Raw genomic sequence first — 72,089 nt, forward strand, 5'->3', positions numbered from 1 at the left:
GGCAGTGGACACTCGGTTACGTCCACCTTTTGGCTGCTGTGAATACAGCTGCTATAAACACAGGTAAACAAATATTTGTTTGAATCCCTGCTTTAACTTCCTTTCCCTTTAGCTTTTTTTTCTTTAGTCTTTAATGTAAGTCAACTTCATCAACTTACAGAAGTGTAAATGCTGGATCATATGGTAATTCTAAACTTGATTTTTTGAGGAATTGCCATAGTTTTCCACAGTGGCTGTACTATTTTACATTCCCACCAAGAATGTACCAATTTCCCTGCATCTTTGTCAATACTAGTTATTTTCTGTTTGTTTTTTACAATAATAGCCATCCTAATGGGTATGAAGTGATTTGGGTTTGCATTTCCCTGATAACTAGTGATGTTGAGCATTGTTTCATGTGTTTATGGCCATTTGTATATTTTCTTTAGAGGAATGTCTATACAGGTCCTTTTTCCATTTTTGAATTTGATTGTTTGTGTCTGTTGAGTTGTAGGAGTTCTTTATATATTTTAGGTATCAATTCCTTATCCAGTACATGATTGTATCTCCCACTCCATAGGCTACGTTTTTGCTGTAGATAGTGTTCTTTGAAACACAAAATTTTGATCATGTCCAACTTACCTATTTTTTTCTTTTCTTGCCTATGCTTTTGGTGTTATATACAAGAAATCATTGCCAAAGCCCAAGTCATGATGCTTTCTCCCTGTTTTCCTTTAAGAGTTTTACAGTCAGAGCTAATCTTTAGACTGACATCAATTCAGTAATTCATTAGTATTTTAAGCATACTTTCATAATCCCAAGTCTACTATCATCCAGCTCATACTTTCCATCTTCCTATTAAGCAATTAGTTGTCTTATCTAATCTTTTAATGAGTACCTACAAAGCTAAGAACTATGGATACAACAGTGAAGTGGTCAGAAATGGCCCCACCCTGCTCTCCCCAAGTTCATAGTCTATTGATTGAAGTCAGACACTGAACAGGTGATTACGAACACAGGTTATAAGATGAAAGAAGAAAAGGAAGCTGCCAACATGCAAGACTGAGAAACATAAAATAACCCCAAAGATTTTATCAATTTCTTGGGAATCTTCAACTTACTGGTTTATTAACCTAAATAAAAGAAATAGTTTAGTTAACTACTGATTCCTAATGGTAATTACGGCTTTCTTCCCTAAGTGCTCACAGACTTCTACTTAAGAATCCATTCTAGGCTCTGCTGGGGGCCAAGGAGCTCTTGTTTTTCAGATTGTAGAGTCTAACATTTCACGCATTTTAATACAAGGACCACATCTGCCTTTGTATTTTGGCTCTCTGAGACTAAAAATCTGAGGGTATCTTGGGACTTCCCTGGTTATCCAGTGGTTAGGAGTTGGTATGACAATGCAGGGGACATGGGTTTCATGTCTGATCTGGGAACTAGGATCCCATATGCTGTGGGGCAATTGAGCCCACACACCAGAACTACTGAAGCCCATGTGCCCTAGAGCCAATGCTCTGCGACAGGAGAAGCCACCACAAAGATAAGCCCATCCAGTGCAATCAGAGAGTAGCCCCCGCTTTCTGCAACTAGAGAACGCCCGTGCACAGCAACAAAGAACCCTGTGCACAGCAATGAAGACCCAATGCAGCCAAAAAAAAAAAAAAAAAACTGAGAGCATTTTAATTTATCATAGATAATTCTCTGAAGTAACATCTACAACTTCTTTATCTACCTTGGGATATTACTCAATGGAAATATCAATATCTGAAGTCATTAAAAGCAACTGGATGAAAAAAAAAAAATAAAAGCAACTGGATGTTATATCCTCACCTCTTTCAGGTTTTGATTCCTCCTAACAATGTTTGTTTGCTAATTTTTGGCTTGAAGATTGGTTCTCAAAAAGACAACCTCTTTAACAAGTGGTGCTGGGAAAACTGGTCAACCACCTGTAAAAGAATGAAACTAGAACACTTTCTAACACCATACACAAAAATAAACTCAAAATGGATTAAAGATCTAAATGTAAGACCAGAAACTATAAGACTCCTAGAGGAGAACATAGGCAAAACACTCTCCGACATAAATCACAGCAGGATCCTCTATGACCCACATCCCAGAATTTCAGAAATAAAAGCAAAAATAAACAAATGGGACCTAATGAAACTTAAAAGCTTTTGCACAACAAAGGAAACTATAAGCAAGGTGAAAAGACAGCCCTCAGATTGGGAGAAAATAATAGCAAATGAAGCAACAGACAAAGGATTAATCTCAAAAATATACAAGCAACTCCTCCAGCTCAACTCCAGAAAAATAAATGACCCAATCAAAAAATGGGCCAAAGAACTCAACAGACATTTCTCCAAGGAAGACATACAGATGGCTAACAAACACATGAAAAGATGCTCAACATCACTCATTATCAGAGAAATGCAAATCAAAACCACAATGAGGTACCATTACACGCCAGTCAGGATGGCTGCTATCCAAAAGTCTACAAGCAATAAATGCTGGAGAGGGTGTGGAGAAAAGGGAACCCTCTTACACTGTTGGTGGGAATGCAAACTAGTACAGCCACTATGGAAAACAGTGTGGAGATTTCTTAAAAAGCTGGAAGTAGAACTGCCATATGACCCAGCAATCCCACTTCTGGGCATACACACCAAGGAAACCAGATCTGAAAGAGCCACATGCACCCCAATGTTCATCGCAGCACTGTTTATAATAGCCAGGACATGGAAGCAACCCAGATGCCCATCAGCAGACGAATGGATGAGGAAGCTGTGGTACATATACACCATGGAATACTACTCAGCCATTAAAAAGAATACATTTGAATCAGTTCTAATGAGATGGATGAAACTGGAGCCCATTATACAGAGTGAAGTAAGCCAGAAAGATAAAGACCATTACAGTATACTAACACATATATATGGACTTTAGAAAGATGGTAACGATAACCCTATATGCAAAACAGAAAAAGAGACTCAGATGTATGGAACAGACTTGTGGACTCTGGGAGAAGGAGAGGGTGGGATGTTTCAGGAGAACAGCATTGAAACATGTATATTATCTAGGGTGAAACGGATAACCAGCTCAGGTTGGGTACATGAGACAAGTGCTCGGGCCTGGTGCACTGGGAAGACCCAGAGGGATCGGGTGGAGAGGGAGGTGGGAGGGGGGACTGGGATGGGGAATACATGTAAATCCATGGCTAATTCATATCAATGTATAACAAAAACTACTGTAATGATGTAAAGTAATTAGCCAAGAGAAAAAAAAAAAAAAAAAGAAAAAAAAGAAAAAAAAAAAAAAAGAAGATTGGTTCTCCTTATAGGAGAGACTTGAAGCCGGTGGCTCAGACGGTAAAGAATCTACCTGCAATTCAGGAGACGAGGGTTTAATCCCTGGGTCAGGAAGATCCCCTGGAGAAGGGAATAGCAACTCAGTCCAGTATTCTTGCCTGGAGAATTCCGTGGACAGAGGAGCCTGGAGGACTACAGCCCACAGAGTCATAAAGAGTCAGACACCACTAAACAAACTAAAAGTAAAGATAAGTAATTTCTTGTTGTTGTTCAGTTGCTAAGTTGTGTCCAAATCGTCTCGACCCCATGGACTGCAGAAGCACACCAGTCACCATTTCTGATAAAATGTGATCCACTGGAGGAGGGAATGGCAAACCACTCCAGGACACTTGATGTGAGAATCTCATGAACTATATAAAAAGGCAAAAATAAGTACTAGGAAAGACTTAGGAAGGAGAGCAGAATTTGGAGTTAAATGACTTTGCCTTGTCTCTCTCCTTTATTAAATCTTTTCCCCCAGATGTTGGGGCCTATATTTGATTTTTTCATTATATTCTCAAAATATAGTTTAAAAGCCTTATATTCCCCTCCACACCCCACCTCACCCAAGCCTCAGGTGTCATGGTTTAAAAATTGCGGGAGTTGGGGAGAAGTGCTTGTTGGGGGTTGAGGAAGTGCTGAGTGTAAAGTGATGATGTGGCAGCTACATGTGGACAGTTGGAAATAAAGGCTGAGATGTTTGGACTGGTTATAAAGATGTGAATTCCTCTATGAGGAATTGAGATGAATATGGATTACCTCTCAATGGAAATGAGAGAAGAGAGTCACATGGAGGGCCAAGAAATAAGTCATGAAGGATTGGCACAATCAGAAGTGGGGAGAAGTTCCAGCAAAAGAAACAGAAATTCATTGATTAAGAAGAAATGATCTTCTTAGACCTTAGATCTAACTCCACCTCTCACATAACTGATGAGAAAATGGTTGTCCAGATAAAAAAGAATAAGTCACTGGAGTAGCCCCAAAAGTATAGAGCTGCATAAATCCTAAAGGGGTGAGAAAGTGGCTTTTAAGCAGTAGGAAGTGGTCCATAGGGCCAAACAGTACTAAGGAATTGAAGAATGTGAGGGTACTAAGAATGGGTCTCAAAATTAATTAAATGATGCTTTGGTCCTCTAGTGTACAGTTTTGGTAAAGAAAAAAGAAGAAAGAAAAGGAAGCCAGACTGCAAGGTAAGTATCAGGGGAAAGGGTTTGAATGTGAAAGAGACAAGGAGATGGTGAGTTACATACACTCAGCTTGACAAGAGAAATAAGATGATAGCTAGAAAGAAAGGAGAAATAAAGTTTAAGATAATGGAAATATTACTATTTTAAGACAGAAAGGAAGGAATCAAATGAATGAGAGGGATGGAGGATACAAGAGAACTCCTGCCATCCTTGGCAGGAAGATCACAGAAGCAGAAAAGAAACCAGAGCACAGGTGGAGGTAAGCTTTGGAGAAAGGAAGATACTGGAAAGTGAAAAGAGGAAGGTACCACAAGTGGTGAAGGAGACAAAGCAAAAGGAAAGCCATACCCCAGAGGACAGGTGTCGGGGAAAAGGAGAGAAAGCCAAGCTGCCCTCAAGGTCAATGGTGGGAATCTCAGTCCAGCCTCTGCCTCTCCCTGGATCACTGACTTTGATCCCTCTGAGCCAGCAGCTTTACACGGGGATGTCACAGTCTTCCTATGAGGTGGGTATCAGTTAACGCAGGTGCATATGCCTAGTACAACCTAAGTTAACAGGGCATTTATGAGATTCATCCCAGGACTCACAATGCAAAAGAGAAGGTCTGAAATGGCTGCTCCAGTGAGTAAATGTAAAAGCTCACAAGAGGTGTGCTGGCTGGGCAATGGGAAGGTTCTAGCTTGAAATTCCTTCTTTCAGAAGAGAGATCCAGGAAGCCCTCTTGTTGCTCTCCTGGGCTCTGAAAGGCAGCACAGAAAAGCCTTAAAGAAAGAAGCACCAGAACGGAAATTTCAAGATGGGATGGTGGGAGCAGTAGCAAGAAGGTGCTTTCTTTTTTTTTTCCATTTATTTTTATTAGTTGGAGGCTAATTACTTTACAATATTGTAGTGGTTTTTGCTATACATTGACATGAATCAGCCATGGATTTACGTGTGTTCCCCATGCTGAACCCCCCTCCCACCAAGAAGGTGCTTTCAAGAGCTACTCATCCTTAAGAGTCTTCAAGCCCAAATGCCCAAGGTGATGGTAGCAACACTCTTAACAGGGTTATACTGAGGTCACTGGATTCCCAAGCACTCCTCTCTTCTTCAAAAAGTTCAGAATCATCAAATTAGAGGACCAAACCCCAACCCTGACCACATGAAAGACAAAAGGAGGCTTGCCTCTGACTCAGACTGTTCACAGGGAATGAAGGATGCTGTGGAATCATAGGACTGCAGGTTCTCAAAATGGGTAGACTTTACAGGTCATTTATTCCACCACTTGGCTGGTGTGTGACCCTTTCCCATACTCTGGCTAAATGCCTGTGTAAGCCCAAAATCCTGCAGCGACAGGAATCCTCAGACATAGCCCAGTTCCGGCATGGAAGCTCTGACTGTTTCATGGATTATCCTTATATTGCTCTGTATGTCCCTGTAGCTTACATACTGGCCTGAGTGTGGTCCTTAAGACACACATAAATAAAAGCTTTGATGTGTCCTGAGCCCTTCCATTCCTCCCCGAGATGGTCCTTCTCCAGTTGACCTGTTTGTCTGTCTTCTCTCTGAGCACAGCTCTCTGGGAGTGCTCTGAGCTGGGCAGGATGGGACCATCACCTCCTTCACCTCAGGGACCAGCACAGACACAGCACATTTAGAATTCTGAGGAATGCATCATATCATTGACCCATATTGAATAAATTGCTCACTACAACATCTATCCTGTTGTGGGCAATTGATTGTGAGATCAAGAACTCAGTATTTATCCCCAGTAAATTTCACTTTGCAAAATTTGGCCCAGGATCCAAAAAAAAAAAAAAATCAATATGGACATCTAATACACTTATTTATTCACTCATTCAGTCATTCAATTACCTGTGTCTTCCAGTTTTATGCTTTTAATAAATGTAATTAGCCTATACTCTATATATGTTTATTCAGTTGGGTTGTTTTTTTGCAAATCATTGAAAAACATGTCTGAAAGGACAGAGCCCTACCACATAACACGCAACACCTCCTTGAAGAATGACTGACTGCTGCATTAGTTGTTTTATTAATTCAGCAAATTTCTTCAATTAATATGTGTCAACATAGTATGTGCCAAGGCATGATCTCTGTGCTGGAGAAACATAGAGAAGCAAACAAACCAGACAGAGGTCCTACTGATTATAGAGGGAGAGAGAGGATAACACGAATACTACCACTAATACTAGCTAACATTTATTGAGCATTTCCAATGTCCCTAGCATTGCTCTAAACACTTTGCATGTTTATTCTTTACAAAATCTTATGAAGTAAATAAAGTACTATCATTATTCCCATCTTATTGATTAGGTATCCTGAGGCAAAGAAGAGTTAAGACACTTGCTCAGGACCACACAGATCCTAAAGGATGGAGCATCAGTGCAGGCAGTCTGGCTCCAGAGCCTGTCTGTCTAACCACTGCGTTTCTACTGTGTCTCTGCAAAAACAAACACCAAATCAAACATATATATAAACATGCAAGGAAATATCCTCATATGAAAAGGAGTCACATTTAAGCTGAGGTCTGAATGACAAGAAGGAGCCAACACATCAAGAACAGCAAGCCCTCAACAGGGACGAGGGCTCTCCTGGTGGCGCAGTGGTAAAGAATCAGGCTGGCAGTGCAGGAGACACGGGTTCGATCTCTGGTCCAGGAAGATCCCACATGCCATGGAGCAACCAAGCAAGTGTGTCACGGCGATTGAGCCTGTGCCCTAGAGCCTGTGTGCTGATACTACTGAAGCCTGCATGCCCGAGAGCCAGTGCTCCGCAACAAGAGAAGCCACCTCAATGAAAAGCCCATGCACCGCAACGAGAGAGCAGCCCCTGCTCACCACACCAGAGGAAAGTCCAAGCAGCAATGAAGACACAGCACAGCCCCCAAAATTAGTAAGTTAAAAAAAAAAAGAGGTAGGGGATGAGGCTGGAGAGGTGAGCAGAGGGCCTATTACAAGGGGTCTTGTGTACTAGGGCCTCCTAGGGATGTAGCTCTAGGAATTCAAGCAGTTATGAATATGCACAGTTGCTTTAGAATCCAGCCTGCTGCTACTGCTGCTGCTAAGTCGCTTCAGTCGTGTCCGACTCTGTGCAATCCAATAGACGGAAGCCCACCAGCTCCCCCGTCCCTGGGATTCTCCAGGCAAGAACATTGGAGTGGGTTGCCATTTCCTTCTCCAATGCATGAAAGGAAAAGTGAAAGTGAAGTCGCTCAGTTGTGTCCGACTCTTAGTGACCCCATGGACTGCAGCCTACCAGGTTCCTCTGTCCATGGGATTTTCCAGGCGAGAGTACTGGAGTGAGTTGCCATGCCCTCCTCCAGGGGACCTTCCTGACCCAAGGATCGTACCTGCATCTCTCACATCTCCTGCATTGGCAGGCAGGTTCTTTACCACTAGCACCACCTGGTCTACATGTGACCATTTTGTCCACGAATATGCCATGAAAGATTTCCTGTCCTATTCCCCATGCATGATCCAAGATGCCCCCTTTATACCCTGGCAGCTCCTATCTAGCTCACTGGTGTACATCAAGACACTCTCTGGACCCACAGTCAGGATTCAGCATCCACTACATCTCCAGTATGCTGTGTGATCTGGCCACATCACAGCCTCTCTGATCTTCAGTTTCTGGGGATTTTTCCCATTGTTCCACAATGTTACCTCACTCCTTGTGCTAAGGTATTAAGCATCTGTGGACACTTAGATCTAGAGAGCAGCCACTGTTTCAACCCTTCCCCTTCCTGATCTCTTCCATTCTTGTCCCCACAAAGCCCAGGTAAGCTGTGTCTAACGTTATGCATCTGGCTTCCATTACTAACGGCTCCAGGGACTGCTCTCTCATCTCCCAGAAGCCCTGCTGGTTTGACCCCATCAAGTTCTACTTACCCAAGTGTTATACAACCCTCCCCTTAATTACACACTCAATCAGTTCCTCTGAGCTCAGCCATTTGTGGTCTCTGGGCATCCCCCGGCTGCTCTTCTGGAGGAAGCTCCCAGGCTGGGCCTTGGCAAGCCTCTGAAACACCGACTGGGTTTCTAAGGCCATGGTGCCCAGAGTTGAAAGCCTTTCTGCTATTTCACACTCTATTTCCTTCCAAATTAATTCTCTGATGAATACTGTCCTTTGCAGTGATTCAGTGCAGGCCATTTCCTTACATCTTTCCTTTTACCTTTGAGATTTTTAATCTCTCTCTCCAATCCAGATTTTCCTCTGCAGAAAGCCTGCCTCAGGGAAAAATGCCCTGCTTTCCAACCAACATAAACAGCCCTACCCCACAGCACACTTCCTTTACTGGTTTACCTAGGCCCTACCTTTGATTTCAAAAGCCCACGCTTGCACTCTCTAAACATCCCTGCACCACAAGGAGCGACTCAGATTTTAGGGGCATACAGTAAGCTGTTGAATTCTAATTTAAGTCCCAAATACATGAAGATGTGGATTCAAAGGTTTGTACTTAACAGTGACCACATTCCAGACCCTTTTACATAATTAATTTGCTTTACATTCTCTACCACTTGCCCCTTCCAACCCACAGATGGCATCCTCATCCTCAATATACAAATAAAGAAAGACTTGATCATGTTGAGTGACTCAAGGTCACAGAGCCAAGAAAATGGCAAAGCTGGAAAGCCCCCGGCCCCTTACTCCAAGGTGGGTGCTCTCACCACCCCACAAGAGGCCTAAGCACCTCTAGAACAGTCACCAAGGGGACTTCCCTGGTGGTCCAGTGGTTAAGATGCTATACTTCCACTGCAGGGGGCATGGGTTCAATCCCTGGTCAGGAAACTAAGATGCCATGCAGTGCAGCCAAAAAAATAAAACAAAGACTTCCCTGGTGGTCCAATGGTTAAGAATCTGCCTGCCAGTGCAGGGGACACAGGTTCAATCCAGTCCAGGAACTGAGATCCTACCTGCTGTGAGACATCTAAACCTGTGTGCCACAACTACCGAGTCCACACGCTGCAACTGCTGAAACCCGAGCAGCCTGGACCCGCGCTCTGCAACAGGAGAAGCCACTGAAGTGAGAAGCCCATGCACCACAACTAGGAAGCAGTCCCTACTCACTGCAACTAGAGAAAGCCTGCATGCAGCAGTGACGACCCAGGGCAGCCAAAAGTAATACATAAATAAATAAAAATCAGTTTTTTTAAAAGGTCTGCTTAAAAAAAATTTGAAAAATGTTACTAAAAAAAAAGTCATCAGGATCATACCACCAATGGCATGCCATCCAGGATAGAGTTCCCACTACCTCAACTGCCAGAGGAACACTCAGAAGGAGCCACAGAGAGGCTTTTCTGGCAACACTTTGAGCAATGCCTCACGTGTTTTTTGTTTTTAACTTTTTCTTTTTGTCAATTGCCTCACATTTGTGTAACACTTTGACATTACAGCATGCTTTACACACCTGACCTGTGTGAACCCTGGGGCAGTTCTGTGAACAAGGCACTATATTAGGGTCCCAGTACACAAATGAGGATCTGCAGGCTTGTTAATGGGAAGTTAGTAGAACTAAGTCACATGGAAACCACCTACAGAGGCGAGACCTGAGCTCAGGGAAGACAGGCTTTGTATTGGGGAAAGTGTTTGTCTCCTCTCTGCACACACCCTTGGACAGGGACCAAGTTCCTAGAGTTTGATGTCGTGGACTGGGACGGTCAGGACTGCATGGCCGGTTCCCTTGGCCACTAGAGGGCAGGGTCTGAGCAGAGCACACAGCCGTCTCCCCAGAGAATTCCCCAGACAGCCAAAGGGACCCACACCTGCCCGTGCAGGTCCAGGGCGCACAGCAAACCACAGCTCTTGGCCCCAAAGCTGAAGAATGATACTTCCCTGGTATATATTAAAGTAGCTGCTCTTAACCCCCCTAGACTTCTGCACAGGTATATGAGCAGTGCCCTAGATGAGTCCAGCTGAGAAGGGGTCCCAGGTATCACTTGCAAAGACGCAGGTTTCTTATAATAAACAGGTCAGCACACCAGGACCCAGTGCCCTGAGGTCTGGGGGTGGGGGTGGAATAAAAACTCTCTCCTCCTCCCTCTCTCCAGGTGGATCTTTCAGTTTTGATGTCTCTGCTGTCCTTTCAAACTATGTCAGTCAGTCGCTAAGTCGTGTCTGACTCTTTGCAACCCCATGGATTGCAGCATGCCACGCTTCTCTGTCCTTCACTGTCTCCCAGAGTTTGCTTCAACTCATGGCCATTGAGTTGGTGATGCCATCCAACCATCTCCTCCTTTGTTGCCCCCTTCTCCTCCTGCCCTCAATCTTTCCCAGCATCAGTATCTTTTCTAATGTGTTGGTTCTTCGCGTCAGGTGGCCAAAGTATTGGAGCTTCAGCTTTAAACTATCTACATGAAACTATTAAAGGAGAGTCAGCACATAGCAGTGCCTGGCCTCGTCTTTACCAGTTATTTCACCCCAGCCCTACCAGAGCCAAGAGCTCCTGAGTAAGATAAGCCGTGAGGCCCTCCCGAGGGTCCATCAGGTGACGTTCCCAAGAAATCAGCCTATCGGAAGAGTCTCGGTTATGTGGGGGAGGAGGAGTGACCATTTTGTCTCCTGCGAGGCCCTTTATTTTGCCATCCAAGGGTGAGGTCCCCTCTGGAAATTATTTCAACCTTAACAACACTCATTTTAAACGCATTGAGAGAAACTAGTCGAGGCCAAGGGCAGGTTAGGCTATGCTGTGCTTTTCACATCCACCCTCAGAACAAATTGTCAGGTTAGGGAAATAGTAACATCACTGTTTTGCAGTTGGGAAAGCACAAGCTCGGAAAAGTTAAATGTCTTGCCCACAGTCACACAACCGGCCAGACAGGGGCCAGGGCTCTCCTGCACACACAGGCGTGCTCTCCTTGGTAAGGGCAGGCGGAGGGAAGCCCGGCCTGCAGAGAGGGCGGCTGGAAAGAGCAGTCCGAAGCGCCTGACTGGTTGAGGAAACTGTTAGTGCTGAGCCCAATGGGGCAAAAAGGAGCATTGGAAGGCTCTTACGTTTACTCAGTTCTCACAACAACCCTAATTAGTTAATAAGTTGATAATAGTTAATAATTATCTCCATTTTACATGAGAGGAAAAGCAGGCTGAGTCACCTGTCCAAGGGTCTCAAAGAAACAACTGTTAGCATCAGAATGTGAACCCAGCAGAAGCCTCGTTTCCCCTACTCTATGCTTCCCCCTGGTGGTGAGTGGGGAAGAGTGCACAGAAGCCCCCTTCCTGCCAGGCAGAAGCATGGATAGGGAGCTGGCGGAAGAATCGGCTGAAGTCTACTTTGTGCCACGTCCTGTACTTGGCTCTAAGAACATAGCAATGGACAAGACAGGTGCACCCTACTGACGGACAGACAGAAACACGGGAGGTATCCAGATGCGAGGGATAGGGATTTCCCAGGTGGTCCCGTGGTTAAGACTCCACACTTCCAATGCAGGGGCCGTGGGTTCAATCCCTGGTCCTGGAACTACTACATGCTGTGAGGTGTGGCCAAAGAAAAAAAAAAGAAGTACAAGAAAAGGAAGAAGGAATTCTCAAGACAGCAACACAGAAATTCTGCCTGAGTTTCCAACCATCAAGATGGCAATACCAGCTCTTACCCGAGTCCCCTTCCTAAAGACTTGTGGTCCCCACCACTGTGGGGACCAATTCCTAAAAAAAAAAACAAAAAAAAAAAAAACAAAGTCTCTCCCTCTCCTTAAAAAAAAAAGAAATGAGAGGGATAGTTCAGTTCAGTCTGGGGATGCGTGAGGGGGCATGAAGGACGAGGCTGGAGAGGTAAGCAGGGGCCACATCTCAGAGGGGATGACCCAATAGGAAAGCACCGAGTAACCTGGGAGGATAAGCATGAGCCCAGGAGAGCAGAGGCAAAAGGAATGTGCTCACTCACTCAACCAATGTGTGACTACTAGCATGTGCCAGGCACTATTCTCAGTGCTGGGGACACATGGGTGAACAAGATGAAGTCTGCCTTCATGGAGTTCATGTTCTTGTCAGAGAGAGAAATAAATGCACAGATGTGTAATATCAAGCACTGAGAAAAACCACAATGGAAAAGAAGACAAGGTGGATTGGTTCACTTGGGCTACCAGAGCAAAATACTACAGACCAGGTGACTTAAACAGTAGAACTGCATTTCCTCACTGTTCTGGAAGTTCAAGATCATGGTGGCAGCAGGGCTGGTTTCTTCTGAGGCCTCTCTGCTTGGCTATAGATACCCATCCTCTCCCTGTGTCTTCACACGGCCTCCCTTCTGTGTCAGAGTCCTAATGCTCTCTTCCTTATCCATATCCAGACATTGGATTAGGGCCCATCCGTATCACCTTTTTACCTTAACTACCTCCTTAAAGGCTCTACTCCATACAGTCCCATTTGAGGTATTGGGGGTTAGGACTTCGAAATATGAATTTTAAGTGGACATAATTCAGCCCATCACACAAGGAGACAGAGTGTAATTGGGCTGTAGGTAGAGTAAGGGGGTGGATCTGAAATATTTCATATAGGACAATATGGAAGGGTCTCCCAGAGATGACAGTGAGCTCAGATCTGAATGAAGAGAGGGAGCCTAAAATGCCCAAGCCTAGGAGAACATTCCAGAGAGGGGAAGGGTGAGTACAAAGAGCCTGAGGTGAGGACATGCCTTGGGACTTCCTGGGAGACAAGAACAGTGTGGCTGGAGCCCAGTGAGAAGAGATGGGGAGGAAAGGAAGTTACATAAAGGCCTTGACCACCATTATGACTGGCTCTTTTTTTGAGATGGGAAGCCTGGGAAGAATTCTGAGCAGAAGCCTGACATGATCTGACTCGTATTTTAAAAGCAACACCAGTGTTGGGAATAAATTAGCCGAGAGGGAAAGCACAGAAACAGGAGACTTGGAAATAGTCCAGGTGAGTGGTGTTGCTGGAACAGTAGCAATGGAAGTCTTGAGAAGCAGTCAATTCTGGATAAGGCACAATAGGATTTACTGATGGATCAGATGTAGGACATAAGAAAAGGACAGATGTGAAGGGTAACTCCAAAGTTCTTGGCCCAACCAACTGGGTTAATGGTAATGCCATTTACTTTGACGGAGAAGGTGTGGAAAAGAAGAGGAGTGAGAATTAAGAGTTCAGCACAGGCAATGGGAAGTGTAATACACATTAAATATCTTAAATATCCACACAGAGATGTTGAGTAAACAGCTGGAAATGAGACCAGAATTCAGGGGAAAGGTCCAGAATGAAGGTATAAATTTGGGAGACATTATGTAAATAATATTTTAAGTTACAGAATAGCTTGACATCACCAAAGGTGTGAGGGGGGGCGGGGGTGGTGGTGGTGGGCGGTGGTTAAGTGTAGGAGAAAAGGTCCAAGGACTAAGCCTTGAGATATTCCAACATTTAGAGATTTTTAAAAGGTAGATTCAGAGAATACTGAGAAGTGAGGAAAACAATTTGCCATAGAAGCCAAATGAAGAAACTATTCCAAGAGTGCTAATGAGAAGTTGAGTAAGAAGAATGAAAACTGGCTACTGATTTAGCACTCAGAGGTCACTGATGATTTTAACAAAGCTGTTTCCATGGAGTGGTAGGCGTGAACGCCAAATCACAGTTGGTTCAAGAGAGACGGGGAACGGAAGAATCAGGGTATAAACAACTCTTTTGAGAAGTTTTGTTATAAAGGGGAAAAGAAAATAGCAGAGTACTTCAAAGATGTGGGAAACATTTTTCAAGACAGGAGATTTTACGGCATGTTTGTAAGCTAATGGGAATAACTGATAGGAAGAGAAAATTAACAATACAGGAAAGAAATATTACAGGGATTAAAGCAAAGCTGGAGGGTTGGCCTTCGATAGGAGTAGGAATGGTTCATTCTTAGTAACAGGAAGGAGGGCCTTGTAGGTACCAGTGCAGCTGGGTTAGCAGGTTGGGGTGGGGTGATGGAGATGGAAGTTCTCTTCTGATTGCTTTTACTTTCTTAGTGAAATAAACACAGCAATTAGTAGGGTGAAGGGATATTGAAGGTTGAGGATAAGAAGATATTAATGTATTTAAGACATAAACAGGTGGGTTTAATAGAACTTAACAGATCAGACATAGAGAAATGTGAGAGGAAGGAGATAAGGATAGATTTCTGAGTGGATGGTGGAGGTGTCTTCCATTCAAATAAGGCAGGCTTGTGGGGACGGCAGGTCTAGGAGGAGAGAGGAAAAATTCTGTGTCTATGGGACATCCAAGTGGACATGAGGGTCTGAAGCTTGGAAGAAAAAACCTGAACTAGAGAAGGAGACCTGGGAGTCATCACCATAAAGACAGTGGGAAGCAGAGAGGTTTTTGTGCATGCTGTTTTCTCTGAGAAGTAAAGGGATGGTTTGAGGTCAGAGAAAGTTTGAAATAGCTTCTGGGAAAGAATGAGAAAATTGAAAAGGAAATAGGGGACCATCAAGTAATTTTGGAGGCCCATGTCAAAGTGGAGCACATATGCTGAGAGTGGTCCTGACCCACCATGTGGAGACCTCACCTACGCTCCTAAAGCTACAGCCACCAGAAGCCAGTGACCTCCCCGCTGGGTCTCCACAGCAGGGCTCCACCTCACTGTCCAGCTATGCGCCCTGACCTTTCACATGACACCCTTTCCTCCTTGCTTACCTGGTTAGCTGACCTTTTACATGACACTCTTTTCTCCTTACTTAACTGGTTAACTACGACTCACTCATTTTTCTCTATTCAGGTCAGGGCAGAACCTGCCAAAAAACCTTTAACTGCTCCCCCCAGCCCCTGCCAATCAGGGTTGAAGGTGTCATCTCTGAACCCAGATAGCCCTCGATGTACCTTATCACAGGATGAACCATACTGTATTGTCATCACTGATATACTTTATCTGCCTCTCCTACTGGACTGAAAAAACTCGAGGGCAGAAACCTTTCACCCTTATAATGACCATGACTTAGTAGGTGTCCAATATATGTGTGTGAAATGAAGACAGGAAAAGAACTGAGGTCCAAAACCACATGCAATTCCATAGCTCATGTCTCAGGCAAGAAAAGGAAAGTGTTAGTCGCTCAGTCATGTCCGACTCTTTGCAACCCCATGAACTGTAGCCCACTAGGCTCCTCTGCCCATGGAATTCACCAGGTAAGAATACTGGAGTGGGTAGCCATCCCCTTCTCCAGGGGATCTTCCCAAACCAGGGATGGAACCCAGTCTTCCACATTGCAGGCAGATTCTTTACCATCTGAGCCACCAGGGAAGCCCCATGTCACAGGCAGTTGCCATGGAAATCAAGCCACAAAATAGGATACATCCTTTTGGTCTCAACATTATACCCTTTTCCTTTCAAGAAGAGACCTTAATATACCTATAGGAAAGAAGTACCCTTACCTTATGTTAAAGTCCATTAACCCTTGTTCCTACCTTCCCCAAACCAAACAGCTGGAGGCATTGTGTAAAAGTGTTTTATTTTAAAAATCCAGACATCTTACTTGTACAAATCAATCACTCTCCATCTCCAAGTCCCATCACTTGTGCTTCAGAGCAGAGCATGTGGTATTTTTCTGGGCTTAACGTATAAACTGACATGGTGTTCAAGAACTTGTCCAGTGGACAGAGCCGGTCAGGGCAACCTTTTGGCACTTGCTCCTGTGGAAGAGATGTAACTCAGCAGTGGTACTGGGGACGCTGTCTAGCTGTTTTCACCTGTGTCCAGAGTTCTAAAAGGCTCTGACCCAATCAGATGTATACGTACATATGTAACAGCCAAGAAGCCCCCATTAATCAGTCAGCTTCCAGATTAAAAGCACTATGCCCTGCTCATGAAAGTCACTTAGTAACTGTTGGTTGAACTGACTGGAAGACACATTGATGTTATACCCCTGGGAAGGCTAGAGGTCTGACCTTAGGGAGTGTTCAGCCTGTGCCCTGGACAGAAACCTGCTGAAGTGGCCAAGGCACCAGAGGTGTTGATAGTACACATCACCTCCCAAAGACCTCATCATATTAATTTTCAAAACAGGCCTCACAGTCAGGACTTACATCCTGGGAGAGACCCTCAGGAGAAGAGAAGGGTGGTCCTGTTGTTAGAAGGGTTCTGTGGCAGAACCAGGACATTGTTCCAGCCAAAGCCTGCCACTATGGACCCAGTTCTGCCTTATCCCTGGGCCACAGCCATGAGAGGATCCAGAGAGCTTGTGTACCAGTGGAGACTCCCTGGGCCCAAGCAGGCAACTTGGTGCTAAACCAGGTGGGCCGGGTGGCCCAGCCACCTCCCAACCATACCCCAGAGGTCTTACCTTCCCTTGATAATAGAGCTGCACAAACCACTCCTTAGACTCCCGGTGCTGGTAGAGTTCCATGGTCAGGTCCACAGCAAATGGGGGCCATTTGTGGTCAAAAATTCCCAGGGTAATTAGCAGAGGCATGAGGGTCACATCGTGAGCTGCATAGAGATACAGCTTCCTGCAAGAATAAAACAGCTCTCCATAGTTCTTCACCTCAGGACTCTGGAGGCCGGGACATCACCTGCCTCCTTTGAGTGAGGAAACCGGGTGACATCTAGAAATCAGTTGAGCCTGGTATAAATCTCCTTTGAGGGACTTTCCTGGTAGTCCAGCGGTTAAGAATCCAGCGTGCTGTGCAGGGGACATGGGTTTGATCCCTGGTCCTGGAACTAAGATCTCACGTGCTCTGGAGCAACTACTGGAGCCTGCGTGCTGCAATGAAGACCCAGCACAACCAAATAAATAAATGTGAGGAAAAAACCAAACAAACTCCTTTGGAGTAGATGGCCTTTCCTAGTGACTCAAACAGTGAAAAATCTGCCCACAATGCAGGAGACCCAGGTTCGATCCCTGGGTTGGGAAGTTTCCTCTGGAGAAGGGAATGGCTACTCACTCCAGTACTCCTGCCTAGAGAATTCCATGGACAGAGGAACCTGGTGGGATACAGTCCATGGGGTCGCAAAGTGTTTTCTCCAATATCAGGGGGCTTACACACCACTTGGGAGTCTTGTTAAAAGGCAGACTCTGATCCAGTGGGTCAGGCTGTGGTGGAAAATCAAACAATCTCAGGTGATGGTGAAGCTGTTTATCTGCAGACCACACTTTGTTTACCAAGTGCCTTGGACACACATTCCAAATCCATGGTCCCTAACCTGGAGTTCCAGGCACCCCAAAAGTGGCTATGGAAGTTCACAAGCCACTTACAACATTTTTAAATGCCCAGGAGAATTCCTATCTTCCAATATACTCAATGAAGGTGTTTAAACAATCTATTAAGCAACTATCATTGTTTGGGGCTACTTTAATAACACCAAATCAGTTCAGTTCAGTTCAGTTGCTCAGTCGTGTCCGACTCTTTACGACCCCATGGACTGCAGCATGCCAGGCGGCCCTGTCCATCACCAACTCCCGGAGTTGTGATGTCCTAGTTATTCTATTGGATGCATGTTCAATTAGTTTTAAAAAATGGAAAAATTAATTTAGGGTTCTTTTCTACTAAAATGAACATATCAAAACATGGTAGGACAGATGTGTCAGGAAGAAAGGTAGAAACGTTGTGAATGTCTCTGGGACACATAGCCTCAAACATCTACTTTCAATTACCGATGGCCTGGTTCCCACCCTCCTAGAACCTGGGCTCCCTCCCTGTAGCCAGAGCCCCCCCACCATCACCCTCCTCAGTCACGCCAAGCCAAGCTGCTCGGCCAAGTACCTGGTCTTGCTGGGCGGAGTGGCAGGGTCCACGACTTTCAGTAGGTTGCTCTCCAGGATGTGGAGGAATGGGCCAACTGCCATCTGAAGGCTCTCCCTGTGGTGATTAAACAGTACTGAAGAACCTAGTGGGGACTCGGCCCACAGGGGATGCAGTCTGCTTCTGCCCCCCAGAACCTCATGAGCCCAGTCACAGAGCAGAGACAAGACAAGGGATGCAAGAAGGACAGAGACGGGCAGGAAGGACAGAAACAGCACTGCCTCAAGTCCGAGGGCTCTCCATGCGCCAAGACTGTAAACAGCAGCAGGATACAGACCTGGTATGAACGTGGCTGAGATGGGAGGGGTGAGGGGATGGCAACCAGCATAAGTAATAGAGAGCTAGGCCAAAACTGGGAAGGACAGGGTGTAATGAATTCCAGGAATTCTAGAAGGCCCTTAGAAGAGCCATCTGAAGGGAACTCGCCTAAACTACACTTCCTATGTGCCAGCTCCCCCTCTTTGGCATCAAGACCATAAGGGCTTTTCTTAATTTATCTGATTTAACAAGTTCAGCACTAGTGCTGTTGGGTGGGCACTGTGGCTCCACTGCTTTCCTTCTCAGGGGGGTCACCTCATGATCACAGCTGGTTACCTCAACTCAAAGCATATTTGAGAAGTAACAGCAGGAACATGGAGGCTAGTAAGCAGCAGAAAGCCTTGGTTTGGGCGACTCTCACTTTTTATCAAAGAGAAGAAAAATCTTTCCCAGAGTTCCCAGGACCTAATCACTGACAAAAAAGACTTTCCATGCCTGGTTTAGACCAATCCTTATTCATGGCGACTGGCCACTTTTACAAATCAAGGAACGTTGAAGCAACAGCTGAGGAGTAGGCAACCAATACTATAAAGCAGCATATACTTTTGAAAGAGTTTGTGCAGGCCAAGGCAATTTGGATGGCATCGTGAAACTAGAACCATTTGTTCCTGAAGAAACATCAATTTTAAGAAACCAGGGCTAATGGAAAAGAAAGTGGATTGGACCCAGATCTTCTTTAAAATGCAGCAGAAAGCAAACAATAGTTGTGGGCCAAGTCCAACTCGGCTGCCCGTTTTTGTAAGTAGTTCCACTGGAACACAGTTGTGCCCATTTGTTTGTGTATCATCTATGGCTGCTTTTATGCTACATGGGCCGAGATGAATAGACACAGCAGTTAATGCACGGCCTGCAAAGCCTAATATATTTATTAAATATGTGTGTATGGATTCCTCTGGTGGCACAGTGGATACGAATCCACCTGCCAAGGCAGGGGACATGAGTTGAATACCTAGTCCAGGAAGACTCCACATGCCACAGAGCAACTAAGCCTGTTTGTCACAACTACTGAGCCCTGGTGTGGCAATTACTGGAGCCCGTGCTCTGCAACAAGAAAAGCCACGCAGTGAGAAACCTGTGCACCACAACTAGGGAGTAACCCCTGCTGCAACTAGGGAAAGCCTGAGCACACAGCAGCGAGCATCCAGCACAGCCAAAAAAGGATATATGTAAGTATGTGCTAGTGGAGGGGAAGGCAGTAAGTGACAATTTAGGAACAGTGGGGCCACTTCAGGAAAAGATGAGGGAAGGTGGTCGGTCACAGGAGTGGCAGCGAGCTGAGAGGTGTGGCTGGAACCTTCCAGAAGCCTGAGGCAAGTGCAAAATGGGTGAACTGACTGAGCAGGAGAAAAGCAGGCAGAGGCTCCTTATGCAAGATCTTCTATTCTTTACAAGATCAAGCAAATTCTTAAAATGTTAGTAGCTTTTTCCTCCCACTCATCTTCCTCAGGACTTCCCCTCTATACTCCCCCCTCTTACCAAGTCACCTATTCTGAGTACAAGCTGAATGCTCTGAACCAACCATTAAAATGTGTTTTGTTATATTTGGGAAGAGAGAGACCCTCCATTCTGATAGGAAATAGGCCTTCTATAAAGAGAGCCCTAAATACCAGTAAAACAGAGAAAACACAGGATTGGTGGTCAAAAGATCTGGGTTCAAGTCCTGCCTCCACCACTTGCTAGCTGAGCCTAGGCAAGGTGGCCCACATCTCTCGGGCCCAGTTTCTCCATCTCTAAAGCCAGGACTTGGACTTGTCAGGGATACTGACACCAACCTCATGGCGAGAACAGGAAAGTGATTTGTAAACTGTAATGTGATGAATAAAATGAGCAATAATTATTCTTCCTTCAGCATCCCTTGGTACCCTAATGTTTTGAAACTTAAAGCAAAGGAAAAAGTCGGTGGTTAAGAGAAACTCAATCAAATGACTTCCCTACTGGTCCAGTGGTTAAGAGTCCATGTTCCCTTATGCAGGGGGCCCAGGTTTGATCCCTGATCAGGGAACTAGATCCCACATGCTGCCACTAAGACCCGGCACAGCCAAATAAATAAATAAAAATAAAGTAAATACTTTAAAAAGAGAGAGAGAGAAACTCAGTTGAGTGGCAGCTCCCGGTTTTGTGTAACAGTGAATGAAAACACTACATCACCAGTCCCCGCTCCAGAAATGGAAGGACCCAGGGCTGAGTCTATTCAGAAGGCCAGCAGAATGGGGTGATTTCAACCTCTGCACACAGAGACGCCAGCTGACAGGTGTGAGCGGGCCTGACGAGTCCCCTTCCCCACACTCTGGGGGGCCTGACCAAGCGTGACTGTATGCCAGCAGCTGAAGAGCCCCCCCTCACCTGTCTTCCCACTGTAGGATGTACGAGGCTGTGTCCACAGCTCTCTGCTCAATCATCCATGCAAACCTCTTCAGTGTGGGGCAGCTCGGGAGCTTGTGCACCTGAACGGGCCATGGGTACAGTTTTAGAAAGAAATACTCATCCAATAAGCCTGGTGGCCGATCCGCTTCCATGCAGTCCAAGGGAACTGTCTTCTCCCAGAGAGAGACTGGCTCAAAACTCTATGTCCCCAAGGCCTGTCAGAAGCTATTCCTCCAGATCTGAAGGTCCAGAGAAAAATTGTTTTCTCCTCTCTTTCTGATGCTCATCTACTCCAAAGTAAAAAACATTTGTGTTCTTTTAAGCTAAAAAAAAAAATTAAATAAAATACAAGGCAAGGGATTCATAAATTTTTACTCATCCTTCATCATCCCCAAAATGGTTTCTAAAAAGGGTGCCATATAAATACTTTCTCAACTCTTGTTTTATAACCTTAAACCTATTTTACACATAAGCATAAGGTGCGTTTCTGCATTCAGGGCACACTGTCATCTTCACAAGAGAAGGAAGGAGGATTCAGGCTGTACAGACTTAGGGAGTCTGACTTCTGAATGTGGAGCAGCATTTCCCATTGTGTGGCCTTCAGTATTTATTGGAAAAAAAAGATTCTAGGGCTAAACAAGCTTGAAAAAAACAGAATTAAAGATTAACCAGTTTTCTTTACCACAGTGCTCTTGGGTTCTTTAATAGGCTGACGTGCATACAGACTCTCCAAAAAGTGATACAATAAAGAGGCATTCCAAACTTTTTAGACCACAATCCCTCCCTACCCATCACCCACCCCAGCCCTGCCTGCCCACATTATACACATTTGCGTCATGGGTATTCTAGTGAATATGCTTCAAGGAACTCTGGTCAAGAGTTTAAATGTCTATGCTCCTCATCTGGTGAGGAGTCCACCCTACCCCTCAGTTCCCAGGTCCATTCTGCCAGCAAGTGCTTTCACAGCCGCCTCCAGGCCAGGAGGCCTCCACCCACTCAGGAGCCAGCCCACCAGGTCTTGCCCAGGCTCCCCCACCCTCCCAGAGCCCGAGGAGGACAGCCAGCCCACCTGCTCAGCAGCCATGTTGTCCAGCAGGACGAGGAAGTCCACTTTATCACTACTGGCAATGCCCATTTCTTCCTTCACTTTCTTCAAATCCTCTGAGATTCCTGGCTGCAAAGAAGCAGCCTGCCTCCGGCCTCTGCCGAAAAATAAAAAAGTTATTCCTTGTATTTCTTTATACTGTATGGTTATTAAGTTTACAAAGTGTATCTCATTCGTCATTTAGGATCTCATTTGCCTTTCAAAAACTCATTGGGGTTAGCCAGTATAATTGTCATTTTAAAGATGGGTAAACTCTACGAGGCCAGTTGACTTGTGACTTAGTACATACCAGGGCTTGAATAATGGATTTTCCAAATCCCATTCTAGCATTCCCTTCTGTTATACCCAAAACAATGCAAGCGCGGCCAGGTCTGCTTGAAAACACATCTCCTTCTTCTGGGGAACACCTTCTACATGGTGTAAGTGCAGTTCCAAAATACCTGAAACCTGAATAGTGCCATCAGCTCCAAACCTACACAGCAGCACATTGGTAAGAGAAGGGGAATCTGTGTCTTCTTTGGCATGCCCATCTAGATTTGCAGTTAATGACTGGCTTACTCATCTTTTCCATAAGTTTCTTAAGTTACCCCATCTGAGAGCCCAGGACTGAACACAAAGGACAATGCTCGGTAAATGGTGAAGCCCCACGCGTGGCTGTATACACCATCTCTCAGCCCAGCGTGTGGGTCTCCCTGGCTGTCCTGTACCTTCACCATGAGCCTGTCCTGTGAGCAACAGCTGCCTCCCATCCTGGACAGCTGATGTCAGACCCAAGTTTAATGCCATCTCTCCTACCCAATATCCACTGGCACAGCCAGTCTGCTGGCAGAGGTGGTACAATGCTGCCTGTACCCCCACCCTGAGGAACAAGAATCAGGAGCAGTTACCTGGTTCTTTTCTGCAGGTTCCAGCAGTATTGGTAGTTGGGGTACAAGACTTCCAAGCTTGCTTCGTCAGTGTGGATGACGATGGGTCCTGGAAGGAAGGTGGGAAGCACAGGCAGGAAGAGGCTTCAGCTTACTCTTCCCGGCAGCTCCACCCCCTTCTTCTTCTCTTTGTCTACACAGATGGAGCTGCTCCCAGAGGCCATCATCCAGGTTACTCCTTAAGGACAGTAAGTGCCCTCAACATGCCCTGGCTTTGCCAACAGGAGCTCCCCTGTGGTCTGACAAAGCATGCAGCAGCCTGGTTCTCTTGCTGGGCTACCTACAGCCGGGAGCAGGTACAGACCTGATCAGACTGGCACCTCCATGCTCAGTCGTGTCCGACTCGTTGTAACCCCATGTATTGTAGCCTGCCAGGCTCCTCTGTCCATGGGATCTTCTAGGCAACCATACTGGAGTAGGAAGCTATTTCCTACTCCAGGCACATCTATGACACATTCCAAAAAAAAATGCCTGCCTCAAGATACTACCAGCACTCAGAGATTCTAACAAATGGGCCATCCTTTACTTTAGCAGAACAAGGTGATTTCTTGCTTTGCAAACCTATAGGCCAATATAGGTTTTCCAGGCAGCACTAGTGGTAAAGATCCTTCCTGCCAATGCAGGAAAAGTAAGATGCAGGTTCAATCCCTGGGTTGGGAAGATACCCTGGAGGAGGGCATGGCAACCCACTCCAGTATTCTTACCTGGAAAATCCCATGGACAGAGGACCCTGGTGGGCTACAGTTCATACGGTCACAAAGAGTCGGACACGACTGAAGCAACTTAGCATGCATGCATGCATACACCAGTATGGTGACTTATGAAACGATCTGAGAAAGGTGCCCACAGGGTCACAAATCCTCTAAGACTCCATGGCCTTGCCCAAAAGAAAAGCCAGGCTTCTAGACGCACTAGCAGGAACCAAAGATTAAGACTACAGTGTCTCTTACACACCTCACAGCAGCTTGCTCCTGCTCAGAGCTGACAGGTAACCCTCATCTCCTGTCAATGCCCAAGGGAGGTGCTTTAACACCTTTACATGCTTTGCTCTGCACCAGCGTCCTGTTCTACACAGCTCAAGCCTCTTCTTCTCTGATGGCAGAGGAGCTTTATGGAATTCACTGAGGTCAGTCTGTGGAATAACTGCTATATTATGTGGTCAGTCACTCGGTTGTATCCAACTCTTTGCGGCCCCATAGACTATAGCTCGCCAAGCCCTCAGCCCATGGAATTTCCAGGCATGAATACTGAGTGTGTTGCCATTTCCCACTCCAGGTGATCTTCCCAACCCAGCTATCAAACCTACATCTCTTGTATCTCCTGCACTGGCAGGCAGATTATTTAGTGCCACCTGGGAAGCCCTCTGGTGAATCCCAAACCCCAAAGAACTACCATTCCCAAACAAATTACTGATAGTAAAAACCTCAGGATTAAAGAGCAGCCTATGGTAACTTGAGCAGAATACCAGAATTCACACACACTTGGCTGGTCTGGGCAGGAGAAGGAAATCAGACTGTGTCATGAGTTTAGCCCTGAATCTACAACCAACCAACAGGATGACTTTGGGAAGTCACTTCTCTTCTTTGGGGAATCACATGTAAATTGAAGGGGTGAGACTAGTACCAGCAATTTCCAATTGTTTCTAAAGTAGTGGGAGCTTTTCTTCTCCCACTATGAAATAAGGTAATGAAAGTAAAGGGGTTGAGGGCTTCAAGGCAGGGGTCTGAAGCACGGTGTACTTGCATGCCTCATTCCACTCCTTTTCTGTAGTTCCTAACCCCTCTGAAGAATCCTGGAGTTCTGCAGGACACGTAAAACAGACCTCAGGATCAGAGGCCCTCTCCAGATACCCAAGTCTTCTGGGAAGCAAGATGGCACAAGAGTGAAAAGTATGGACTGTGAAACCAGACTGCCAGAATTTGAATCCCAGCTCCTCCATTTACTAGCTTCATGTACCTCAGACAGTCCTTTATCCTCTGCCTTAAGTTCTCTTATCTGTAAAATAGGGATGCTACCTACATCACAAGAATTAAGTCAGTATCTGCAAAGATCTTAGAACTATGCTTGATGTCCTTTAAATGTGAGAATAATAGTAACTATGATGTAAGCCTCTAATTAACACATGGTAAGTCCTACCTGGTACCTGCCATGAATGTCTGGTTAACAGACCTTCAGTTTATGATAAATACGGTATTTGAGCTGGCACTCATATATGTGTTGAAGGAATGAATGACCAAATGATATAGAGCAACCCCCTCAGCCCTTCGCCACTGGCCTGATTCTCTGGAGCTTACTCAGAACCTTCTTGGACTTCGCCAGGATTTTACTCTTGAAACAATAACCCAAAGGTGAACCACTCCCACCAATGTTAGCACCTTGTGGGGTTCTTTGGTCTATCCAAATCCCATGATACTGGCCAAGGCAAGGAAGTAGCCAGGACACAAGTCAAGTTGGAGTGTGAGGCTGTCTGAGTCCAGCGCAGGGAACGGCTACCCAGGCAGCCACACCAGCAGTTGGTGATGATACCACTTCCTTCCTCGCAGGAAACCTGGGGCAGCCTGAGTCTGAGACCCGCCTGTAGATCAGGCTGCTAACAAAAAACACCCTTTCTACATTACTTATACTTTAGGGGGTTCTGGGGACAGGACATTTGCCTTTCAGAAACTGAGCAAGTGAACAGTTTTCAGAAGGCCATGCACTATAGACTATTCCTAAGCTCAGGGGCTCGCAAAAGGTAAGGAGCAGGCCATCCTGTTTGCTCTGTTACTTAGGCTGTTTGTGTTCAGCCAACGTCAGCCAGAATTAGCAGCCATAGTCCAAACTAGCTAGGAGCAAGGCCAGCCTCCTTTGGTCTGGAGTTTCTGTATCTTACACTTTTTAAAAGCCTCATGGAAATTTTATCTCTATTTGAGATAAGGCTAAAGAAGTTAAACAAAGTAACAAGAACTTTTGCCTTATGGTATCATTTGAGTATTTTAATATTGGTGAGGTCATGAAGATCTGAAACTCAGACCAGTAATTAAGTGTAAATTTGAATCAATTACAAATGACAAAATGCAGCTTCACTTGATAGTCAAAAGCCCTCAATTACATGAGATCCATAAGGGAAAATAATAGACGTGGTCCTTGAGGGTGGAAAGTTGCAGAACCCACTAGTGTGATCATTCACTGGCTGAATTATGTCAAAACCCAAACTCAACAGACTTCCTTAACTGGGAAAGGGCATATGGGACACTGTTACCACCTGGGTTATGCTGTGGATTATCACCAAGACCAGGGCCGTGGCAGCAGGCCTGGGTCCCAGTGAAGAGTTCCTCTTACTCTCCTTCCTTTCCAGCAGTGTCTCAACTAAACAAAAAGTCCCAGGTATTGTTTGAAAAATCTGGCTGCAGCTACCTTATGCAGCTTGTGTAGACACTTGAGAGAAAAAGTCAGGAGCCAGGGGTGCATCAGAGCAGCTGACATGTCGGTGTAGGTGTGAGGTCAGGCTGGCAGTGCAGCGGCAGGCCAAACAGGGAGGGGCCCGCCGCCCAGCTGGTACCCCAGAGAGGCCCCAGGAGCAGGAGAGAGACCCAGGTGGGGACAGACATCCAGAAAGAGAGAGCGGGGCTTTGGAAGCAAGACGAAAAGGCACCTCAGGGACAGGGGCTGACTTGTAGACCCTGGACTCGAACCTTCTTTTTGACGCTGGAAAAGTCCAGCCAGCAAACAGCGGGTAGACTCCAGGTTCCGATAGATGTTAGTGGAACGGATGCTGGGAACAAAACAAAAACATAGAGAAACTCATAGAAGGAAGATTTACATGTGCACACTACCTTATTCCACAGAGCACTCATAGGCTTTCTAAACTACATAGAGGGAGCTACTACAGTGTTAGTCACTTACTTGTGCCTGATTCTTTGCGACCCCGTGGACTATAGCTTGCCAGGCTCCTCTGTCCATAGAATTCTCCAGGCAAGAATACTGGACTGGTTCTCTCTGTCTTTAGCATGATTCATGTATTTACATAGATTTGATTATTTTAATTTTCCTGTCTTTTTTTTTTTGTAAATTTTATGTACAGATTTGATTTTTCATAATTTTCCCCTAGATTTTCAAGATAACTTCGTGCATTTTGTTTTTGACCGGATTTTGGTGGTGTTCGTGTTATTTACCTAGCACCCTGATTTTTTTTTTTTTTAATATAACCAAGGTTTCACTCTCTGTCCTTTTCTACTTAAGTAGGACATTTCATTCATACATTTCAGTATAGTCATTCAGTATAGTCAGCTGTACATAGGATGAGGACAGACCTGATCCATGAACATGTCTTAAATAAATGGGTTGCTGTATTTTAGGGTTATAAACCTTTTTCATTATTGGAAAGTGTAATGAGGACCTTCTGTAGAATCGTTTAGAACCAAAACCACCAGGACACAATTTTTATAATGTCTGTATATTTGTGATGCAAGGTCTTGTAAAGTTTTTACTGAAAACTACCATTAACCAGTCTTTCTTACTGACAATAAATTATTAATAAAAAAAAGAGAATACTGGACTGGGTGGCCATTCCCTTCTCCAGGGGATCTTCCCAACCCAGGGATCGAACGTGGGTCTCCTGCACTGCAGGCAGATTCTTTACCATCTGAGCCACCGGGGAAGCCCCAAAAGGGAACTAGAGGGCTGGGAAATACCCTTCTCTCTGTGGGATGGCTGCCCAAGGGACCTGAGGGCCAGTGAACATGACCTCCAGGGACCACTTGTCCTCCAAATCCTATCATATTAGGGTAACTGTCCCCAGACTGCCTAGGAGGTTCTAGCAAGGAAACGCAGCTTCTTGTATACCCTTGACTGAAGAACGGTTCTCCTCTCTCAGGGTAGGTCGTCCTCTTCGACAGAGCATGCAGCATCAGGAGGGATACACACAGGAAAGTGAGAGAGGAAGGGGACACCAGCCTAGCCAGCCAGATCACCCTCACACCTCCCACCTAGACCACCTCGGATGAGAGTGGGAACTGCACAGAGGTCAGGACAGGTTTTCTCACACTCAAGACCTAACACTGGGTGCAATATTCCTTTCTCAAGTGACTCACAAGACCTCCAGTGGGTTGAAGGCTGGCGAAAGAAAGGGGATGTCCTCCACGTAGTTCTTCCTCAGCCTCTCCCCAAGGGCAAACATCTGCTCCATGCCCACCTTGGTCAGCTGTCCAGCAAACATGCCCCCCTGAGGTGTGGGAGGAGAGAGAAGAATGAAGAAATCTCACAGTCTGCTAAATAACCTCAGCCCAGGGCAGACCATCACAGCTCTGCAAGGCGCTTCAGAGAGCAGGAAAGCATCGCTCACCTTCAGCGTGGTCTCACGGTACTGAGAGTCGAAAGGAGAGTGTGGTTTCGGGCCACCAGCAAGATTGGTGACTGTGTAATCAAGCTGAGTTTGGGGTGGGACCTCTATTAGCTGGGGCTTCCACTCTACCTGCTGTGAGCACAAAAAAAACAACACATTGCTTAAAAAGGTTCTGGAAACTTTAGAGTGTTAACACCTGGCAGCACATAGCTAGAATAACACTGATGCTAGATGAGCAACCTTCCCAAGAAGGATGGGAAGAAGGAAAGAAACTTCAACTTCAGCTCCAATTAAGGGAAGAAATGACTGCAATTTATTATTCCAAGTGTCCTCAGCCCAAGTCCTGTAATTGTCACACTAGTACTCACCGCTGAGGGGCGATTCTGGCACCAAGCCCAGACTGAAATAAAGGGTAGAAGCGGCCAGAGGGTCTGGCACCCAATACTTGGTGAAAGAATAAATGAACAAATGAATGAGTATAATACAATCTCAGTGACCATATACTTGTAAGAATTTTTAAGGAATCAACCTGCAGGGTTTTGTGGCCCCTCATTAAAGACTCTACTTAATGCCCCTTGAACTACTACATATATCTCTTCCTTTCATCCAATTTCTCAAACAAGTAGCTGCCCTCTAAGACACCTTCACTTTTCACCATCTTCCTTTACTCCCCGTAATCTGGCTCCTGCTCCAACTGTACTGGTTTTCAAAACATAACAAGTAGTCAAAGGCCTCATAGCTCCAACAGCCCATAAAATTCTTATATTCATTGAGTCAGATGTGATGACTCAATTTTAAAAACAAGTCTTTCCTTCTAATTCCATATGCCAGCTCCTCATCCCAACTCATTATGACTCTCAAGGCTACCCCAATTCTAATCCCGAAAACTCAAACCTGAATCTTCCCATTGCTCCCCCATTTCCACCCCAAACCCTGTGGATCACCGGCTAGAAAAAAAACGTCATTCCCACTGGTCCTTCTTTTATCTTATTATTAGAGTATAAATCCTTGTCATTGTTTTTAGTTGCTAAGTCGTATCTGACTCTTCTGCAACTCCATGGACTATAGCCTGTCAGTCTCCTCTGTCCATGGGATTTCCTAGGCAAGAATACTGAAGTGGGTTGTCATTTCCTTCTCCAGGGGATCTTCCTGACCCAAGGATTGAACCCATCTCTCCTGCATTGAAACTACTGAGCCACCAGGGAAGCTTCATAAAACCTTATTACTAATACATGAAAAAATGCTCAACATTGCTCATTATTAGAGAAATACAAATCAAAACTACAATGAGGTATCAGCTCATACGAGTCAGAATGGCCATCATCAAAAAAAAAAAAAAAACAAAACCTACAAACAGTAAATGCTGGAGAAGATGTGGAGAAAAGGGAACCCTCCTGCACTGCTGGTGGGAATGTAAACTGATAAGGCATCATGGAAAACAGTATGGAGATTCCTTTAAAAACCAAGAATAAATCTACCATGTGACCTAGCAATTCCACTACTGGGCATATACCCTGAGAAAACCACAATTCTAAAAGATACATGTACCTCAATATTTACAATAGCCATTGTATAGTGCAGCAATATTTACAATAGCCAGGACATGGAAACAACCTTGATGTCCTTCAACAGATGAATGGATAAAGAAGTTGTGGTGCATTTATACAATGGAATATTACTCAGCCATAAAAAGGCCTGGAGTTTCTCTAGCTGAAGCAGGAGAGGGAACTCAGAGCCCCAGGCACTCAGCATCCCTTGAGCCACAGGCTCCACAGAATGGTTTGAGGGCTATCAGATAGGTCACAACTGAAATGGAAGACTCAACACAGAAAAAGCCAATTTCAAGATGTCTGTACTAGAGCCAGCGAGCGCCTAAGGGCTCATCTAAGGCAGTCAGGACAGAAGCAGTGAATTCAAGACACTGCGTCAATCCTGGCAAGTAAGTAGATAAAAGCTTTTTTTTTTTTTTTTTTTTTTTTGGCGGGGAGGCTATATTTCTAGGTGAACAAGAAAGAATAAAGAAAAAAATTACTTTGACTTGGAGTCTGGGCGCATGAGGTGGTAAGCGGTGATGGAGGTACCTCTTGACTAAAACTGAGGCCAAGACAGAATAGTTAACAAACTGAGTTCAGCTTTGTACAATTTAAGTTTGAGATATCTCCTCTGAGTTTCCAGCATTCCCAGCATATTCCCATAACTGGAGTTTGTTTTGTCTCTCTTCTTCATCACACTGTAAACTCTCTTCTTTTTTATAGCTGAGACTGAATTATCCATCCATGTAAGTCCAGTGTCTGAGCACAGGTCCTGACACCAGATCCATAAGGCCTGCTCAGCCACACTAAAGAGTCTTCTCCTGTTAGGTGTATTCACCAACAGAGGACTTCTGGTTCCCCTAGGAGATGACTCCTGAGGTCTAGGTCACGTCAAGTCTAAAATACACGTTTTCAGACTTTCAAGAATGGATGATACATCATTTCCACACATAGTGTCCATCCCACATACATACTGTCATTCTTGCTCCTATTTTTCAATCCAGAGTCAGTAGCAAAGAGTAACTTTGTAATTTTATTTATTTATACTCCATTTTCAAGAACTAACTTGAAGTAGGTGGTAGCAATACCTAAAATATAGCAAGATAACCTATTTATTTATTTATTTTTTGGCTGCACCATGAGGCTTATGGGATCTTAGTTCCCTGACCAGGGATTGAACCTCTGCCCTCAGCGGTGAAAGCATGGAATCCTAACCTCTGGACCTCCAGGGAATTCCCAAGATAACCAATTCAAAGTCGAAAAGAATGACAAAAGCAAGTGAGTGACCCAAAAAATGGATACAGCAATAAAGTTTCTCAAAAAATATTAATACATGCTGTGAAGATCTATATACTTACTGTAGGTGGGCCAAAAGATTCAGCACTAAGCTTTCTGGCTTTTATGTAAAAGGAGAAACCTGATCAGCTAGACAAGCTTAAAGATAAAAGCAAGCCAACTGTTCAGAAGAAGCACACCATTTCTCAAGTGAACAGACAAATTCCTCCCAAGGGTCCTCATAAAGAGGATAGAGTAATATAATGAACATCTTTTCAGTAGTCACAGCAATGAGTTTTGTGGGATTGTTTCTTATTGTTCCCTCGACACAGAATGATAGTATCTTACCAAAGCACATTTCCATGAAGACGATACTATACAGGGATCAATGTTACATCCCAGGGAAAAGAGGGAAAAAAATCTACATAAAAGTAAACAAAAACTTCCAGGGGTAGTTCTCAGAATAAACTAATGATTTGAAAGCTTGCACACTGCACACTACTATAGCTGGAAAAATTTTTTTAAGTTACTGATGCCTGAGCCCTGCATGGGTTAATCACAACCAAATCTCCCAGGGATGGGGCTCAGTTTTTCAAATGCTACTCAGTCTAGATAATTATAAAGCTTCACCAGAGAAACTTTTATCATGACTGGATGCTCTGAGCCAATTAAATCAGAATCTCTGGGAGAGAGACCTAGGCTTCAGTATTTTTTAAAGTTCCCCAGCTGAATCCAATGTCCCACACCAAGGTTAAGAACCACCACTGCACAGGAATTAATGGACTGACTGGCACATCCTTTAAGTAATGCTTCCTGAAAACCACTTATCTTAGCTGAGCTTTGAGTAAATGTTAATCTACAATGATACTGACATCATCCTTCCCAGCCCACCTGACATTATTCTTCCCGGCTCATTTACACTATAGAATAAATATGGACTCTAATGTCTTCATATGGAGAAGGCAATAGGAACCCACTCCAATACTCTTGCCTGGAAACTCCCATGGACAGAGGAGCCTGGTAGGCTGTATAGTCCATGGGGTTGTGAAGAGTCGGACACAACTGAGTGACTTCACTTTCACTTTTCACTTTCATGCACTGGAGAAGGAAATGGCAATCCACTCCAGCGTTCTTGCCTGGAGAATCCCAGGGACGGAGAAGCCTGGTAGGCTGCCGTCTATGGGGTCGCACAGAGTCGGACACGACTGAAGCGATTTAGCAGCAATGTCTTCATGAACCGTGGAGTTTGAATGCATTGGAGTTTATTTTCTAAAAACTGGAGTCTTCCTGTGTTGGGGGCTATTTGCCATGAAATAGAAGCTGACAAAAATCCAAAAGTAAGGTCAAATTTATCTTTGAAAAGCATACTTGGATCTAATCTAACAATCAGAAAAAATGACCAATCAAGTTCCAGAGTTTTATTTCCAGAGCACAGATACAATACTTTCAGGAAGACAAGTTAATTCATCAGTCATTCAATCATTTTAAAAAAACTCAATAAAACATCTAGTTTTAAACAATGATATTTTCTAAGGATTGACTTGTCATGTGTTTATCTATAAACCAGTCAGAAGTCTGGAAACATCTACCAAAGGCAATTTCAGTTTTAGAACTGCCGCCAAATAGTCCTTTCTGACTCTAATTAATAGCAGAACCAGGAAGACTAGGAAATCCCATTAACAACCTCTATCAAACTGGAGTTTAGAAAAAAATCCTGATAGAATAGCCAGAAACAAGTCATAGGAGGCTGATGACACCCGCTCATAGCCTAAGTTGAACAAAGGTTGGTTATACCCCTTGCTTTTATGCACAAGACTTTATACAGAATAACCAAAGGCGTTCAGCGCACCTACATAAAATCTGAAAACGTGAGCAGGCCTGAGAGGTAATGTGCCTTATTTAATTGCAAAATGAGACCAAGGATTCAAATGCACCATATTTTGTGGCTACAAAAACAGAAGATGAATGAAGCTGGCATTCTACCTTAGCTATGACTGCTCCTTCCAACATAAAGGCAGAGATACCCATCACACACTCACTGGCTCAGGAGAAAGCCCTAAAAGAATCTAAATCTTTTTCCGGTTCCTTCAGGGAACACACATACTGTCTGAAAGAGGTCCAGGCCTACACATTCAGACTTTTATTCTTGGGCTCCAAAATCACTGCAGATAGGGACTGCAGCCATGAAATCAAAAGACACTTCCTCCTCAGAAGAAAAGCTATGACCAACCTAGCTAGACAGCATATTAAAACACAGAGACATTACTTTGCCAGCAAAGGTCCGTCTAGTCAAAGCTATGGGTTTTCCCAGTAGTCATGCATGAATGTGAGAGTTGGACCAAAGAAGGTTGAGTACCAAAGAATTGATGCTTTTCAACTGTTGTGTTGGAGAAGACTCTGCAGAGTACCTTGGACTGCAAGATCAAACCAGTCAATCCTAAAGGAAATCAATCCTGAACATTCATTGGAAGGACTCATACTGAAGCTCCAATACTTTGGCCAGTTGATGCAAAGAGCCAACTCATTAGAAAAGACCCTGATGCTGGGAAAGTTTGAAAGCAAGAGGATAAGGGGATGACAGAGGACAAGAAGGTTGGATGGCATCACCAACTCAATGAACATGAAACTAAGCAAGCTCTGGGAGATAGTGAAGGACAGGGAAGCCTGGCGTGCTGCAGTCCATGGGGTCGCAAAGAACTGGACACAACTGAGCGACTGAACAACAATTCTGTACCAAGAATAAATGGAGAAGAAAGGGGAGTACACAAGAGATGGGCTATGTACAAAACTTGAAGTATCCAGATATTCGAATAAGGAAAGAAAGAGAAGGAAAGGAGTGAAGTTCAAGTTCCTGACAGAATGTGGAATAGCCATATAGAAAGGCTAACTAGAAACTTGATAACAGAATTTAAGTGCCTACCAAGATTTATTATGTGGGAAATGCTTTGAGGTTTGATTTCACGTGTGGCCAGCTTTAAAAACTGGGTTTTCAGTTGTACACCATGAGTTGTAGAACTCTGAGGATTTCTTAAAAGCAACTGTCATGAGTATGCCTAATATCAATTTGGACATCCTGCTGAACCTACTCCAACATCAACCTGGAGAACCAACAATGCAAAAGCACCCCACAGGTAAGTTTGCCACCTGGATGCCTGGGAATTCCAGGTTGCAATTTATCTTCATTAGGAAAACAATTCTTTAATCACAGGCCTGCCTGCTATGAAAGGCCAGAGATCTTTACTGGGTCTCCCTAAGAATCAAATCCAAAAAGGTAATCATCTTCAAAACCAGCTATTTGTACTTTAATCATAATTATCCTGAGCAAAACCAGGTGGATTTTAAGACTGATCAATTAATTTTGTTTTTTTTGTACCTCAGATCTCTTCTACAATAAGTTTAGGAGCCCAGAATGAAAAAGGAGAGCCCCAAGATACAGCACTTGTTGCCAAAAAAATCTTCAGGATCTCAAACAGCCTCCAGCAAACCCAGAGAGAAAGTTGAGGTAAAATCTGTTCCCAAAAGTGGTGTTGGTTTTGTTGTTTAGTCGCTAAGTCACTCCAACTCTTTTGCAATCCCATGGACTATAGCTCGCCAGGCTCCTCTGTCCATGGGATTTTCCAGGCAAGAATACTGGAGTGGGCTGCCATTTCCTTCTGCCCCGGATCTTCCCCACCCAGGAAATCGAATCCCTGTCTCCTGCATTGGCAGGAGCCACCACTGAGCCACAAGGGAGGTCCCTTCCCAAAGGCATTATTAACCTCTCTTATCCACTGTGATCCCAGTCAGGGTGGTTCCTGTCACAAAGGTCCCTGTAACTCTTTGACAACCATTAAAATGGTCACACAGAACTGCATTACACCCTTGTACTCAAGTTCCCACAAATATTCACTAGAAATACAGTTTCCGCTCCCACATCTACTGAATCCACATTTTTAGCAAGATCCCTACGCGATTTATACGCACCTAGGGAAGCATACTACTAGCTGGGCTACGCAGCCATGGGAAGTTTCCGGGCTGCCCCACAATCCGGGTGTCCGAGGGGGCTGGGAGAGGTTGGGGGTACATGGTCAGCACATTTGTTCACACTGTTTTCCCTTCGTCAGGACCGAGTCCGAATTCCCGCTCCGTAAGAGTAAAATTCCAAAGATGGTGTGCGTCGGGGCAAAGACCCTGGCCCGCCACTAGCTGGCCACACAGTTCTCGCTCCCCAACCGTGCCGGTCTCTCTCACCTGGTCCTCCTGAGGGAGCGGCTTGAGAGGGCTCCGTGCCCCGTGTCGAAACACGACTTGCACCATTTTCAACTCCAACAGGCTTCGGTCGACAGGATTCTGGTCGTCCGCGCCCCCAGGCTCGGCCAGGGCCACCCGCCGCTGGTGGAGGCAGTAGGTTAGCGAGGTCAGGACGCCCACGGGGGTCCACATGCGCAGCTTGAAGACCCGGGAGATCATGGTGGAAACCCTTCTCAACCCTTCGGGGTGAGAGTGCAGAAAGCGAATACAAGTCCCCTGCGGGCGACGGGGCTCAGCAGCCTCCCCTAAGTTCCCGGGAACCGGAGGGCGCACACATCCAGCCGCCCACTACGACTCCCAGCTTTGAAGGGAACCCAGAGTGGGAGCAGCGAAGACTTCCCGGGAGTTTTAACCCGGGTCGGGGTTGGCCACTCCTGCAGCAGACTGGGCGGGGATACCGGGAGCCGGGAGCTCGGCTCCTGATCTTTCGTCCTCTAGGGAACCTTAAACTTGTATTTCAAGTTCGGCCTCCAGCACTCTTGACGGGACAGAAATACGCCCTGAGTTCTTCCGTGGCTGTGGCTCCATTAACAAAGACTGCTGAACTCCACTTTTTAATAAGCAAGCAGCCAGCCACTTTCTCACCTACCCAGGGACTTGCCCAAGTGGACCCGCGCAAAGGAGCACGGGAAAACGAGTCCCGTGGTGACGCCTGTCCGGGGACTCTGAGTTGCGAGAACTACAACTCCCACAAGGCTGCGCGCCGCGGGCCCCAGCTGGAGGTATTACCCCGCCCTCTGCAGTGGGCTAGCGGGCTGCAAGTCTCCGCGGCAGGGCGGCCTGTGTGGGGGAATGAATTGGCAAGTTTGCCAGGCTGATTGGGTAGGAGACATGAAGAAAGGGATAGATAGAAATGGGTAGTGTAGATCATCTATTTGGAGTCTAGGGAGCATAGAAGACTTCCTTGAAGTTACTGAGTTAAGAGCCAAGGCACCACTTACTAAATGATTACTCTTGGCTGCGCGGGGGGTGGGGGCTTTATATTTAATCATTTGATATCCCACTTCTATGTTTAAAGAGGTTTAGATCGTTGCAAACATATAGAAGTTCAAGCCCATTGATGCGTTACTTGTATCCAGAATATTTCTTGTGGAAAAATCCAGGCCTTGTCTATAGATGTCCCAGTGAGTAAGCTTCTTAGCTAGCCTAAACCACCTGCTGATCTGGTTTCTCTAGAGTTCTTAGCTAGCCTAAACCACCTGCTGATCTGGTTTCTCCTGAATATACTGCGGCTCCAGACTTCTGTTCCAGGTCTTTGCAACAGGGCACATCTGTGTCCTCAAGGCAAAGGCAAGTTGTGAGGAGTATCTGGGTATATTGACATAAAAAAAAAAACCAACAACAAATTCAACTGAGTAAATCTGAAGATTTAATTGTCTTTATTCAACTATGCATGAATTGGGCAGCACCCCATCTAGCAACTAGAAGGGTGCTGGGATGGGTTGTACAAAGTGGAAGGTTTTTCAGAGGGTGGAGCAAGAAAGTATTAACAAAAGAAAAGATGGTAGTAATAAAAGAAAAGCAGGATTCCCCTACTGGGAAGAGGGAGGAGAAAGGAACTGGAAAGGGTTTTATCAGGCAGATTGCCTCTTCTGCAGCTGGGGATGGGGGAGTTGATGGAGAGGGACTCTCTGATAGCTTAACTTACTGGTGCTTAACCAGAAAATTCCAGACTGGTCCATTAACATTACATTTCTAGGGAAGGTTAAAACTGCAATTTGACAGAGATACTAAATCTCTGTTTGGTACCATGGACTTTAGTACAAGTGATGCTGAGCAGGGCCTTGTGGGATCCTGGGCATGGTGGGCTTGTTGTCACCCATTCCTTGAAGGCAAGACTCCAGCCTCCATGACCTTCTCTGAGTTCCAAAGGGCAGAACAGTTACTAATCAAAGGAGAAAGAGTAATGAAACCACCTGAGGCAAGATTAAAGGGATCAGTTGTTGTTGTCCAGTTGCTAAATCAAGTCTGACTCTTTGCAACCTTGTTAACTGCTGCACTGCCAGGCTTCCCTGTCTTTCACCATCTTCCAGAGTTTCCTCAAACTCATGTCTGTTGAATCAATGATGCCATCCAATCATCTCACCCAATGTCGCCCCCTTTTCCTCCTGCCCTCAGTTTTACCCAGCATCACAGTCTTTTCTAATGAGTCTTCGCATCAGGTGGCCAAAGTATAGGAATTTCAGCATCAGTCCTTCCAATGAACACTCAGGGTGGATTTCCTTTAGGATTGGCTGGTTTGATCTCCTTGCTGTCCTAGGGACAGGATTAGGAGATGAGCCACCTGAGACCCAGCACACTCTAATCTTGTCGGCAACCCCACCCTTTTGAGACTTTAAAGAAGAAAGAATGAAGACTGTTACTGCCTTATCACATATCCTGCCTGACTACATAATCTCTCCCTACTATATATCCTGCCTGACTATATAATCTCTCCCTACTCACCAGGGAGGGGGGCACAGTTCTTGAAGTACTAGCCTATTGTGTTCCCCCTTTGCCTGGCAAAATAATAAAGCCACACTTTCCTTCTCCTCCATAACTGTCTCTATATTTGTCTGGTATTGGTGCACAGAGAGCCAAGATTTTGGCAACACAAACGACGCCATTTGGGGCTTGTGGTTTTCTTTTTAACAACATCCAACCAGTTCTTTTATCATTCTGAATTCTATTATTGAGTCAAACTGGGTCAGATGTAAAGGCAACATACTTATGGAGTATGGCTCCTGATCTGAGTCTAAACTTCTTCATCAGGCTAGAAAATTCTGAATGTCCTACCATTGGGAGGGGTCATTTTGGAACACTGCACATTGTCACAGTTTTCTCCCTGGCCTAGCCCATGGACTCATTTCTCAGAGTCTTATTGTGTGTTCTGATATTATTAGAAACTGAAAGCTGTTTTTCTAGCCTAGTAAGATATCAGGAGCACTAGACAACACTGCTTCGGAAACTGAGTGATGAAATATAACCTTAGTGGGGGAAAATGTTCTCAGAGGTTGAGTGAAAATGTGGTATGACTTGAGTAGAGAAGGGCCCTGGCATTTGAGCAGCTATAGGAGCCCTGGTAGTTCTAGGATGTCAGAGCAGCTCCAGGGCAATGTAATGTTGGCATCTGGGTTCCATTCCTTTCTGCATAATGGACAGGTCAGCCTAGTCCACTTGCTGTTCCCTGGCAGCCTCAGCACAGTCTTGTGAGGCATCGTGAGCAGCACCTTTGACCTTGTTGAGCTCATGCTGTCAGGACACACGTATGTGGTTGAGGTGGGGAGCAGTCTTAGCAGCAGATCTTTGCCAAAAGCCAGAGAGAGTAAGGGAGAAATGATAGATTCCTTGAGGTCATTTATTAATAAAAGCCCTGTTTGTCAGCAGATGTGAGACAACACTTGGGGAATCCTATAAATATTTGATGTGTTGTGTACAGCAGTCCTGGTCATGTTAATAAATTGCATTTTAAAAGAAAGGCTAGACTGGATAGGAGAGGAGTTTGGGAGAGAATGGATATATGTATATGTATGGCTGAGTCCCTTTTCTGTCCACCTGAAACTATCATAACATTGTTAATTGGCTATACCCCAATACAAAATTAAAAGTTTTTTAAAAAGATAAAAGAAAGGCTAGAAATCCTGAAATCATGCTCTGGGACTGCAGAGCAGCAAGGATTAGGGGTAGTAGGTAGGGGGGGGCCCTGAACAACTGATATTGTGACCTTGGCTTTACCATCATACAAGTTTGGTTTGGGAAATAAGCCCTTCTCCCCCCAAATTGTCCCCAGAGGGTTGGCTTTAATATTATGCCCAAACTCAGGTTGAATTATGAAATTAGATAAGAAACAACCACATTCACTGTTTTATCTCCAATAGTGAGCATAGTGCCTGACTCATAAGTACCCCACAAATACTTGTGGGATGGAATTATAGGTTATATCATAGGAATGGTGTTGAGGACATTGTTCATTACATCACTTATTACTCCCTATATAAATCTCCTCTTGAGAACCTTGTTTTAGTGTTAGCATTAGAACAAACAGCAAAACATACGAAGATTACTTTTCCTTTGTTTTTGCCTTGACTGACAGGAAGCTTGGAGTTTAATTTTAAATTTGACCACAGCAAATATTTAGAATCTAATAGCTAGTATAACTGTGATCTTTTCCTCCAGGAAAATCACCCCGGATTAGTTCAGTTCAGTAGCTCAGTCAGGTCTGACTCTTTGTGACCCCATGGACTGCAGCGCGCCAGACTTCCCTGTCCATCACCAACTCCCGGAGCTTATTCAAACTCATGTCCATTGAGTCAGTGATGCCATCCAACCATCTCATCCTCTGTCGGCCCCTTCTCCTTCCACCTTCAATTTTTCCCAACATCAGGGTCTTTTCTAGTGAGTCAATTCTTTGCATCAGGTGGCTAAAGTATTGGAGTTTCAGCTTCAGCATCAGTTCTTCCAATGAATATTCAGGACTGCTTTCCTTTAGGATAGACTGGTTGAATCTCCTTGTAGTCCAAGGGACTCTCAAGAGTCTTCTCCAACACCACAGTTCAAAAGCATAAATTTTTCAGTGCTCAGCTTTCTTTGGATTGTAAGGGGGCAAAACTGGAGAAAGGTCAGTGAGGGTGTTGCAGGCCTCCAGGTGTGAAATCTTTAAGACAGAGAGTTAACAACAAAGAGTGAGAGGGAGGAAGGAGTTAAGGATGACTTCTTAGTTTCTGGGTTGGGCCACTTGCAGAGAATGACTTTTGGAAGGAGATTGAGCAGAGATTAGAAAGTTAATTTTGAACATGTACATTATGAGGTTACCTGAGAGGCATTTAAATAGAAATGCCCTCTAGATTACATATCCCTCAGGATAAATTTGGACTAGGAAAATGTAGGTGGAACGCCTCTGCATGTAATTATTAATTGAAACAAAAGGAGCAGATAAGATTCCCAGGGTGAGTGAACAGAGTAGAAGGAGAAAAATTAAGTTCAGTTCAGTTCAGTCGCTCAGTCGTGTCCACCTCTTTGCGACCCCATGAATCACAGGCCTCCCTATCCATCACCAACTCCCAGAGTTTACTCAAACTCATGTCCACCGAGTCGGTGATGCCATCCAGCCATCTCGTCCTCTGTCGTCCCCTTCTCCTCCTGCCCCCAATCCCTCCCAGCACCAGGGTCTTTTCCAATGAGTCAGCTCTTCGCCTGAGGTGGCCAAAGTACTGGAGTTTCAGCTTCAGCATCAGTCCTTCCAATGAACACCCCGGACTGATCTCCTTTAGGATGGACTGGCTGGATCTCCTTGCAGTCCAAGGGACCCTCAAGAGTCTTCTCCAACACCACAGTTCAAAAGCATCAATTTTTCGGCACTCAGCTTTCTTCACAGTCCAACTCTCACATCCATACATGACCACTGGAAAAACCATAGCATTGACCAGATGGGCCTTTGTTGACAAAGTAATGTCTCTGCTTTTTAATATGCTATCTAGGTTGGTCATAACTTTCCTTCCAAGGAGTAAGCGTCTTTTAATTTCATGGCTGCAATCACCATCTGCAGTGATTTTGGAGCCCCCAAAAATAAAGTTAGCCACTGTTTCCACTGTTTCCCCATCTATTTGCCATGAAGTGATGGGACCAGATGCAATGATCTTAGTTTTCTGAATGTTGAGCTTTAAGCCAACTTCTTCACTCTCCTCTTTCACTTTCATCAAGAGGCTCTTTAGTTCCTCTTCACTTTCTGCCATAAGGGTGGTATCATCTGCATATCTGAGGTTATTGATATTTCTCCCGGCAATCTTGATTCCAGCTTGTGCTTCATCCAGCCCAGTGTTTCTCATGATGTACTCTGCATATAAGTTAAATGAGCAGGTTGACAATATACAGCCTTGATGTACTCCTTTTCCTATTTGGAACCAGTCTGTTATTCCATGTCCAGTTCTAACTGTTGCTTCCTGACCTGCATATGGGTTTCTCAAGAGGCAGGTCAGGTGGTCTGGTATACCCATCTCTGTCAGAATTTTTACAGTTTATTGTGATCTACACAGTCGAAGGCTTTGGCATAGTCAATAAAGCAGAAATAGATGTTTTTCTGGAACTCTCTTGCTTTTTCGATGATCCAGCGGATATTGGCAATTTGATCTCTGGTTCCTCTGCGTTTTCTAAAACCAGCTTGAACATCTGGAAGTTCACGATTCACATATTGCTGAAGCCTGGCTTGGAGAATTTTGAGCATTACTTTACTAGCATGTGAGATGAGTGCAATTGTGCAGTAGTTTGAGCATTCTTTGGGATTGCCTTTCTTTGGGATTGGAATGAAAGGAGAAAAACAGAAGGCTAAAACAGGACTCTGAGTGTTACTGAGCAAGGGCTCACTGTACAATGCACAGAGAAGCCAATACTCTGGCAGTGGTTTCTCTTTTTTTAATTGGAGGATAATTACAATTTTGAGATGGTTTCTGCCATACATCGGCATGAATCAGCCACGGGCACAACCACGTCTTCTCCCTCTTAAACCTCCCTCCCCATCTTGCTGTTGTTAAGTCACTTCAGTCCTGTCCGACTCTTTGTGACCCCATGGACTGCAGCCCGCCAAGCTCCTCTGTCCATGTGATTCTCCAGGCAAGAATACTGGAGCGAGCTGTCATTTCCCTCTCCCCATATTACCCCTTTGGAATATTACTCAGCTATAAAAAGGCACTGGCTTTTGAGAAAAGAAAGAACTTTATCTTGAGGTTGACTGATAAGGAGGCAAGGCTCTCAAATCTGTCTCCTTGATCCAGTATAAGGGCAAGGGGTTGGGGAAATTTCAAATGTGGAAGCCGATTGGCTAGTCTTGAATTAGTCCACATAAGCTACTCTGCTATGAGCCAGAATTTAATTATTGAAGGACTTCTCACTTAGTAAAGGGCTCTGGTGGCAGTATTTCTGGAGGCAAGTTCAGTTTGTGGGTTAGAGTCCTTCTGTAAGGGAGCCAATATGAAAGGTTACTGTCAGTAAAGTACTTAAGAGGTTTAGAGTCGAAAGCCCTGGGTTAGAGTCCAAAGTCTTTGGATTTCTCTGCTTGTATATGTTTGTCTATGATTGTTTTATCTGTTAGGAATTGGCTAATTAGGAATTGGCTAATAGGGTTAACTCATTAGACTTGTTAGACTGACTGTAATGAGTTAGACTCATTAGAAAATTTCCTGATGCTGGGAATGATTGAAGGTAGGAGGAGAAGGGGACAACAGAGGATGAGATGGTTGGATGGCATCACTGACTCAATGGACATGAGTTTGAGCAAGCTCTGGGAGATGGTGAAGGACAGGGAAGCCTGGAATGCTTCAGTCCGTGGGGTTGCAAAGAGTTGGACACAACTGAGCAATTGAACAACAGCAATAGAGTTAACTACTGGATGGCCACAGCAAAGCTTTGTTGAATCTGCTTCTTGTCATTTTACTCTGGTTATCCTGAGGAAGAAAACACAAAATGAGGAATGTTAGTTAGGAATTGTAAGACTATCTTACAATTAGATTTGTTTGGCAAAAAAAAAAAAAAAGAGAGAGAGGAGAAATGGAACAAAATCAGCTTTATCCCCATTTCTTGCAAGGGAAGAGCTTTTATACAGTAGGATGCATGTTAGCCTTTTTTCACTGAGAGTTTTAACCCTCTTTTGTACAACTCATCTCTCAAGGAGTTAGCACTGAACTGCTTTTAAGCGTGTGTGTACGTGTATACACTATTTTGAGCAATATAATGAAGGAAATCCAGTCAGCCAGTTGCAAAGCTCAGACTTGACTAGGGCTTGTTTTTCTTGAGAGAATGGACTCCCAACTGGAGAACTCTTGGCTGTCCTACCATCAGCTCTGCCTTGCACTGTGGTTACCAACTTTCCTCAGATCAAGGGTTGGCAGGTATGAGTAGCAGCCTCACAACATTTGACCTCAACTGGTTTTTCTAAGTTATTTTGTACATTTTTCAGAAACGTGTCCAAACTGAGTCTTTATATCAGAATAAGAATTTGCAGATGTGTAAAGTTATGGTTCAGAGGAAGACCCTCACAAACAGTATGTCAGAGCCCAATGATGATCCCGACTTACTACATCTGGCTCCCCTTTGGTGCCTCCCACTGTTCCCCCGCCTTATGAAGGGGGAAATCTCTGTGAGTAGTGCTGAGGCTTCTACCAACAATCCTCCTAGAGCCCCAGGTCCAGCGCTAGCCCTGTAACCTTCCTCACCAGTCAATCAACAGTCTCCCTTCCCCATACCCAAAAAGGAACGGAAAGCATTAGTTGCTGTCGTGTCTGACTCTTTGTGACCCCATGGACTATGGACTGTAGCCCACCTGGCTCCTCTGTCCATGAGATTCTCCAGTCAAGAATCCTGGAGTGAAAAAAAAAAAAAAGAATCCTGGAGTGGGTTGCCATTCCCTTCTCTAGGAGATCTTCCCAACCCAGGGATCAAATCCGGGTCTCCCACATTGCAGGCAGATTTTTTTACTGTCTGAGCCACCAGAGAAGCCCCCTCATACCCAAAAAGGTACTCAATTCAGCCCAGGGATAGTTTGCCTCGGGCAGGGTAATATCCATGGAGACAATTTCCCACAGGTCTAGGTACCCAAGGTCAACTCAGGGGATTCGTATATGTGTCCCTGGTTTTCTACCTCTGATCCATACAATTGGGGAAAAAATACTTGAAGCACAGCTTTCTTCATTTGCTTGAATGTTCTACTCCTTTGTAGGTGAGATCTACTAACAAAATTAAATGACTTTATCACCAAAAAAAAAGGCAAGCCTGCACCTTCCAAGCTGCACTATTACAATTGGGAGACAAGCCTCAACTAGAAGTCCCTGAAGAAATTCTACAAAGTGTAGGAACAGATGTTTGGGCTGATGGGTGCCTAGGGAGAGCCAAGAGGAGAGCCAACTCTGTCCAGGTGCCAAGGCTGCAAATTTAAAGCAATACCCTTTAAAGAGGCATGCCAAGGAAGGTATAAAGCCTCTGATAATCATCTCTCTTAAATTCCAATTAATCTGACCTTGTCAATCCCCACGTGACACTCCAGTCCTGTCCATACAAAAACCTGGGACAAAAGAGCATCATTTTGTGCAGGATTTGAGAGCCATTAACCAAATTGTGGAGGATATTACATTCAGTGATGCCAAATCCTTATGCAACTTTATTTGAGACTTACTTGTTTACAATTCTGGGCTTAAAACTTGCCTTTTAATGCATCTAATCACTAAATCCTGAGTCCCAGGAACCATTTGACTTTGAATAGGATGATCCAGTGACTAATATACTCACACAAGGATTTAAGAATGCTCCCACCAACTTCAGAGTAGCCTTAGCCAAAGGACCTCCAATTAAGACTCATTCATTTAATTCCCTTATCCTAATTGCTTGTAAAACTAAGGATGCTTCAGACCGAAATACAATCCTCACTTTTTGGCAGACCAGAGTTATAAAGTCCAAGGGAAAAGTACAAATTTCTCAACTAACTGTAAAATGTCTAGCGTTTGATTTACCAAAAGGACAAAGACAAATCTAAGGGAAGCATTAGCATTAGGTATGGTGGTTGTACCCACCACCAGAAGGCAACTGCAAGGATTCTTAAAAATGGCTGGGTTCTGCCATATTTGGATTCCTAACTTTGGACTCATGGCTAAACCCTTATATGAGACTCTTAAAAGAAATGACAGTGAACCAATAAGCTGGGCTGTGGAATGCCCTAAGGCATTGCATACCATAAAAATAATTGAAGACGTCTATTCTAGCAGATTTGACCTGACTGATCAGCCTTTAGAAAAGCCAGATGTGGAAATGTTTATAGATGGAGCAGCTTCACGGACCAGGAACTTCAAAAGGCTGCTTGTGCAATTGTAATTCATCAGAAAGTCCGAGAAGCAGAAGCCCTCTTCCAGGTACATCTGCTCAAAAGGCAGCATTCATAGCCCTCATGAGAGCCCCATACCTTAGAGCTAAGAAAAATGTAACTGTTTATGTTGATTCTAAGTGTGCCTTCTCTGTTGTGCATCCCTAGGGGGCCAGAGGGAAAGAGAGGTCTACTGATATCAGAGAGGAAAGAAATTAATACAGAGAGGAGATACTGGCCTTATTAGACTCTGTTATAAGGCTTAAAGAAGTAGCCATAGTACATTGCCCTGGCCACCAAAAGAATGATAGTTATGTAGCTAAAGGAAATAAATTGATGGATCGGGCTATAAATAGGCAGCCAGAGCCAAAACCCCAGATCCTAAGGCCCTTGCACTAATTCCAAGTGTGGATTCATCACTTTTTATTTATTTATTTATTTATTTATTTATTTATTTTTTATTAGTTGGAGGCTAATTACTTTACAATATTGTAGTGGGTTTTGTCATACATTGACATGAATCAGCCATGGATTTACATGTGTTCCCCATCCCGATCCCCCCTCCCGATTCATCACTTTTTAAACCTTAGTATTCAAAAATGGATCTAAGAAAAAGAGATTTATGGGGATTTTGATGACTCTTAAGACTTTGGGCTTCCCTGGTAGCTCAGACAGTAAGGAACCTGCCTGCAATGCAGGAGACCTGGGTTTGATCCTTGGGTCTAGAAGGTCCACTGAAGAAGGGAATGGCAGCCTACTCCAGTATTCTTGACTGGAGAATTCCAAGGACAGAGGCGCTGACAGGCTATAGTCCATAGGGTGGCTGAGAATCAGACACGACTGAGTGGCTAACACTCAAGACTTAGATGATAATAATCAGTACCAAATAACCAAATAAGGCTGGACTTAAAATGAATAGGGACTAATGCTTATATCTGCACATTTACTGGAAAGAACTATTACTCATCTACATCAAGGAGCCCATTATGAGAAGGATACAACCTATCAATGGCTATAAAAGTTTATTGTTGGTTAGCAAATTCAAAGGATCATCCAAAAAGTGGTACAAAATTGCCTCATCTGCACCAGAAACACTCCTAAAACTGGACCATGCCCAATAGTAAAAGGGGTGCAAACCTGAGGGACAAAACCAGGAAGTGATTGGTAAACAGACTTTACTGTTAGGCCAAGAACAGGGGAAATAACAGATATTTGCTTGTATTTGTGGACACCTTCACAGAATGGGTCGAAGCATTTCTATGCTGAACAGAGAAAGCTTCCGAGGTAACAAAGGCCTCCTAAAGGAAAGTTTCCTTCTTTTTTAGTTGCCTCTTTCTATCAAAGTGATAGTGGAGATTTCATAGCCAAGATAACTCAAGGGGTATCTTAGACCCTTGTAATACAGTGAAAGTTATATGCTTCATGGAGACCTCAGTCTACAGGAAAAACTGAAAAGATGAATCATACCTTTAGAAAGACAATCATCAAAATATGTCAGGAAACCAACTTAGCTTGGGGTAAGAATAACCCCTAGACACAAGTTCCAAATGAGCCCTTATGAAATGTTATATGAAAGAATCTTCCTTAAAACTAGGTATTATTACAGTTTTGAAAATGATCATGCTCATGAGTAGCTCATTTTGGAAAACAATTAGATACTACAACATGTTTTCATGGATTCCCAAAGGAATAGGTGTGTTTTTGAAGGATTCTTAAAGTTAGGAGTCATAGTTTTCTGTATCTTAGGGTTAATCCTTTCATTCATCAGATTTTGTATTTACTGTTCATTGTATATATTTAAAAAGGCCTCCCCCATTTGCATGAGATTGCTCAAGACTTAAGAGTTCAAGGTGGCATTTGCAAATATTTATGATTAAATGCAAAACAATTTCCTTCCTCTTCTAAAAATTTACACCTCCAATCAGCAGAAAGCACCTAGGATGGTCATTGCCCTATTTCCCTCAAGACTGAAGAATGTACAAAGAAAAAGGGGAGATTTTTTGAAATGGCACATAAAACATTAACCAGCTTCAACTGCTTTTGCCTCCTTAAATAGGTTGCTGACTAATCGAACTGAAACAAAACCGACTTAAACCAGTTTTACTTCCTTTAAACAGGTTGTTGATTAATCAAACCTGGAGTTATTTTACAGGGATAACACTGTGCGTGTGCCAGACAGGAACCCATGTCTCCAGGATGACCCTAGAACCAAAAATCTTGTCTACAGAACTCGGAGAATAGAAATGTTGCCACCAGAACCCTTTACAAAGTGACAAGTCCTTCAATAAGGAAAATCTGGCTTCCAGTAGCTCATAATGGACTATTCAAGGCTAACCAATCAGCTTCCAGGTCTGAAATTCCCCTGCTGCTGCTGTTGCTAAATAGCTTCAATCATCTCCAACTCTGTGCGACCCCATGGACAGCAGCCCACCAGGCTCCTCTGTCCATGGGACTCTCCAGGCAAGAATACTGGAGTGGGTTGCCATTTCCTTCTCCTAACCCCTTGAATTTCTCCCCAAACTCTGAGTTGAGGAGACAGGTTTGAGAGCCTTGCCTCCTGTGTCTTTGTCAGTATGAGGTAGGAGATAGGTGGGCTCCAGGTTGGAAATTTATAATCAGTCACCCTTCTGCTTGCATTTCTTGAGATTAGATAGGTGGGCTCCAGTTAAGGAATTTGCAGCCAACAAAAACAGGGTAAATAGCCAGTCTTTGTCTCTTACCTCAAGGGAATAATCGGCAAGGACAAAGAAAGGAAAAAACCCTGTCTGATAAGGTAGACACTACACATATGCAGAAAGGCTCCTTGGAGCCAAAAGTCAGAGGATAATTCCAGGCCATAATGAGTCTTGTTCCTTCCAGAAGCCTTCACTTTGAGATCCATCTTGGCTAGGGTGTGCATGTGCACCTCAGGGGAAGGTCCTGAGATAAATTAACCAGCAGGGAGACAAAGCAAGGTGATTAGCCTAAGGGAAGGTGAAGACCCAGAAATCTGCCCGTTTATAAAGGATTTAAACTTCCAGAGGCACAACTCTGTCTCTGATCTTACCTGTGTGCCTTTCCACATGTACTTTTCTTTTCAATAAACTTTTTACTTTACTGTTTACCTTCTGCTTCCTTGCCTGAATTCGTTCTTGATTAGGCAGGCAAGACTACGGAACTTAGCCCTAACTGCCGGCTCCTGTGGTCCAGTGTTAGGACTCCCAGTCTGGGAAACTTAGACGCTGCTTCCAGCTACCACTCGCCGCTGCCTGTTGCAAGCTGCCACTTAACTGCTGTGCATGTCCGAAATCAAGTAGACCTCGCAACAATGCTTTCTTTTCTCAAAAACCACTGCTATAGTACTGGCTTCTGTGCTGGCTTCCGTGTGAGGCAGCAAGCCCTTGATTGGTAACATAAGGAGCATCATCATTTCAGGGAAGGTCAGAGAAAGAGAAACCTGAGAAGAATGATAGGGAGTGGCAGAAATAAATTTTTTATTTAAAAATTAAAAAAAAATTTTAAGGTGTGGCAGATATAGAAAAGACTTAGGTATCAAGAAAGCCAAGAGAAGAAAGAAAGCCGAAAGAAGAGAATGGGCAGTAGTGTCAAATGCAACTGAGAGGTCGTGATGGATGGATCAAGTGTCTCCTGAATTTGACAAAATATTCTCTGGTCACGTTAGGGAGAGCAGTTTCAGTGAAATAGTGGGATGAAAATCAAATAGAACTGGGTAGTGAGTAGGAAGAAAGTGAAGACATCTTCCTGAAGTTTAGCTGAGAAGAGGAGGTGAACAAGTATAGTATATGAGGTGTTTGATTCAGGAAATTAAGGGAGAACTAACTGTATTTTGAAGATGAGAGATGTTCCTATGTGTGCTTAAATGTTGATAGAAATAAGGCTGTAGATAGGGAGAGGCTGAAAATACAAGACAGGATAATTGAGTGAAGTATTTAGGAGGCTATTAGCTTCAGAAGGTACATATTGTCAACATTGACAGAGGGGAAAAAAGAAAAAGTAGGTGTAAGTGAAGATACACTTACAGCGTGGGAATTAGAGGGGTTTTGTGGCGGGGGGAGGATGATTCTTTTTTTGCCCTGAGTGTGGAGGGGTAGGTTTGGTACTTTTGAAGATTTGAGGGATGTGGGAAAGTGAAGTAGCGGCAGCGCAACAGAGGGTGATGACGAGGTAGCCAGAGGCTTGCTGGTCCCTAGGTGATTCTGATGTAGGAGTTCTTCAGATTACACTTTTAGAACTACTAATAGTCAGGAGGGGATTTGTTTCTTTGGAAGCGTCAGGTCTTCGCTGAGACACGCAGGATCTTCCGTGTGTTATGTGGAATCTTTCGTTGTGGCACACAGACTCTACCTGGGTTCTCAGGTTCAGTAGTTGTGTGTAGGCTTAGTTGCTCTGTGGCATGTGGGGGTTCTTAGTTCCCCAACCAGGGTTCGAACCTGCCTTCCCCTGCATTACAAAGCAGATTAACTACTGGACTACCAGCTAAATACCAGGAGGGGATTATTTTAGTCTGGAAGAGTGTTTTTTTTTTTTTTTTTTTTTAATAAAATGAGAGAAAACCGCCAGTGAGGGGAGAAACAAGAAGACAAAAAGGAATCAACGATAGGGCAAAATCTCTAAAGAGAAGTTGTGATAAAGAAGAAAGGAGGAAAGATCAGTCTTAGACAGGAGATGCGTCAACCTCTCTAGATCAGCCTTAGGCAGAAAGAGCCTAAATCCTCTTTCATTAAGGGCTACCTCTCCCATTAAGATGGAAAAGGAGATAAAGACAGAAGCATGGAGGCAGGTAACTGACATTGGTATTTTTACCTCCAACAAAATTTTTCCCCAGTGATAATCTCCAGCAAGTTTGGAAAAGAGAAACTATCAATAATAATATTAATACTTGGCCTTATGCTAAACCTTTCACGTGCAATGTGCCATTTAATCCTCCTAGTAAGTTAAATGGAAGGTCCTATTACCATTTCATAGAGAAGGAAACTGAGGTTAGAGAACAAAAATTAAGTAACTTGTCCAAGGATGCAAGTAACTTGTCCAAGAGTCTAAGTGGTCTGAATTTGAAGCCACGTCTGTCTGACATCTGAGCCAACACTATGAGCCACAGATACTATACTGCTGAACTCATTGGAGAAGGGATAGTAATTTGTATGCCACTTTGCATACATGATTCAGCCCAGGTGGCACTAGTGGTAAAGAACCCACCTACCAATGCAGGAGACATAGAAACTCGGGTTCGATTCCTGGGTTGGGAAGATCCCCTGGAGAAAGAAATGGCAACCCACTCCAGTATTCTTGCCTGGGAAATCCCACGGACAGAGGCGCCTGGTGGGCTACACTCCATGGGGCCATAGTCGGACAGGACTTAGCAACTAACACTTACTTACTTGCATTCACTGTACCCCTCTAACTTCAGACTGAAAGGGTTTTTCCTTCATGACTTGGGGCCACTAAGTCTTTCTTCCTACTATCACCTCAGTCCTAATTGATGGCTTTCTGGGTTTTTCTTATTTTCTTCTTAAATATCATTTAGAACTTTCTGTTGTAAATGTAGAAAATTTGACTCAAGTTGGCTTACTATGAAAAAAGGAAAGGAATGAATTAGAAACTTCAGAAGGCTTGGCTCTGTAGAAGCTCAGATAATAATGGGGTCTGGTTCTTTTGAAGCCTCCACATCTTTCTCTCACTCTGTTGCCTTTTTCCTGAAACTATCTGGTGACTCCTAACTCACCCTTGGGTCACACAATGTCTATAGCAGTTCTATCTCTTGACTATCCAGTATATCCGGAAAAAAGGATTTTCTCCCACATAAATAAATCCTAGACCGCAATCATTTGCAAGATTGGAGACACGTGTTTAATTCATGACACATCACTTCCAACCATCTCTGGAGTTGAAGGGGAAGTCAAACCCACACACATAAGCTAGAGGGGCACAGGCAGTTCTTCAAAGGAGACTTAGAACTATTTTTACTAGAAACAAGTGACAGGATGATTAGGGGAAAACAACAGATGTTTCCATGCCTTTCTCCCAGCTTTCTTCCCCTCATTAATCATCTTCCCATGCGATTGTCAGTGACTCACACTGAAGTTGCTGACCTTTCAGCAGAGGTGGGTGGGCTTAACACTCTTCACAATTCTGACGGGGTCTGTCTATGTCTGTGTCTATATATCTTTGTCATTTCCTTGTTTAACATCTCTATTGGCTCCACATTGCCCATGGAAGAATGATTTACAGTATCAGTGTTCAGTGGTCCACTGCTCTGGTCTTCCACGCTGTTTTGAAGTCCTGGAATACTGGCAGTCTTTTTGGTGTGATACGGTTATTTTGGAGTTTAAAAAATCTGAATCATTTATGTCTTTAGGCAGATCAGAGACATGCTTCATTAAAATTTTGAATCAAATATAAGTGAGCTTGTTTAAAAAGCTATCTTCTATACTTCCATAATCCTTAAGCCAAAGAAGAAAATTACAACCACTAAAGCAAAGCTTCTAATGCAAGAATAATTCTTATCTGTTACAAAAATTTCCAACAGAAGGAGTAGGATCAGAACACTACTGTTATTAATATGGTGTCCACATTAGAATCTTCATAAATGTAAGATGAGCTAGGAAGATGAAGACAAGTGAGAGATACTTTTTTTGAAGCAAAAAAAAAGATTGTTACAAACAAAAAGTTGTCCCTGCAAAGAAAGAAATACTGCCCCTCACCCAAATCTCCTCAAACTTATTAACCTAGAGATAGGGTTGTTTGATATACAGGACTAGAGAAAATATTTAAGAACATGTTATAGCTATCTCCTTATCATTCCCTTAACCAGCATACATTCAGAAGTGTTCAGCAACTGGGAGGTTTTTCACAGCTCAATGATGATATCGTTGATAGACTAATACCACTTAAAAGACTGTAATTTAACTTCACTTTAAACCCCAATTAAACTATTTTATGTAGTACTTACTTTAAGCAGTATTTTATTTTTGTATTAAAATAGTATGTTTAAAATATTTCATAGGTTTACATTTATGTTAGTGTGTGTACTCAGTCGTGTCCGATTCTTTGTGGCCCCAGGTGGACTGTAGCCCACCAAGGTCCTCTGTCCATGAAATTTTCCAGGTAAGAATACTGGAGTGGGTTGTCATTTCCTCTTCCAGAGGGATCTTCCCAACCCAGGGATCAAAATCATGTCCATGGGGTCACAAAAGAGTTGGACATGACTGAGCAACTAAACAAACAAAAAGAAACAAAATACTTAATTTTACTGATCTCAAGTATTTATATACTACATGAAATAAGTACCAAAATATCCTGACGTTTTATCCACTATTTAAATGACTTGAGCTTGGTGCTGGAGGCCCCTCCAGTCAGCCCCCTGTCAACAGTCCCAGCTTCCTCCTGCTCTCCCCCATCCCAAGGAGAGATATGTTTATGTTTCCTTTTCCAAGTAGAGCTTGGATCTGGTCACCTCTATTCCTTTGCTTGAGGCCTTCTGCTATTTTTACCTGTAAAGGTTACACTGAATGAGTACAACTGGTAGAATACAATCTTAAAGCAAATTCATTTTTGTCTCCCACTGTCTCTTTAAGTCTGCACCTAGGGGTTATTTCTCTCTTACCCTTAGAAAAGACATAAGTGGTTCCTCAGAGGTAAAAACAGTACTGTCACTTTTTAAGGCACAAAATGTCAATCGGGAATTTAAATGGCAGTTCCAGACAAGAACTGTTGTAACTTCAACTTTAACTTACAGTTGAAGTGTCTCTTCTCCAGCTCAGGCTGGCCACAGGCTAAAAGTCTGAAATTCGAAGGTCAGGGAGAGAAGAGTTCTTGGCTTCATCTCTCTTTCCTCCTTTCATGTTCCTTCTTCTCTTCTCCCATCTTACTAACTTGTTTCTGACCCTTTCAGGACCTGGAGCTTGAGGAGGGGAATCCGTTGATTCACAAAATTCTTGTTTGTTGCTTTGGAAGTGATTACACCATCTCTGGGCTTTGCAGATGTTGGAAGCTGATTTCTTTCTCGAGGGACTTTCATGGGTTCCTCAGAGACCTTCCCTTTTCCCATTTCTGTAGCATCAAGGTGTCCGGCAGCAATTCATCTCCAGCTTTCACCACACAGCCCCCCCAGGAGGCCATTTTGATCAGGAGCAAAGCACCACCACCTCAACTCCCTTTCCCCTAGGGACTTCGTCTTGTCCGTAGGAAACACCGTTTGCCAGTGTGGAGATTTCTTAAAAAGCTGGAAATAGAACTGCCATATGACCCAGCAATCCCACTTCTGGGCATACACACCGAGGAAACCAGATCTGAGAGAGACACGTGCACCCCAATGTTCATCGCAGCACTGTTTATAATAGCCAGGACATGGAAGCAACCCAGATGCCCATCAGCAGACGAATGGATGAGGAAGCTGTGGTACATATACACCATGGAATATTACTCGCCATTAAAAAGAATGCATTTGAATCAGTTCTAATGAGATGGATGAAACTGGAGCCCATTATACAGAGTGAAGTAAGCCAGAAAGATAAAGACCATTACAGTATACTAACACATATATATGGAATTTAGAAAGATGGTAACGATAACCCTATATGCAAAACAGAAAAAGAGACTCAGATGTGTAGAACAGACTTGTGGACTCTGGGAGGAGGCGAGGGTGGGATGTTTCAAGAGAACAGCATTGAAACATGTATATCTAGGGTGAAACAGATCACCAGCCCAGGTTGGATGTATGAGACAAGCTCGGACTTGGTGCACTAGGAAGACCCAGAGGGATAGGGCGGAGAGAGAGGTGGGAGGGGGGACCGGGATGGGGAATACATGTAAATCCATGGCTAATTCATTTCAATGTATGACAAAAACCACTGCAATGATGTAAAGTAATTAGCCTCCAACTAATAAAAATAAATGGAAAAAAAAAAAAAAAAAGGAAACACCGTTTGCCCAGGCCGACTCTGGGAATGCAGCTACTTCCCCACACCTCAGTCCTCGAGATTTCAATTTCTGCAGCGTGAGCCAGTCAGCAGACCTGTGTCCTTCAAATGTAGGATGCACACACTAAACTCTGCAGATGATTCCATCAAAGTCCTGTCCTTTGATTTGAAGTAAGGAGCTGGTGGGCGTCCCTGGTGGCTCAGATGGTAAAGAATCTGCCTGTAGTGCAGGAGATCCCCTGGAGAAGGAATGGCAACCTGCTCCAGTATTCCTGATTGGAGAATTCCATGGACAGAGGAGCCTGGGCTACAAACCTCGACAAGGTATTAAAAGCAGAGACATTACTTTGCCAACAAAGGTCTGTATAGTCAAAATTATGGTGTCTCCTAAAGTCATGGACAGATGCAAGAGTTGGACCATAAAGAAGGCTGAGTGCTGAAGAACTGAAGCTTTAGAATTGTGGTGCTGGAGAAAAATCTTAAGAGTCCCTTGCATAGCAAGGAGATCAAACCAGTTAATCCTAAAGGAAATCAGTCCTGAATATTCATTGGAAGGACTGATGCTGAAGCTTGAAGCTCCAGTACTCTGGCCACCTGTTGCAAAGAGCCAACTCATTGGAAAAGACCCTGATCCTGGGAAAGATTAAAGGCAAGAGGAGAAGGGAGTGGCAGAGGATGAAATGGTTGGATAGCAACACCAACTCAATGACATAAATTTGAGCAAACTCTGGAAGATAGTAAAGGACAGGGAAGCCTGGTGTGCTACAAAGAGTTAGCAACTAAACAGCAACAACAAAAAGAGAAGACATCCCTCTTCTTCCTCCTTCACCCTTAGTAAGGAAGATAGAATTCTTCATACTTAATAGTTCTTTTCAAAGAAATCCTTTTCAAAAAGCTTCCTATCTCCAGTTCAGCATCCCTTTATGTCATCAATGTGGGTGACCAGTTAAGTTACTTGCCTCTTCATTCTCCTCATCAGGCTTCCCTGATAGCTCAGTTGGTAAAGAATCCACCTGCAATGCAGGAGACCCTGGTTCGATTGCCGGGTCGGGAAGATCCACTGGAGAAGCAGGAGAAGGGATAGGCTACCCACTCCAGTATTCTTGGGCTTCCCTTGTGGCTTAGCTGGTAAAGAACCTTCCCTGGGTTGGGAAGATCCCTTGGAGAAGGGAAAGGCTACCCACTTCAGTATTCTAACCTGGAGAATTCTATGGACTGTATAGTCCATGGGGTCGTGGTCAGACACGACTGATAGACTTTTACTTCACTTTGAAAGTGGTTGCATTTTAGTCCAACACAAAATTCTGAAATGTGCCTCAGCTGAAACTTTTATTTTAACATTTTGTTACATCCCTAAAGCTCTACCTTCACAAAATCTTCCTCATCAGCCCCAAAGTAGTAATTTTATACTTTGCCAAACTGTTAGATGTGGATTATTATGCCATTCACATGGTACTTATTTGCTGCCTTGTATTGAAGTTAAGTGTACTTGTTTCTGCCAAAAATTTCTAAGTTCCTCTAAGGTAGACACTATGCATCTTTCGTTTTATTTAACAGAAGTCTTACACAGTATGCACATTGTATTTATTAAATCCCCAAATGGATTGCTCAATATTGCTGTGTACTGTAAAATCTTAGAAAGTGGACAGTCTCTTCGATTCAACCTCTATCTATACCCCAGTAACTTTTTTTTTTTTAAGATGAAATGTTCTTACTGAAGTATGGTGAAAGCAATTGTCATGAAAGGGGTGCTTTTAAAAAATATCCCTCAGAGTCTTCTTGGTTCAGTACTAAAAATTAAGGAAGCATGCCATACGTGACAGCATTATAAAAGTGCTTTATAAGATTGCATTATTTTTATTAATGTTTGTTCAATAAATAAGCATATAAAATTGGGCCATAAGAACTTGGACCCAGGAGGGATATAGTATAAATGGAAAAAACCACCTAGATCTCCCTTCTTGGTGGTGTAATCAACAGAGAGCCTCCAGCTGTCAGGTCTTTCTGATTCTGCCTCCGTTACAGAAGGTTAGGTCACTTGAGCTCATGCCCTTCTGTGTGCAGCCTGCATTTGGTGATTGAGAGGGTTGGGAGAATAGAGATCAGGCCATTTTGACCCAATACGGGACACTCTTGTGGGTATCGCTTGCTCTAAAGCTTCCTAGTGAGTTGGCTAAGATTTTCTCAGGTCTTTACTAGAGTTTAATCTTTTCCTCTGCTTAATCCTTCTTCCTCTCCCTTTCTTTACAGTGTTGTTACCTCCAAACATCTTATACCCAAACTCCAACTCAACATCTGCTTCCAAAGAACCTAGCCTTAGAGATTATCTAATCTGAATGCTATCTTTTTTGATCAATAAAGGTTTTTTTCCCCCCAAATTCAAAAGTATTCTTCTTTCTTATAGAAAATGGTATATATTTAAGTAGAAAGAAAAAAACTCATTTGTACCTTTGGAGACCATTGATCATAATCTTAAGCAACTGTTCCAACATTTGAGTGTATTATAATTTATTTACCTCTAGAATGATTATTATTGTTTCTATTTTTTTCTAGTTTTTCACTAGCATAAATAATGTTACAATGAAAATTTTATGCATAAAGGTTTTGTGTGTTCTAAATTATTTTCTTAGGATAGCTTCCCAGAATTACTGGGTTAGGAAAACAGTGTGGAGATTTCTTAAAAAGCTGGAAATAGAACTGCCATATGACCCAGCAATCCCACTTCTGGGCATACACACCAAGGAAACCAGATCTGAAAGAGCCACATGCACCCCAATGTTCATCGCAGCACTGTTTATAATAGCCAGGACATGGAAGCAACCCAGATGCCCATCAGCAGACGAATGGATGAGGAAGCTGTGGTACATATACACCATGGAATACTACTCAGCCATTAAAAAGAATTCATTTGAATCAGTTCTAATGAGATGGATGAAACTGGAGCCCATTATACAGAGCGAAGTAAGCCAGAAAGATAAAGACCATTACAGTATATTAACACATATATATGGACTTTAGAAAGATGGTAATGATAACCCTATATGCAAAACAGAAAAAGAGACTCAGATGTATGGAACAGACTTGTGGACTCTGGGAGAAGGAGAGGGTGGGATGTTTCAGGAGAACAGCATTGAAACATGTATATTATCTAGGGTGAAACGGATAACCAGCTCAGGTTGGGGACATGAGACAAGTGCTCGGGCCTGGTGCACTGGGAAGACCCAGAGGGATCGGGTGGAGAGGGAGGTGGGAGGGGGGACTGGGATGGGGAATACATGTAAATCCATGGCTAATTCATATCAATGTATAACAAAAACTACTGTAATGATGTAAAGTAATTAGCCTCCAACTAATAAAAATTAAAAAAAAAATAAAAAAAATAAAAAAAAATAAAAAAAAAAAAGAATTACTGGGTTAAAGGGTATGCCATTTTAAAGGCTCTTGTTGGATGTTCTTCCAGAGAGTTGAACCAGCTTTTACCATCATTAATAGAGTACAGCATGCTAATGGGGTTCCCATTTCAGTGCATTTTGTCCATCGTTTTATAGACAAGATAATTGCTGGTTAAATACTAATTTGTGACAGTGTGGCCTCTACTGAATTTCGATTAATTCTCTTAGCCCAAATGTGTATAAAACACAAAAGTACAAAGCAGTTCTTCTCAGCAGCTCACCAGCATTCTTTACACTCAGGCATGGAATGTCAGTCTTCAGAGAATGCTTTTGTGGGGAAATGGGCAAGCAGTGGTGATGGCAAATGTGCAGAGATTCCTCCCTGGGGAACCATAACAGCTAAACCACCGAGGCAGTGGCCTTAAAAAGAACCAACTGGGCAGAGTTCAGCAGTGAAGCGTCTGCCTACAATGCAGGAGCCGAAGGAGATGCAGGTTCGATCCCTGGGTTGGGAAGATCCCCTGGAGAAGTAAATGGCAATCCTCTCCAGTATTCTTGCCTGAAAAATCCCAAGGGCAGAGGAACCTGGCGGATTATAGTCCATGGAGTTGCAAAGAGTTGAACATGACTGAAGTGACAACATGTGTGGGCAGAGACAGTGGCAGGGAACCCGTGGACTAGGGGGCTCCCCTTCCCCTATTTCTATCACAATGTTCAAGGAAGAGACAATTCTGACTCCCTGTTGGATCAATTTCTTTGACTTGTTTTTTCACTGCTTTTGTTATTATGACCATACATAATGGCCTGCCTTAGAGAAGCTCGCCTCTCTGCCTGACTATTAAACTCAAGTGCCTTTGTTCAGCTCACAGAGAGATAATCTGACCCGGCTCACTTGTGAATGGCTGCAGGAAAGAAGAGATTAACACATTCCTTCCAGAAGGCTGGTGTCCAAAGATGTTTCACAAGACAACTCTGATCACCCTTTATACTAAACTTCCTTACCACCTTTCCCTCCCAATTCTGCCTTTTTTACTTTATTTCCTCATCTGTCCCCATCTCTATTCTTAAAGGAACCTGGCACCCAGACCCCGATAATGCAAAATGCTGGGCTCGATGAAGCACAAGCTGGAATCAAGATTGCTGGGAGAAATATCAATAACCTGAGATATGCAGATGACATGAAAGTGAAAGAGGTGAGTGAAAAAGATGGCTTAAAACTTAACATTCAGAAAACTAAGATCGTGGCATCTGGTCCCATCACTTCATGGCAGATATATGGGGAAACAATGGAAACAGTGACAGACTTTATTTTGGGGGGCTCTAAAATCACTGCAGATGGTGACTGCAGCCATGAAATTAAAAGAGGCCTGCTCCTTGGAAGAAAAGCTATTATCAACCTAAACAGCATATTAAAAAGCAGAGACATTACTTTACCAACAAATGTTCATTGAGTCAAAGCTATGGTTTTTCCAGTAGTCATGTATGGATGTGAGAGCTGGACTGTAAAGAAAGCTGAGCACCGAAGAATTGATGCTTTTGAACTGTGGTGTTGGAGAAGACTCTTGAGAGTCACTTGCACTGCAAGGAGATCCAACAAGTCCATCCTAAAGGAAATCAGTCCTAAATATTTGTTGGAAGGACTGATGCTGAAGCTGAAGCTCCAATACTTTGGCCACCTGATGTGAAGAACTGACTCGTTGGGAAAGAGCCTGATGCTGGGAAATATTGAAGGCAGGAGGAGATGAGATGGTTGGATGGCATCACTGACTCAATGGACATGAGTTTGAGTAGGTTCCAGGAGTTGGTGTACAGGGAAGCCTGGCATCCTGCAGTCCGTGGGGTCGCAAAGAGTTGGACATGACTGAAGATGTATGGAACAGACTTTTGGACTCTGTGGGAGAAGGCAAGGGTGGGATGATCTGAGAGGATAACATTGAAACATGTGTATTATCAAGTGTGAAACAGATCGCCAGCCCAGGTTGGATGCATGAGACAAGTGCTCAGGGCTGGTGCACTGGGATGACCCAAAGGGAGGCAGTGGGAGGGGGGATCAGGATGGGGAACACATGTAAATCCATGGCTGATTCATGTTGATGTATGGCAAAAACCACTACAATATTGTAAAGTAATTAGCCTCCAACTAATAAAAATTTTTAAAAAAAGAGTTGGACACGACTGAGTGGGCACGACTGAGCAACTGAACTGAACTGAACTGAACTGAGCAACTGAACTGACTGACTAATCTGCCATCATATCTCAGTCTGCTGGCTTTCTGAATAAAGTCATATTCCTTGCCTCAACACCTCATCTCTTGGTTTTATTGGCCCATTGTGCAGCAAACAGAGTGAGCATGGACTTGGTAACAGTGATGCCATGTAGGTGTGGTAGCAATAGATCAAAACACAGAAGAAAACTTGGGACATCCGCACAGTAGTGTTATGTCATCTTACAAACTAGTCACATTCTATAACAGTTTTCATAACTTTACTTTTTAAATTTGACATGTCATAAAATTTCCATGACATTAAATGTGTGTCTGGCGTAGTTTAAATAGTTTGTATTATGCTAAATGAACTAGATTCTGAAATAGGTTTTCATTTTAAAGATGAAGAAGCTGAGGCCCAGAAAGTTTTTAAAACTTTTACAGGTCCCACAACTAGTAAGTGGAGGAACTCCTGTTGAAATCTAGTCGTGTCTAACTCCAAGACCCAATATTTTCCCATTATACCATGTTGACCCTCCAGACATAAAAAGTTAAGCCAGATACCAACTCTTGCAGAGAGGAAGGCCATTCTGACTCCATGTTGGAAACTGCTTCTTTGACTTGTTTTTCCTTGTTTTTGTTATTATAATTATACCTAACCAGTTCAGTTCAGTTGCTCAGTCATGTCTGACTCTGCCACCCCTTGGACTGCAGCATGCCAGGCTTCCCTGTCCAGCAACTCCCGGAGCCTACTCTAACTCATGTCCATTGAGTCGGTGATGCTATCTAACCGTCTCATCTCCTCCTGCCTTCAATCTTTCCCAGCATCAGGCTCTTTTCCAATGAGTCGGTTCTTTGCCAAAGTATTGGAGTTTCAGCTTCACCATCAGTCCTTCCATGAATAGTCAGGACTGATTTCCTTTAGGACTGACTGGTTTGATCTCCTTGCAGTCCAAGGAACTCTCAGGAGTCTTATCCAACACTATAGTTAAAAAGCATCAATTCTTCAGCGCTCAGCTTTCTTTATAGTCCAACTCTCACATCCATATGTGACTACTGGAAAAACCATAGCTTTGACTAGATGGACCTGTTAGGTAGTTAGAATAGGGGGAAAGAGTCCAAAATGGCGGTGGCTAAAAGACCTGGAAGCGGAAAGCCCGCAAAAATAGAACAAAAGAAGGTCCGAGGACCGGAGTGAGAACCTCAGGTAAAACAAACAACACTCCTGGCTGGCCCAATTTACAGAAGACAGGCCCAGGGACAGAGAAACATATAAACAGAGGAGCCAAAGCTCTCTTCTCTCTCTCTCTCTCTCCCGCGCGATGGGGTGACCTTCTCTTCGCATCTTTGGATCGACGTGCCCTCACGCCTCGAAGATGGATTTTCCTGCTATTATCTAAATAAACAGAACTGTAACACTGAGCTGTAACACTGATTTATTTAAGAGCTATAACACGGTCCGTTCGAGACCTGAGAGCTATAACACGGTCTGTCCTCCGAGAGTTGTGACCCGCTGAGGGGGCTTCAATGTCTGTCACTCCAAATTTTTGTTGTGACGAGACAAAGAACCAAGGAGCATACACTCGCATGACAGACCTTATTTGGCAAAGTAATCTCTCTGCTTTTTAATACACTGTCTAGTTTGGTCACAGCTTTTCTTCCAAGGAAATCATATGAAATGGCTTGCCTCAAAGGACCCTGCCCCTGCCTGACTAAAGTGCTTTTGTTCAGATCATAGAGAGATCATCTGACCCTGCCCACCTGTGAATAGAAGAGATCAACACAGCCTTTCCAAAGACTGGCCCTTCCAGGAGATGTTTTGCAAGACTGAAGACTCTTTCACTCTACTTCCCCATTGCCTCTCTCGCTCTCTGTTCTGCCTTTTGACTTTAGTTTCTCTTTGCCTCTCTCTCTGGCTCTGTAAGAGAAACGTGCTTCCAGACACAGACAAGATGGTTTCTCTGAGACCTTGGTCTGCCATCTTCTCAGTCAGCAGTCTTTCTGAATAAAGTCATATTCTTTGCCTCAACACCTCATCTCTCAGATTCATTGGCCTGTCATGGGTGAGCAGAGGGAGCTTGGACTCAGTAACAGTAGAAATGCAGCCCCAACCACCTTCCCTCTGAAAATTTTCTTTTAATTTGTAATGAACAAGCTTACAGCAATTTAAATTCCATTCAAGCACTTAACTATTGATATTAAGCGCCGAGAACACAAAGATAAACAGGGATGCCACAGTTTAAACAGCTGTGCCTGCTTGAACAGATTCCAAACGCAACGGCAAATATTGGAGGAAGAGGGACACCTTCCAGGGCCCAAAAGTGGGCTCTTGTCTAACAGTTGGAAATGAATTGTCCAGGAGAGACATGTGCTGACAAAGCAAGAGATGTTATGGGAAAGGGCACCCGGGCAGAGAGCAGTAGGGTCAGGGAACCCAGGAGAACCACTCTGCCACGTGGCTCACAGTCTCGGGTTTTATGGTGACGGGATTCGTTTCCGGGTTGTCTTTAGCCAATCATAATGACTCAGTCTTTCCTGGTGGTGCACGTCTTGTTCAGCCAAGATGGACTTCAGTGAGAAGGATTCAGGGAGGTGGTTGGACACGTGGTGTCCTCTCCTGAACTCTCCTGGTTGCTGGTGGCTCATTGGCTGGTGGTGGCTTATTAGTTCCATGTTCTTTACCAGGATCTCCTGTCATAAAACAACTCATGCAAATGGTTACTCTGATGTCTGGCCAGGGTTTCAGCCAGTGTGCATCCCCTAAAAAAGGGGTAGCAGGTTCTGGCTATGAACCCCGTGGCTGGTGGCAGGTCCCAAGAGTGAGCTGGCAGAGGGGCCACACAATGGCACCCCACCCAGGGATCACCACTGGTCCCTCTCCTGCCTACTGCTTCTGCCAGAGAGTGTAGCTTAATTAGATCAGCACTCGTTTTCTCAGACATGAGATTCCTCTTGATACCAAAGGACACTTTCCTTTCTGTTTTTTAGTGACAAAGACACCAATTTGGGGGGGTTTGTTTGTTGTATCAAATGCCAAGGAGTGCCCATTTCAGGGAGTACTTGAGAATTTGCCCATCACATAGGGTGCCTCTGAATCCCACTAGGGTGCACTTGCTGCTGATTCTGGGTGAGGAGCTACCCCAGGGAAATTGGAAGTCCTGCTTCTACAATCAGCCTGCTGTCAGAGTCACAGCACTATAGTGGTGCTTGGTTTGTTTGTTCTAGAGAGCTGGTCTGCCGAGTGTATCCTTGGCCAGCTGGGAGAGGTAGGTGCGATGGGAGGGTTCCTGGCCCACTTCATTCTCCTCAACACCCCCTCTACTCTCTCCTCTCCAGGACTCATCCTAATTTCACCCAGGGCCGCTCAGAGCCCGCAACGTTTGGAGGATCAGGTTAACTATGGAGGGGTTGTGAGAACTCCCAGTTCAGAACGCGAAGGAAGAAAGAACAGCACATTGAGATGCAAAGATTTACGAGGGAGAAAGACTTTCGTAGGAAAAGGAAATTAGAAACCAAGCAAGCAGAATATTCAAAAGACAGCCACACACCACGCATAATAATGAAGTTTCCAAGACTCCCTCGGGCTCAGGTCGGTCTCCTTAATAATTTAGAGAGCCGCTCTCCTTCCTGCGACAAACAGGTGGGTATGGGGGGCTTTGCAAACGCTTGCTCATTGCTCCTTTCACTGTCTCCAAGAGGAAGGTCAGGTTGTCCAGAAAGCTTTCCTTTGGGGATCCAGATGGAGAAACAGGCTCGGCGGGCCTGCCATTTGCATAAGGCAACAGAGTGAGACAACGGCATTTCTGAAACTAGCGGGTCGACTTCCTCATCAGAGCCACAGGGACAGAACCAGGGTCCCTCAGGCGCCTCAAGAGGACGGGGGTGGGGCTGAGGAGCGCAGGTTAATGTCTATAGGTGAGAGGAGGCAGCGACTCAGACTGCGCTGGGTTCCTTTGGAGAATTTTGCCACGAAGACCTCATCTCTGGTTGCGTCTTGTTCAGCTGGTGTGTGGTGTGGGGGACATCCATGACATGCTGGCTCCACTGCTATCCACCCATCCAGGGCCACTCCTCTCCACACCTGGGCTTGCAGCTAGTTTTCCCTGCTTTCACCTTCTCCTCACAGCCAAGACCATGCACACTGCTTCTAGAAACATCTTCCCAGAACATTGTTTCTACCATGCCCCTCCGCAGATAAAAACCTTCAATTGTGGAAGTCCTGAACAAGTCCTCTCAGTCCCATAGTTATGCTTTGTTTGACTACCTGATACTTTAAAAAATATTTTAAATTCATCTCCAACACTGTAAAAGGAAGGCTTTTACATAAAAATCTGGACTTCTAGACTTTTGAGGGGTGGGATGGAGAATTAGATTATTTGGCAACTCGAAGCCTGCATTTCCACATTGCGATTGATGGGTGCAGTGGAGCATCGCTGCCTTCAGACAGAGCACGATGTCTTTTAGTTCAGCTCAGTCCTTTCCTCCTTGCTATCTACATGCCCCCCACTGCCAGCTTTACCCCGCCCCAGTGAAGTTACTTATTTTCATATTCAACTGACTGTTTACAGAGACACAGACCTTCCTGGATCCTCAAGACTAGGTTTAAGATTCTTGTTCTACGACAAACCCTGACCCAGCACAGAGGGTTCAAATAGTCTCCCCATCAGCATTCCTGAAGGGGTGATGCTTCAGAGGTGATAAATTCTGTGCGGTTGTTGTGCACGCCTACATGCTCAGTCATGTCCAACTCTTTGCAACCCTTTGGATTGCAGCCCATCAGGCTCTTCTGTCCATAGGATTTCCCAGGCAAGAATACAGGAGTGGGTAGCCATTTCCTCTTCCAGGCGATCTTCCTGACCCAGGGATTGAATCCGCATCTCCTATGTCTCCCGCATTGCAGGCAGATTCTTTACCGCTGAGCCGCTGCGGAAGCTTCTGTGCCAAGTGATGATAATTCCATGTCTGGGTTTAGAAAAATAAGCATAGGACACGTGATACTGCTCCTCGGGCAGGCAGGGGCACTGAGGATAGACAGGAGGGATCAGTTATAGAGAGTTTTGAATTGTGTTGTAAAAGCGATACAAGGGACTTCCCTGGCAGTCCAGTGTTGGGATTTACCTTTCCAATGCAGGAGCGGTGGTTCCATCCCTGTTTGGGGATGGGGAGGTAAGATCCCACATGCCCGACAGCCAAAAAACCAAAACATGAAACAAAAACAATATTGTAACAAAATCAGTGAAGACTTTTAAAATGGTCCACATCAATTTTTTAAAAAATAAAAGCAATACAGACTAGTGATTTGATTATGGGGAATGAGGGAGCAAAAGAAGACAAGGATGGCCCCAAGGTTTCTGGCTGAGAAACTAGATAGACCATGGTGACATTTACTGGCACTCCAGGGAGCCCTGGAGGAGAAGTGGGTTTGGGCAGATGGAGAGATGCAGAAGGCAGATGGATCTCTGACTCCCAGGCTCAGTGGGGAGGCCTGGTCTGGAGAGAGTTTGCAGAGCCACAAGCCCTAAGGTTGTTGAAGCCATGAGAGCGAAGAGATGGCCGAGGAGAGAGATGTGGTCTGAGAAGAGAATGCAGCCAAGGTCAGAATACTAGGGAGCATCAGGTAGAAGGGGAGTCAACACAGAGGCAGAGATCAAGAGAAACACTGGGAGCAGAGAGAGCAATCAGAGAGGGCAAGTCAAGTGAGGTCTGAAAAAAGAATCTTTTTGATTGGGAACTTGGGAGGAGGTCACTGTTCTGTTTTCAGAGTACAATAATAGTTAAAGGGTAAGTGGCAGAAACCTTGTTTCTGTGGACTGACATACAAATGGGAGAAAGGTAGAAACGTGGTTGCCAACCATTCTTTTGAGATGTTAAGAAGATAAAGAAGTAGTTGAAGAAGTGGCAGAATTGGAGAAGTTTTCTTTTTGTTTGGATGGAGGAGGTGTGCGCATTTTGATGTGTGGCAGAGGGCAGTGGAGAAGGAGAGGCAGACTTTAAAGAAAGGGGATTAAGTGTGGAGCAGAGCCTAGGAGTACGATGCATGAAGAGATGAGAAGCATGTGGCCAGCTGAGATTGGGAAAAGGGACCCTTCACCCTCTGGGTCTGGAGAAAGCAGGAGAAGGCAGTTTCAGGTAAAGAGGTGGGAAGTTGGAATTCATGTCTGATTGCTTCAAATTTCTTTGATGTTAGAGACAAGGCAGGTGACTGGAGGAGTGTTGGGGTGTGGAGTTGACAGTGTGGGGTGTGCTCTTTTGGGGCAGCTCCAAGCCCTTGTGGTAGGGGCTGTTCTTTATATCTGCTTTTCTTGAATTCTTTGAAGTTGTCTTTACATATTTTGAAAAAATATTGCTCGTGTAAAAATTCAATAACTTTTAGTATATTTATAGAACTGTACAACTGTCATCACAATCCAATTTTATCAATATGTTCATCACCCCATAAAAATCCATCATACCCATTTTTTTGTCAATTGCCATTCTCTACCCCAGCCAACCATTAACTACTTCTTATCTCTATGGATTTGTCTATTCTGGACTTTTCATATAAATGGAATCATGTAACATGTGATCTTTTGTCTCTTGTTCCTTTGACTCAGCATAATGCTTTAAAGGCTCATCCATATTGAGTATATTTCAGTACTTCATTCCTTTTTATGGCTGGATAATATAGACTATATGCTTAGATCCCATTCACTTATTTATTCATTATTTAGTTGATGGACATTTGATTTGATTTAAGGCCTTGGCTATTATGAATAATGTTGCTCTGTATAGTTATGTTCATGCCTTTGTGTGGACTTATGTTTTCATTTCTCTTATGTAAATATCTCAGAGCAGAATCACTGGGCTACACGGGTTTTCACATTTTAAAAAATTTTTGTTTTAAATAAAAAATAAACGTTGCTTTACAATGTTCTGCTTGTTTCTGTTGTACAGCAAAGTGAATCAGCTTGATTCACTTTCTAAGAAACTCTACCGCTCTGCTTTCTAAGGTAGCTGTATGTACCGTTTTGCATTCCCACCAGCAATGTGTGAGAATTCCACTTTCTCTACATCCTTGCCAACACTTGGTATTGTCTTTTTTTATTATAAACATTCTAGTGGTGTGAAGTGGCATCTTCTTGTGGTTTGGTTTTTTTTTTGCTTATTCACCTGAATTTTTTTTTTTTTTCATTTTATTTATTTATTTTTCCATTTATTTTTATTAGTTGGAGGCTAAATTACATCATTGCAGTGGTTTTTGTCATACATTGAAATGAATTAGCCATGGATTTACATGTATTCCCCATTTCTTGTGGTTTTAATATGCATTTCCCTAATGACTAATGATTTGGAATGTGAAGTCAAGTTGGCCTTAGAAAGCATCACTACGAACAAAGCTAGTGGAGGTGGTAGAATTCCAGTTGAGTTATTTCAAATCCTGAAAGATGATGCTGTGAAAGTGCTGCACTCAATATGCCAGCAAATTTGGAAAACTCAGCAGTGGCCACAGGACTGGAAAAGGTCAGTTTTCATTCCAATCCTTAAGAAAAGCAATCCCATAGAATGCTTAAACTACCACACAATTGCACTCATCTCACATGCTAGTAAAGTAATGCTCAAAATTCTCCAAGCCAGGCTTCAGCAATATGTGAACCGTGAACTTCCAGATGTTTGAGCTGGTTTTAGAAAAGGCAGAGGAACCAGAGATCAAATTGTCAACATCTGCTGGATCATCGAAAAAGCAAGAGAGTTCCAGAAAAACATCTATTTCTGCTTTATTGACTATGCCAAAGCCTTCGACTATGTGAATCACAATAAACTGTGGAAAATTCTGAAAGCAATGGGAATATCAGACCACCTGACCTGCCTCTTGAGAAACCTGTACACAGGTGGGAAGCAACAGTTAGAACTGGACATGGAACAACAGACTGGTTCCAAATAGGAAAAGGAGTACGTCGAGGCTGTATATTGTCACCTCGCTTATTTAACTTATATGCAGAGTACATCATGAGAAACACTGGGTTGTAAGAAGCACAAGCTGGAATCAAGATTGCTGGGAGAAATATCAATAACCTCAGATATGAGATGACACCATCCTTATGGCAGAAAGTGAAGAGGAACTAAAGAGCCTCTTGATGAAAGTGAAGGAGGAGAGTGAAAAAGTTGGCTTAAAACTTAACATTCAGAAAACCAAGATCATGGCACCTGGTTCCATCACCTCATGGGAAATAGATGGGGAAACAGTGGAAACGGTGTCAGACTTTATTGTTTTGGGCTCCAAAATCACTGCAGATGGTGACTGCAGCCATGAAATTAAAAGACGCTTACTCCTTGGAAGGAAAGTTATGACCAACATAGATAGCATATTGTAAAGCAGAGACATTACTTTGTCAACAAAGGTCCATCTGGTCAATGCTATGGTTTTTCCAGTGGTCATGTATGGATGTGAGAGTTGGACTGTGAAGAAAGCTGAGGGCCGAAAAATTGATGCTTTTGAAATGTGGTGTTGGAGAAGACTCTTGAGAGTCCCTTGGACTGCAAGGAGATCCAACCAGTCCATCCTAAAGGAGATATCCTGGGTGTTCATTGGAAGGACTGATGCTGAAGCTGAAACTCCAGTACTTTGGCTACCTTATGCGAAGAGTTGACTCATTGGAAAAGACCCTGATGCTGGGAGGGATTGGGGGCAGGAGGAGAAGGGAACGACAGAGGATGAGATGGCTGGATGGCATCACCGACTCGATGGGCATGAGTTTGAGTAAACTCCGAGAGTTGGTGATGGACAGGGAGGCCTGGCGTGCTGCGATTTATAGGGTCACAAAGAGTCAGACATGACTGAACGACTGAACTGAGCTGAATGACTAATGATGTGGAGTATCTTTTCATGTGTTTATGAGTCACTCGTATATGTTCTTTGGTGACATATCTATTCAAATTTTTGCCTATTTTAAAAAAATGAGTAGTCTGTCTTCTTACCGTTGAAATGGAAGAGTTCTTCTTTACCTTTTACAAGATGATTTGTCATTATTCCAAACCCCTGATGTAGTTAAGAATGCTTTATGCTAAACTTCATCCGTTCAAGTTACTGTGTAGTGTCTCCCATTATTGTACACTGGGTTATACAGGTGGCCACTAACACTTATTCTCCAATAAGCCAGCAGGAGATACCCAGAACAGAAATAAGAAAAAGGAAAAGCTTTGGATCCTGGCAAATTTGCGTTTGGATCCTGGTTTCACCACTTACTTCTACATGCCCTTAAGCAAGGCATGTAGAATTGCTTGTTATCTGTAAAAACAGGAAAATGATGCTCCACCACACAGGAACATTTTTAAGATTCTTTAAGATTATAGATGATATACATAACAGCTTTTTACAGAGTTTAGCATGTAGTAGCAAATCAATAAATGAGAGCCAACATAAAAAGCAGCCAGTGGTTAAGACCTGAAAATAAACCTGAGGATGTTCTGTGGGTGAGAGTACTATCTAGTCAAATCACATCTGATGAAATTCCTTGTGATTCAGTGAAAAGGATTCTTTCCTGGACCTGAGAGCTGCTATTGTTAAAGAGATGTCAGAGAGAGATGTGACTGATGGCTCAGGAAGGTCCTCAGACCATAGCTGCACTTGGGGAGCTTGTTATGAAATTGAGGTGTGTTCTTCAGTTTCATCGGAAAAGACCCTGATGCTGGGAAAGATTGAATGCAAAAGTAGAAGGGGGCAGCAGAGGATGAGATTGTTAGATAGTGTCACCGACTCAGTGGATGTGAGTTGGAGCGAACTCTGGGACATAGTGAAGGACAGGGAAGTCTGGTATTTGACCGCAGTCCATGGGGACACAAAGAGTTGGACACAACTTAGCGATTGAACAACAACTTCAGTTTCAAGGGGCTTATTTTATCAGTACTCCAGGAGGGTCTGAGCTATAAGGTTGACTCAGGTCTACAAAACTCATATAGTTATTGTAGTCATGAAGATAACTGACTCAGAGTGACTCAGACTCACTCAGAGACTGATCCATTAGTCAGTCACTAAATAATATGAAGGTTAGAAAATGATTACTTATTTTCATATTCATCTGGATATATATGGAGACACAGCCTTAAACTAAAATGATCGAGTTCACATTTAAAAAAGCCTAAGTAACAACATATTACAAGTACCGCTCTATTGCTTATGTCACTAAAGGTTTAGTTGACTGAAAGGTTTGCATATTTTCGGATATTCACGTTTGTCATGTGAGATCTTTTGCTGCCTTAAAAGAAAGTTAGAACCAGAATCAGAGATAGATACAATGAAGGAGTCATAAAAGAGTAATAGGTTGCCAGGTAGAAAATGGATTTTAACCCTGATGGAGCTGGTTAAACTGCCAGCTGGGGACTGGCAGCAGCTTCTGCCTCTTGGGTTGTGAAGTTTGAGCGTGTTTGAGAAAACCCACTCTTGTCCTGAGAGTGTCCTCTTAGTGATTGATTTAGTCAGGTAGGTGTAAGGCAAATATCCATTCACTGTCCCTGGGGAAGCCTGCTGCAGCAATGTTAAGCATGCTATTTGGATCTGTTATCTGGAGTGCGATCTATTACCTGCCTTACTAGGACCTTTTCTTCTATGCCTTCATTTGAGCCGTGCTATTCTGAACAACGGGCTTCCCAGTTGGTGCTGCTGATGAAGAACCCACCTGCCAATGCAGGAGATGTAAGAGACACTGGTTTGATCCCTGGGTTGGGAAGATCCTCTGGAGGAGGGCATGGCAACCCACACTAGTGTTGCCTGGAGAATTCCATTGACAGATTTTATTGACTAAACAACAGCAATATATATGTATGATTCAACAGTTTATATGTATGATTACATCTCAATGATAAAAATCCTTCTAAGGAAACTACATCATTCAATTCTTTAAGCCTGTTCTTCCCCCAAATTATAGATCATAGTGCTTTAGACCTGGAGAGAGCTCAATGCATGTGGGATGAATGATTCCAACTGGAATGATACGAAAAGCAGGAGTAGAGCAGGATAGAGGACAAACTCGACACTCCATCTGAGGGTCAGCACGGCAGCCAGCTAAAGCCATGGCAGGATCATGTTCCCTAAGCCGCCTCTAAAGTTATTTCCTGTGACAAAGTGTGAAAAACAGACAGACAGAAGAAGAGAGGGGGATTGGGGAGGGAGAGGTTTGACCCTTTTGGCAGAGGGATAAAAGGTAGGAGGAAGCTAGAATAGTCTTTTTTTCCTCCTCAACTACAGTAAATGACTCAAATATTTTAATAGCCCTATTTTCTCAATTCTCTTGCAATTTAATGTGAGGCTTTTGGTTAATGCACAATTGTAAGCATAAATAGGATTTTTTGTTACTCAAATAAAGAGAAGCTTTGTGTTTGAATGAAAGTCAATAGAGAAGAAATCTTTTTTTTTTTTTAATATCTTTATTGTAGAACAATTCTCAAACATGAGTCAAACACCCTCCCCGTTCCTTTCTCCACCAACCTCCCCCAGTGCTATCTAAAGAGACTTGAAAATAACTCATGGTAGTTCAGGGAAAATCAGCAGGCTATTTAGCTTATCCTAGATGGGTCTTAATAAAAAAGAATTATCCTCCCCTCAGTTTATGGAACAAAGGGGATGTGGGAGATTCCAGGGCGGGTGAGCTGAGTCGTTTGCCTATTTAGGGAGCTCAAGCATATCAAAGCAAGTCTGAGCACTTAGAGTAGCTGGCCACCAGTTCTGTTTGAAAGCAGGCTTAATGAATCTAAAGAGGGAGGGGACCAGGACGAGTCAGAGATAATGATTGGTCCCCATTTAAATAATTACAGCCGGTAAGAGGGATACCTTTGAATGTCCCAAACTAAAACATTTTACCTGAAGGAAAGCGACAGATGAGGGTACCAATTCAATCCAAGATACTGTTTGGGTGAATGGAGAGAAGATTTTGAATATAATGTTATATGATGATATAGAGTATGGAATACCCACTTGCTAAAACCTCAGGACAAAAACTTGGGACACCACCTATTAATTTCAAAAGTCAGGTAAGATCCAGCCAATCCAGATATCTCTCTATGTGCTGTGCTGTGCTGTGCTTAGGTGCTCAGTCGTGTCTGACTCTGTGCGACCCTATGGACTGTAGCCCACCAGGCTTCTCTGTCCATGGGGATTCTCCAGGCAAGAATACTGGAACGAGTTGCCATTCCCTCCTTCAGGGAATCTTCCCATCCCAGGGACTGAACCCAGGTCTCCCACAATGCAGGCAGATTCTTTACCATCTGAGTCACCAGAAAAGACCAAGAAGACTGGAGTGGGCAGCCTATCCCTTCTCCAGGGGATCTTCCTGATCCAGAAATCAAATCAGGGTCTCCTGCATTGCAGGCGGATTCTTTACCAGCTAAGCCACCAGAGAAGCCCTGGTATATAGATATAGATATCTAT

The 72,089-nt window shown here is 43.9% G+C and overlaps 1 protein-coding gene across 2 annotated transcripts; it reads right to left on the reverse strand.

The window, feature by feature from the left end:
* Nucleotides 1–15,916: 15,916 nt before the first annotated feature.
* Nucleotides 15,917–35,976, reverse strand: ACP6 (acid phosphatase 6, lysophosphatidic). Of its 2 annotated transcripts, none has more exons than XM_070467205.1 (10): nt 35,297–35,976; nt 28,260–28,388; nt 28,009–28,139; nt 26,611–26,690; nt 22,898–22,985; nt 21,975–22,107; nt 20,885–20,985; nt 18,185–18,280; nt 16,765–16,930; nt 15,917–16,114 (listed from the first exon to the last, which is right to left on the reverse strand). In XM_070467205.1, exons 1-10 carry the CDS (start codon nt 35,513–35,515, stop codon nt 15,971–15,973), a joined length of 1,287 nt encoding a protein of 428 aa, XP_070323306.1. In that variant the 5' UTR covers nt 35,516–35,976; the 3' UTR covers nt 15,917–15,970. The 2 variants fall into 2 exon arrangements, with proteins under 2 accessions (XP_070323306.1, XP_020754283.2); XM_020898624.2 differs by having other exon boundaries at nt 28,260–28,391; nt 35,297–35,975.
* Nucleotides 35,977–72,089: the final 36,113 nt, after the last annotated feature.

Source organism: Odocoileus virginianus, chromosome 5 (assembly GCF_023699985.2).
Source record: "Odocoileus virginianus isolate 20LAN1187 ecotype Illinois chromosome 5, Ovbor_1.2, whole genome shotgun sequence".
NCBI lineage: Eukaryota > Metazoa > Chordata > Mammalia > Artiodactyla > Cervidae > Odocoileus > Odocoileus virginianus.

Bases quoted from the DNA above. Each gene is read 5' to 3' on its own strand.
- ACP6 (XM_020898624.2), bottom strand. From the start codon at position 35,515: ATGATCTCCCGGGTCTTCAAGCTGCGCATGTGGACCCCCGTGGGCGTC. The intron at 26,691-28,008 runs GTGAGTCACTTG...TTTTGTTCCCAG, and splicing joins TTCAACCCACTGGAGGTCTT to CATCCGTTCCACTAACATCT. The intron at 16,931-18,184 runs GTACTTGGCCGA...TTATTCTTGCAG, and splicing joins ACTCCGCCCAGCAAGACCAG to GAAGCTGTATCTCTATGCAG.